At 36.8% G+C, this 72,089-nt stretch overlaps 5 protein-coding genes across 6 annotated transcripts; 4 read left to right on the forward strand and 1 right to left on the reverse strand.

Annotated features, from left to right (window-relative positions):
* The first annotated feature begins 4,825 nt into the window (after positions 1-4,825).
* On the forward strand, positions 4,826-15,003 carry LOC132641245 (uncharacterized). 2 transcript variants are annotated; one of them, XM_060358158.1, is made up of 7 exons: positions 4,829-5,773; positions 5,805-6,321; positions 6,413-6,521; positions 6,864-6,993; positions 7,162-7,944; positions 12,142-13,864; positions 14,212-15,003. In XM_060358158.1, exons 2-7 carry the CDS (start codon positions 6,126-6,128, stop codon positions 14,643-14,645), a joined length of 3,375 nt encoding a protein of 1,124 aa, XP_060214141.1. In that variant the 5' UTR covers positions 4,829-5,773; positions 5,805-6,125; the 3' UTR covers positions 14,646-15,003. The 2 variants fall into 2 exon arrangements, with proteins under 2 accessions (XP_060214142.1, XP_060214141.1); XM_060358159.1 differs by having other exon boundaries at positions 4,826-6,321; positions 14,215-15,003.
* Positions 15,004-16,141: 1,138 nt separating this feature from the next.
* Positions 16,142-17,384, forward strand: LOC132642652 (uncharacterized). The gene has a single exon (XM_060359734.1). The coding sequence runs from the start codon at positions 16,218-16,220 to the stop codon at positions 17,238-17,240; it is 1,023 nt and encodes a 340-aa protein (XP_060215717.1). The 5' UTR covers positions 16,142-16,217; the 3' UTR covers positions 17,241-17,384.
* A 1,462-nt stretch (positions 17,385-18,846) lies between these two features.
* Positions 18,847-30,963, forward strand: LOC132641246 (ATP-dependent DNA helicase Q-like 5). Its single transcript, XM_060358160.1, has 20 exons — positions 18,847-19,449; positions 19,558-20,300; positions 20,386-20,439; positions 20,930-21,039; positions 21,168-21,380; positions 21,468-21,546; positions 21,659-21,712; positions 21,829-21,903; positions 22,009-22,062; positions 22,801-22,845; positions 22,935-23,029; positions 23,149-23,278; positions 24,145-24,243; positions 24,506-24,561; positions 24,653-24,755; positions 25,857-25,985; positions 27,285-27,454; positions 29,188-29,212; positions 29,298-29,413; positions 30,180-30,963. The coding sequence occupies exons 1-20, from the start codon at positions 19,023-19,025 to the stop codon at positions 30,268-30,270; spliced, it is 2,868 nt and encodes a 955-aa protein (XP_060214143.1). The 5' UTR covers positions 18,847-19,022; the 3' UTR covers positions 30,271-30,963.
* A 316-nt stretch (positions 30,964-31,279) lies between these two features.
* On the reverse strand, positions 31,280-32,002 carry LOC132639673 (uncharacterized). The gene has a single exon (XM_060356112.1). It carries the CDS (start codon positions 32,000-32,002, stop codon positions 31,280-31,282), a length of 723 nt encoding a protein of 240 aa, XP_060212095.1.
* Positions 32,003-57,565: 25,563 nt separating this feature from the next.
* Positions 57,566-61,775, forward strand: LOC132642653 (uncharacterized). Its single transcript, XM_060359736.1, has 5 exons — positions 57,566-57,954; positions 58,767-58,923; positions 60,285-60,335; positions 60,528-60,620; positions 61,285-61,775. The coding sequence occupies exons 1-5, from the start codon at positions 57,779-57,781 to the stop codon at positions 61,360-61,362; spliced, it is 555 nt and encodes a 184-aa protein (XP_060215719.1). The 5' UTR covers positions 57,566-57,778; the 3' UTR covers positions 61,363-61,775.
* Positions 61,776-72,089: the final 10,314 nt, after the last annotated feature.

Genomic DNA, 72,089 nt, shown 5'->3' on the forward strand with positions numbered 1-72,089 from the left:
GTTGGTAAAATATATTTACCAATCATGTTTATCATGTGAAAGGATTATATTAAAGAGTAGTTACATTACTATTCATGTTAAATTTTCCTTTTTATTGAACTAAAGTTTGATCAATTGATGTTGTATTTTTTTAGAAAGGCCTTCTAGTAGCGTATTAATTTTATTATGAACTATGATTTACTCATTTGGTAAGATTGTATAAGAATTGGGAAAATTTTACTGGTTTTCACAACTTGTGCGGTTTTTATGTTTATAAAAAAAATTGTAACTTAAAAAATCTAAATTGCATATCCAAACATGATTTTATCTCATGAGATGAAATCATGTCCAAACGGCTCCTAAGTATTGTTGTACTTCTATGTGGGAGTGGTGGAGGCTAGTCTCTACTCTTATTCTCTTTACTTAGTAGTATTAGTTAATATGTGTGTCTTGTTCTTCATTTTTTACTATTATCTATTGCTTTTTTTGACTGCTCACCTTGCTGGTTGTTGTCGTTATGTCCTTTCAATTCTACTTTTTTTGAGTTAAGAGTTTGTCGGAAACAGTCTCTCTACCTCACAAAGGTAGGGATAAAGGCCTGCATACATTATACACTTCTCAGACCCATTTATGATATTACACTAAATATGTTCTTATTGTTGTGTTATTGCTAATTCTAAAAGAACTATGTAAATGACGGGATTATATTGTGATTCATCACTTATTCTCATTTAATTATTTCGATGCAAATACTATTGACATAAATATTACTTGAGTAAACCTATTTTAATTTGTTTGTTCTTTATTTCATTTGACACACTTACATTTTTCCCTATATGACTTTTACATTTTACATATTATTTATTTTATAAATTAAAATTACAACTTTTAATGATTACGCTGATAAAATTGATATTGTCTCAGCATTTGTTGTTAATAATAATTTCTTATATTTGAAATAAATTTGCTAATATTTAAAAGAAAATAGACTAAATATTCAAAAATAGATTTCACAAATTTTTTAGGTTTACCTGTAAATACGCAACATGTTTACTTAGTAGGAGTTTGGCCATCAATTTTCAAATCATGGTTTGAAACCAGCGTTTGGACATGCGTTTTCAGTCATGGTTTGAAACCATGGTTTCAAACCCCAAATCATCCAAAAAGCATGGTTTGGGGTTTGAAACTATGGTTTCAACTTTTTTAAATACAAAAATTTAACCCATAAGTTTATATTTTGTAAAAAAAATACCCATAAGTTAGTAAATATTTTTAACAATTACCCCCATCAATCATTTACCAATCTCATTAACTTCCACTAACCTTTATTTATGTCTACCAACCTTTAATTTATGTGGGAAGATTATATTAAAGAGTAGTTACATTACTATTCATATTAAATTTTTGTTTTTATTGAAGTAAAGTTTGATTAATTGATGTTGCATTTTTTAGAAAAGTCTTCTAATAGTGTACTAATTTTGTTATAAACTATGATTTGCTCATTTGGTAAGATTGTATAAGAATTGAGAATGTTTTGATAGTTTTCACAATTTGTGGGGTTTTTATGTCTATACGAGAAAATACAACTTAAAATATTCAAATTGTATGTCCAAACATGGTTTGAAATCATGTTTCAAACCATGGTTTCAAATCATGTCCAAACAAGGCCTTAAGTTCAAGATTTTATCAAAAGAGCTTAAGGAAATCATCCCCCAAATTTTTAGTGCGAAAGTTCAAACTGAACTTATTTTAAAAAATCACTATTGAGAAAACAACAAAATAAAGTAGCATCGCCAATTTAAAGCTTGTTAAAACCACTTGTGTGGTATTGTGAAAAGACACCCAACATGATCGGTGTGTTAGCCATGAACAAGAAGAAGACTTGTTTAGGCAAGAAAATATGATAAGTAAAATATATACTTATCATATTTCATATATTTTGTCATGTCATATTATACCCAAAATCACGTCAGTATTCACTATTTGGCTAACATGGACATTGGATGGAGAAAGATTACTAAACTTATTTATCCATTATCTATTATGATATGATGGACAAGCCTACCTCACCTACCAATTACAATGACAACAAATTTCAAAATGTTAAAGCAAATGATGATCTTATTGGTTATTACAATACCGTGATTTTTTTAAATAGTTGGCTTGCCTATCAGGGGCCATATTTTTTAGCTTTCCTACTGTGTATCTAAGACTAATAGCTACTTACCCAAAAAATAAATAGTGAAAGATTAGAACAAAACAACTCAGCGTTTCTTTCCATCAATTCTTCAGCTTATGATAATGTTACTCAATATGTACAAAAACGTGTAGTCATTATTTATTGAAGTAATGATGGAGAACTATTTTGATACGGAAGTTTATAATTGCTGATCTACTCCTTAAAGATGAATAGAATTTATTTCAAGTTAAATGAAAATAAAATCTACGAAGCATATGATATTATCCGATATTCCTTTACTGTTTATAAATGATCACATTAGTAGAGACATTTATATCAGACTTACATAATAGTAATACAGTAAAAAGTTGATTATTTTAACATATGTTAACATCGTGTTATCACGAAGTATGAAGAGATTAGCTTATTTTGGTAAGGCACACAAGAAATTGTCCTTTCTTGTCAAGTAGTATTTCTTTGATAGGTTAGTTATTCCATAATCAACGAGGTATTTTAACTCATTCTGGTTGCATGCGATATTATACTATTGGAATATTATTTTTTTTGAAATAAAATTTACTAAAAAGGCTCAAATATGCCATCAAACTATCGGAAATGACTCATTTATGCCACTCATCATTAGTTTGACTCATTTGTGCCATCGAACTATCGGAAATGACTCATTTATAGCACTCATCAATAGTTTGACTCATTTATGCCATCGCCGTTACCGAAATGACTCATCCATGCCATTTTCATTAACACCGGTTTTACAATACCAGATATGATACGTGACCTCCAACTAGATGGTTGTGGGTGGGTCGGGTGTATGGGTCCGATTTTTTATTAATTTGGGATTTAAAATTAGGTTGATTTAATTCTAGATGGTTGTGGGTGGGTCGGATTTTTTATTATTTTCGGATTTAAAATTGGGCTGATTTATATGGTATTATAAAACCGGCGTTAATGAAAATGACATGGATGAGTCATTTTGGTAACGGCGATGACATAAATGAGCCAAACTATTGATGAGTGACATAAATGAGCCATTTCCGATAATTCGATGACATTTTTGAGTCTTTTCTGTAAAATTTATTAGTCTATGTCTGAAGCCAAATAATACAGGAATTTTCCGAAATCATCTTATATATATGCATAATTTTTCAAATATTAGTATATGAATTTTGGCCAAAATCTATTCCATCCTTGAAAATTCATTTGATAAAAATCATATTTTTGATATCTCAGCAACTCTTCAAGGCAAAGAAAAAAAAATCAACTTTTTAATTCATACAAAAGAAATTAGATAGACAAACAATTACTAGAGTTGGAAGTAACTTACAATATTTTTTTTCCTTTAGGTTCCACATAAATTAATATATTTCCTTTCTTATCTGTTTCAATAAATTAGTAACGCAACTTTATAAGAACACATTTTACACAATTACTTTCTTTGTTCTTTCCTCACTCATAACTGAAAAATGACGACAATAACTCATAAAATGGAAAAATGACGACAATAGTTTCCGCATTTTGTGCAATATTCGTTTTTATTACAATAACTAAAATACCAACATGGATCACAATTACAAGTTTACATTATTTATTAGTTCAACCCAGTTAAAAGATATCAATTTAATTGTAAATACATTAGGAAACACGTATTCGATTGACATATACGATAAGTACTGATAGACGGATTATAATAGCTACCGATTTATGAAAAAGTATGAAAATCCAAGTTGGGAAGTAAAACATCACAGTCTAATGTAAAAGCTATCCCAAGGCCACTTTTTGAGTTTTATTAAATATCAATAGTCTTACTATATTATATCGATAAAACATTTTAAGCTCCAAGGTAAATAAGCTACAATTAGTGGAAGAATAAGAGTCTAGTCCAAAAGTAATAGTCTTTGTCTACTAAAAATGACTAGTATTATATTTATGGAGACAACCAATTTTCTTTCTGTAAATTATGAATTCTATTTTGTTTTTATATTTTAAATATATAAGATTTTGATTTGTTATACTCCCAAAGCTCCTTATGCCATAAAATTTATTTTTAAAAGAACAACTATTTGGTATATAATTCATTTAATTAATTAGATATATTCCGTCCGTCTCATTTTATATGAGGGTGTTTGCCTAGACACGTAGTTTAAGAAATAAATGAACACTTTTGAAACTTGTGGTCTAAAACAAACTATAGAAATTTGTGTGGTTAGAAATAATTTCATTAAGGAAAAAAAAAAGGTAAATTGAAAAGTTGAATTGTTATTTGAATTATTACTAAACAAAGAAAGTTATCATCGTTTTTTGAATTGACTAAAAAAGAAAGAGTGCTTTATGAATTGAGACGGATGGAGTAATAATTATTGTACTTTAAACTCAATGAGAAAATGCTTTATGAACATGAACATTTTGGTTTAGGAGGCACGAGATATGATAAAAAGTGAATGAAATGAGAAGAATTTGGTTTGGTTAAAATTCAAATTAGTAACAACTTAAGTTTACATAAAGTATTAAACTAAGACTTTTAATTCTCAATTTAAAGCATAGGTGTTACTAGGATGTTAGGAATAGTGATCCACAACCTAGGGAATTGTACTTGGTAGTAATAAAAACACATCCACAAACTCACGTGTGAATTGTGATGTGTTTGGCTTTTCTTACTTCTTTCTTTTTCATGAACATGAAACTGTGCCTGTAACTCCATAACCTCAAACTACATAAAACAAAAAACAAAACAAAAATCTGTTTAGCTGCTAATATCATTGAATTAGTATTGGAATGGAATATTATCTGACTGTAATTATATCCAAATTAAAGAAAAGAAAAAAAGAAAGGGAAGTATCAAGATAGCAGAAAGAGAGAGAGAGAAAAGGGAAAGTTTGCTGTTGCTGAGAAGGAAAGAAGCAAAACAGTAAATTTACTATTCAAACCCTAAAACCAAAAGGCTGTTTATTCCACTTCTCATTCATCATTATCACCATCAATTGCTTCTGTTTTTGCTGTTACTGCAAAAATTCAGTGTTGGTACTTGTGTGGGGTGTTTGTTTTTTATTGGGAAAATGGTTTCTTAGGGTTTACTTCTCTTTTGATCCACTACAACTCATTTGCATTCTTGGAAAAATGCTTTTTTGGGTTCACTTGTGTTTTGTTTCATAACCCATCTTTGCATTTTGCTGATCTGTACAAATTCTTGTAGATCCAGCTTTGGGTTTCTACTGTTTCTTGATCTTTTTCTTCTTTCAAGCTCAGATTTTTTCTTCAAGTTTCAAGCTTTTTGGTTTTAAGCTGAGCATTTGGAGTAGTGGGGTTTGAGTGCTTTTTTTTCTATTAATGCTAATTTCAGTTTTGATGAGGCTGTAAGCTCAAGGGGGACTGTTAATTGACTTGCTTTTATTTAATTTGTGATTGGGTTAGGGTTCTTGAGGTACTAGTTGTGGAATTGTGCATTTTTATTTATTCTTTTTTTGTGTGTGTGGAATTCCTGCTTGATTTTGTTGTATCTGAGCTTATAGTGATTGGGCATTTGGAGTTGAACTGTTGGTTTTGTTGCCAAGATTCTTGATAGAGTTGACTGAGTGGCTAAAAGTTCAGTTTTGGCCTTAGGTTTTGGAATTGAAATCAGTTTTGGCCTTAGGTTTTGGAATTGAAATCAGTTTTGGCCTTGGGCTCAGACAAAAAGGTGCAAGGTGGCAAGGACTATTGTTTTTGTCTTCATGTTCCAGGGATCAAGCAAGTGTCAATTGTATGTAATGGAGGTAGTTTGAAGTAATTTGAGTTCCTACTAAACTTTTGAGTCAGCTTTTCGATTCCCAAGTGACAGTTGAGAGGGTTTAGTTGAAGTGGTTGAAGTATTGCTCGTTTTTTGTTCATGGGGGACATACTATGCTATTTTAGTTTGGGATTCCTGGGGGAAGTTTGACTTATTAGTATTGAGTAAGCTGACGGGGACACTGTGATGCCTCCTTCACCGGCTATCAGATGTTCTCCTGGAAGGGAGCTCAAGACAGAAAATCACAACAGAGGGCGCAGTCTTGAAAGTGGGATTCATTTGAAGGAGAAGGATGATGATCTTGCTCTGTTTAATGAGGTGCAAACCAGTGAAAAAGATAATTTCTTGCTTCAACCAAATGATGACTTTGAAGACTTATTTTGTAAGATGTTGCATTATTTTCTGTTTTACATTTTAGAGCTTTGTTTTGTCCTTGGTTTAGTTTGCCTGATTATATTGCTCTTTGTTGGCAGCGACTAAATTGAGGTATTTTTCGGATTATAAGCTCGGAATATCAATTCCAGCTCGAGGAGAGAGTAGTGACCTGCTTAATGCGGAGGGCGATAAGAATGACTATGACTGGTTGGTTATGTTTATCCTTCAAGCATTTAATCTTTCTCCCCTATTTTGTCATTTTGTGCATAAATGTTGAAAATGAACTCAAATGCATAGTTTGCTCAATGGCTGCATGCTTGTCCAAACTTTATATCCACGTTTCTAATTTAGTTAAAAACTTCTCTCTGTTTACGATCCCAAAGCTTTGGAGCCAGAAAGAGTAGGCTCGTTCAATCTAAGTCTAAAGTGGACTTTTAGAAAGTTAAATGCATTCTTATTCTCTTCAGAGACATATCTATTTCTTTTTTAGCATGGTCGTTATTCTTCAATATACCCCTCATGCCTAATATGCTGAGTTATTGATGAAAGGTTATTGACCCCTCCGGAGACTCCTCTTTTTCCTTCATTGGATGACGAGAGGCATGAGACACGCCGGACTAATCATGAGCAGAGGGGCCGGCCTAGAAGCCAACCCATTTCAATCTCTAGATCATCAACGGTGAGCATTTATTCGTTCAACTGTTTTCCTTTCCCTTTTATGGGAACTATATTGATGATTATAGTCAAATAACGTACTAAATGCTACCTAACCATATCAAATGTATGAAGCTCCTGTTTTAATGCTAACACAATCAATTTAATAACTTTCATATGGATTGAATGACAGATGGACAAGAGTTACAGAAGTAGTAGAGGTAGCCCCAGTCCGAATCGCCTTAGCCCATCTCCTAGGTCTAGCTATACTGCTGATCAATCAAGAGGGAGACCATCTTCAGCACCTCATTCAAGTCCACCGCCTAATTTGAGGCATTCTACTCCGACAAGGAAACCGTCTCCCTCACCTCATTCAAGTCCACCGCCTAATTTGAGGCATTCTACTCCGACAAGGAAACTGTCTCCCTCACCTAATAAATACTCAACACCTCCTCCAAGATCCTCTACACCAACTCCTCGGAGGATGAGCACGGGCTCTAGTGGTACCGCAGCTCCATCGCGAGTGAGGGGCACCTCTCCTGTTAAGACAAGTAGAGGAAACTCTTCATCACCAAAGATTAGGGCGTGGCAGTCAAATATTCCAGGATTTTCCTTGGAGGCACCTCCCAATCTTCGTACTTCACTGGGTGATCGCCCTGCTTCTTATGTGAGAGGGTCTTCTCCTGCATCCAGAAGACAATCAATGTCCCCGACTGCTTCTCGAAGTGTCAGTTCATCGCATAGTCATGATCGTGACCATTTTAGCTCTCACAGTAGAGGTTCAGTTGCATCGTTTGGTGATGACGACATAGATTCTCTACAATCCATTCCTGTGAGCTGTCCAGATCGTTCAGGTCCAAGAAGTATCAGTGGGTTCCAAAATAAGAAAGCTCTTGGCCTTTCAAAGAAGCCAACAAGAGTAGTATCCTCAAGTTCTGCTCCAAAGAGATCCTTTGACATGGCAATCCGGCAAATGGTATATTACATATTCCTTTACTCTTGCCGTTCTTGGTAGTTACTAGAATTTGTGAAACACTAATATGAACCTGGCATTAATGGTCTATTATTTTTTTTAACATAAAGATGTCACTAGGATGGACTGTTGATTGGAAATGGGACCACTATGCTCAAGTTGTGTTAAAAATGGGTTGGGTGGTGGGGTGGGGTGGGTGGGGGTTGGGGGGAGGCAGTAGGCAGGTAAACTTTAGGTTGTATCTTCTTGATGCTTGGGACTAGCTGTGAAAAATGCAAGCAGAAAGTTTAAAGAGATATTGCTATTTCAGGGAGTATGCAATGGTGCTGGAAGTTACAAGTTTTGGTTTATTGATGCCTAATACTTCCTTGAACAAAAAAAAAAAAAAAAAAAAAAAAAAACGTCTTTCAACAACTTTAACATTTTTATTACACTTTTTTTTGAAACAGGTGACATACATTTTTATTACACTTGAAACATCGATAAGGATCTTTCTTGACATACCACATTTTACCAAGGAGCTACCTTGGAAATATTCTCAAATTTTCTAAATCTACTGAGGAGTAATTTACTGTATCAATGAAATACTGATAGCACAGTAGCACTGAGTCTGGGGCTATAATTTAACATCTAGGATCTTACAGAACTAACATCTTAGTCTTTTGTCTATTTGGATAGTTGGTTATTCTATGCGGGGTGTTCAGTTAAGTTAGCCTCATTGGCTACATTGCTATATTTCCACATTCATGATATAACAGTATTTTCAGACTTATGATTATTGAACTCCATGGTTTTCACAAGTCATGCATTCTTATCTTATATTCCACATCAGTTCATGCCCCATGTTGATTCAGCATGCCATGTGGTTCCCTCGGTCACATGCAGCAAGGCACCGAGTGCCGTGTCACGCCCAGACCATGGTCAGGGCGTGACAATTATCTTAGAGAAACCGCTATCCCCACTTTCGACGTTAATAACCGTAGAGGTTAATTAGTGTGGGATAACTTCTGTGCAGGTTTTATCTCTTTAACCTCTTTACCCTATCTCTCCTAATCAGGTCGGGTCAGCCCATATGAAACGACCCAAAAATCCAACAATAAGAATATTTTTTATACGGTTACTTTTTTGTTCTTTACACACTCATAACGTGAAAACTGACTGACAATAGTTTCCGTATTTTATGCAATATTCATATTTATTTTAATAACTAAAATTCCAATATGGATCATAATTATAAATTTATATATTTATTAGTTCAACCCAGTAAAAGATGTCTATTTTATTGTGATAAATATATTAGAAAACACGTATTAGATTTCAGTACACAATAAGTATCAATAGATGAATTATAATTGCCAACGATATATGTAAACGTATGAAAATTCAAGTTTGGGAGTGAAAAATCACACTCTAAAGTAAAGCTACCCAAAGTCAACTTTATAAGTTTTATAAAATATTACGCATGATAATCTTATATGCATTAAATCAACAAACATTTTAAGCTCCATTGTAAATATAGTTATAATTAGTAGAAGAATATTTGTCTACTAAAAATGACTATTATATTTATGGAGTGAAATAAGTTTTTTCTGTTGATTATGAATTTTAATTTATATTTTAATTGTATAAGACTTTGGATTGTTATGCTTCTGAAGCTACTCATAAATACGTAATGATTCTTGAAAAAGGAATAAATGTTATATAAATTCATATAGTAAATTAGATATAATAATTATTGTACTTTAATCTCAATGAGAAAATGCTTTATGAACATTTTGGTTTAGGAGCTAAGATATGATAAAAAGTGAATGAAATGAGAAGAATTTGATTAAATACAAATTAACAACTTAGTTTACATAAAGTATTAAATTAGGTCTTAATTCTCAATCAAAAGCATTAGGTATCACTAGGATGTTAGGATAGTGATCCACAACCTAGGGAATTGTACTTGGTAGTAGTAAAGACACATCCACAAACTCACGTGTGAATTGTGATGTGTTAGGCTTTTCATACTACTTTCTTTTTCATGAACACTAATATGAACCTGGCATTAATGTTCTATATTTTTTTAACATAAAGATGTCACTAGGACCGACTGTTGATTGGAAATGGGACCACTATTCTCAAGTTGTGTTAAAAATGAGGGTTGGGTGGTGGGGTGGGATGGGTGGGGGTGGGGGGGGGGAGGCAGCAGGTAGGTATACTTTAGGTTGTATCTTCTTGATGCTTGGGACTAGTTGTCAAAAATGCAAGCAGAAAGTTTAAAGAGATATTGCTATTTCAGGAAGTATGCAATGGTGCTGGAAGTTAGTTTTGGTTTATCGATGCCTAATACTTCCTTGAAAAAAAAAAAAAAAACCTTCTTTGAACAACTTTGACATTTTTATTACCCTTTTTTTTTTTTGAAACAGGTGACGTACATTTTTATTACACTTGAAACATCGATAAGGATCTTTCTTGGAAATATTCTAAAATTTTCTAAATCTACTGAGGAGTAATTTACTACATCAATGAAATACTGATAGCACAGTAGCACTGAGTCTGGGGCTACAATTTAACATCTAGGATCTTACAGAACTAACATCTTAGTCTTTTGTCTATTTGGATAGTTGGTTATTCTACCACGTAAGTTCGGAACGTCCTTTAAACCCCATAGCCTGAAATATTTTCTCTTTTTTTTTGTTTTTTGTTTTTGTTTTCTTAAATGTCTGCAAAGCCTAAAAAATTTGATGGCAACACACTGGCCTTTGGATGATAAGTAGGGCAAATTATTGTTTTTCCTTCCTTACTTTGATTACTAAGAATTTTTTGTAGACATGCAATTGCATTTTGCACGTGTCATTTGTTTACAATAAATGACTCTGTTTGAAGGGGAAAGGGAAAGGTATGTAAATTTGGTATTCTTCTTTTTAATACCAATAAGTTAATTCCCTTGAGAAGGAAGTTATCAAAAAACAAACTTATTTCTATTTTCTTATTATGTTGATAGGAAGTTCAGAAACAATTTATTCTTATCGTACTCGCATTTTATTCCCTTTTAGATTAAAATTCTGAAAACCTCATTGTTTAAAGTGAGTTTATAAAAAATGAACGAAATTCTCAACTTTTAACTCACTTTTTGAAACTTTTAACTCACTTTAGTTTCAAAAAGTGAGTTAAAAGTTGAGAATTTCGTTCACTTTTTATAAATTTCAGAACAGCTATATACTGAAAATAGACTTATTTTTTTATTAAATTCTCATTTATTTATTTGTTTAGCTTAATTTCTGTTTATATTTATTTATTTATTAGACAGATTTACTAGTCCGACTAGCAATAGTTTCTTAAAGTTATTTATCAACAAACTCTTTTCCCCTGAAAATACTCCAAAAGATGAAGAACTGGGTATGTTACATTTATTATTAGTATGTTTTCCCAATGGAACTAGTAGATCTAACCTTGATAAGAAAGACGATCTACATTATTTATTTTCTAGGTTCAACCTCAGGTCTGGAATCCTCAAGAGTGTTGGGTAATCATGCATAATCACATATAAAGGTTGTTGCTGTAATTTATTTGAAGGACCAGTTATATGTCATGGAATGGAAGAGCAACAGTTCAAAAGAACTGTAATCTTATTATCCAAAACCTTGTAGTTAAAGGCACATCTTTTTACACTGAGGTTTTAAGTAAGTCACCCCAAACTAAGATTGAGTTAGGCGATCTCTGCTATTGGAGTGTTACTCGACAAACAAAAGCCAGCACACCACTTAAGAAAGGGACCAAAATATTTGGCACCATCACTAACCTTTTGCTCCTGCTTGTTCTTTTTCTTGTCAATTTACCTTCTTATTTCCTTCATTAGCATTTCTGTTAGTCTTCTCGGGAAGTGACCAAGTGAGTGTAGCATTGCTAGCAAGTAAACATCTTCAAACTTGCAAAACTGAAGATGTTAACCCATTGTATCACCCCAGTGCAAGTAAAACTCCTCAGCAAACTAGTTAAAGATATTTGTACACTGGCACTGTTGCACTAACACCGAAAGCATTGAATTTGATAGAACAAATTATAGCTCTCGGCGCTTAATTTTACTGAGTAAGCAAATACAAGCACTCAGTTGCAGCTAAATAATCACTGCATGGAAGTATGTATATCTTTCTTCTTAAGTTTATTGAGAAAATATATTTTCTGAAGTCCACCCCTGCAACAATCGCATTGTAGGATCAGAGAAAAGCTCCCCAGAATATGTTCAGGCCTCTCTTATCAAGTGTGCCCAGTTCAACCTTCTACGCTGGAAAAGCCAGCACCCCACATCATTCTGTAATTTCCAGGAACTCCTCTATCACAACTAGCAGTAATGCTAGCTCTGATCAAGCTACAGTTGGACTACACGACAATGAAGGAAGTGAGCAAAACCAGGAGGATATAAGTAATGATCAAGTAAAGACGACATATGCTGATTTACAGGATGAAATTTTTGTCCTTGATAAGGCTGATGCTACAGATGAAGATCTTGGGAAACAAACCTATGATAGAGTCTCTTGCAGTCCACTTGGTGAACCTGATGGTCACCTGAGGGTTGATTCTCAAATTGATGCCTCTGAAATTTGCAGTCCACATGATGAAATGAAAGCAGGTTTGGAGGTCCTGAACTCTAATGCAAGTGTGACACATATAAATGCTCTAGAAGATGCTGTACTGTGTTCTAGATGTGGTCAGTGGTACTTTGACACTGAATCAATTGATGGAGACCTGAAGCTTTGTCCAGATTGTGGACATTCAGAAGTACAATTGCGTGCTACTCTCCCATTGAGTTCGATAGTTGGTGAGAATTCTCCTGAAACAATGGCAGAAATCCTAGAAAACAGACCAGCTGATGGTTCCGAGCCAGCTGGGAATTCATATGATTCCTCAGAAGCAACTGGCGGGAACAACTTAGGGGATTGTCATCATAGATTGAGTCCTGATGAGAGTGAGAAGGCTTATGTGAAGCCAAATGTAGATGAAGCAATGGCTCAATCACCCAATGCTGAGAAACCGGAAGGTGCAGGTATTTCAGTGCTGCTGAATAGATCAAGTAGTGGGAAGGGGAACATTGTTCGGAACCGGACACTTTCTGCCACTAATATAAATTATGATGATTTATCATATGTAAGAGATGCAGTGAACAGCTTGAGAAGCTCCACTGGGTATGGCAGTACATCGGCTTCATCATCTATTGACTTGGGCTCCACTGGTCATACAGAGACTCGCTTCCAGCGACAATTAAGTGGAAGGAAACTTGACTTGGAAAATTATCGGAATCAGACTGATAGAAAGCTCCAAAGCTCCACCTCATCACTATCTGGAACTTCAAGTCATGCAGTACAAACTTTAAGCATCGCTACAAGTTCCCTTGAAGAGTTCTCCGACACGTCTGGTTCTGCCCACTTGCAAAAGAATGTTGGGGTAGCATATGTTGATCGAGAAGAACAACTGCTACATGGGGCAAGTACAAAAGTGGACAACTTATGCACTCATGCTGAGAGTGATGATGTGGATCACACAGGATCTGTGCCATCAATTGCGAATTTTGAGGAGTCCAGTTCATATATTAATTGTGAAAACTTGGCAAACAACTCAGACAATTCTGTGAATGTGGAGCCTTGCGATTTGATTTCTGAAACTCATCCTATTGGGGAAGATGTGTCAAATTCTTCCGTTGATAAAGTGGAGACTCTGGCTTCTTCGAATCAGAGCTCACTAGATGCAATATCTGAGCTGGAAATTGAGAATGGTCATGTGGGTTCTCCTGATTCACAATCTGATGTTTGCTCCTTGCACTCGGAGAGCAGCATAGATGAATTGAATGAGCAGTCCTTGCATGCAGCGTCTGGTGATGGCGATGAAATAGTAACAACTGTTGAAAAAGCTGATTCCATGGATCATAAGGACGCCATTGTCGGTATGTATATTTCTTGCATTGTAAATATTCATTTCCTTGTTAAGGTTTTCCCTTCTCGGATGCGTATTAAATGTCGAACCAAATGACTTGGGCAATCAAGTTTTCCTTAGTGTGTTTGGTATGGAGGAAAACATTTTCTAGATTACATATAAGTGCTCCTGGGATAATATTTTTTTGCTTACTTATCAAACACTAGAAGTAAGAGACCCACTTATTTTCCAAACATTTTCTATAGCAAACATTTTCCTTCGTACTAAACACTCCCTTAATCCTGTTAAAAGTTTAAGGTGTGTACGTACATCCACTAGTTCGCTCTTTTGTATCTGAAGTTTTATCTCTCGTGACAGAAGAATCAACTGTTACAGTGGAGGGGCAAGGTGGAAACAAGGCAAGAAGTTTGACCCTAGAAGAAGCTACTGATACAATACTGTTCTGTAGCTCCATTGTACACGACCTTGCATATCGAGCTGCAAATATAGCTATTGAAAAAGAGAATTCAGTCCTGTTGGAAGATTCGCGGCCCACGGTGACTATAGTGGGCAAAGCGAATTCTGATAGAAGGGATCCGCGTGGTAGAATCTCAGGTAGACGTAATTCTAAGTCTTCTCAAAAGACTAGGCAGAAGATGGAGACGGACGCAAAACCTCCTCAAAATGACACCAACACCGAAAGTGATGAAAAAACAGACAAATCCACAACTCGCATTGTTGGAGCTCCTATTAAAAGTGATAGCTTGAATCCTCCAAAGCTTGAATCCAAGTGCAACTGCACCATAATGTGAGTACTCTTGACAGTTCATGAAGGGCTATTTGGTCATCAGCAATTCCTTTTTTTGTTTGGTTTTGAATTATTTGTAAGATGAAATATATTTCTAATAACATAATCATTGTAAAGCTTAATTGATTGTTAGGGAGATAATAGCAGAAGGCATTGGATGTTGATTCCAATGGCCATATTCTTGTTAGTCATTTGTATGTGATTGTAGTTTTTCCACTGGAGAGCAAGTGTGTATTCTTTTTCCTTTCTGGTGCTAGAGGAAATTCTAAATTCAGAACCCTTCCATTTGGGTTCATCATATTTTTGCTGCTGATAAAAAGTTTATTTAGCTACGGGGCTAGAAATCTTATTTTATTACTTAATTTTTTTGCTTACTATTATCCTTATTATATGTTATTGTAAGTTGGTTATTATTATGTTATTGTTTCTTTCATGAAGGAGGTGCATTTTTTATTTACTGCACGTGCATATGAATACTTTGTTACTCTTCAGCGCTTTTCTCGGCTTCTGGTTAGAGAAATATGTCAAAATAATTATACATTTATGCCCCCCGCATAGTAAAAATCATACAAATATTAACGGTCACCCACCCTTGTATTTAAAAGTCAAATATTTAAGCCCCTATGTAATAGAAATCTTGCAATTGACTGTTGGATTTGGAGTACATGAAACTTGTCCGTATCTGAGCAAATTGATATGAAACTATACACGTCCATATGTATTAAATATTATAGAATTTTAATTGTGACACAAATTCCGTGTACAAAATGCAAAAAATATTGTTTCTGATTACATCTTATTTTTAGTATCTTGTGCTCGATTCACGTTTAAACCCTCGTAAATAATGAAAATCCTAGTCTCGTAGGATTTCCAATATATAAGTGATTAATTTTAATTTTGTAAAAAAAGAATATTAACAACTGAAAATCATATCATAGGGGCGTTCAAAATAATTTTCTCAAGTTGCAAATAAAAGAGACGAAAAACAGTAGTGACATATTATATTATGAGTCTATGACAGGACCGCCTAAATTCGATTACGAGTTTTTATTTCGTTTTAACTCGTTTCCTTATATGACTGGGAGTTCTAGTTTGGGGTTAATTAGGAAGTAGATTTTATAAGTCTAGTTAACAAACAATTTTCTCAAGAACCATAAACATTTTGCAAATTCTTTTTTCATTGACACCAAGATTTTGTAAGTCCAATTCAGTTAGTCCCATACATTATAGCTTCCTCCATATTACTAGTAATTTCATGTCTTCAAAAATGAGAGATATGACACTTGAAGACGTTGAAGATATTGAAGTTGAACCCAATTGGTCTCCTATAGATATGTTGGCTGCTGTTTGTGTACGTGCTTCTGAAATTCACAAGAAAGAAGAAGAAATCATCAAGAAATTTCCAGTGCAACAAGTTCAAGAAAATCAAGAAAACGCAAAAACTGCTGCTAATAATTCACCTTCAAGAATGGTAGAATCTCCAAAAAGTACTACGACGAAAGAAGATACAAATTTGAAAGATACGTTCTTGATCAAAAACAATAATACCGCTATTGTTGTTGGTGAAAAAATAATTATGAAAAGTTCGGAGAGAACAAAGTTCAAGAAACGGATAATGAGTTTTGATATGACTGGTTATACTTCTTGGAAGAGCAATACTACTACTGATGTTGTCACTTGGTCCTGGAAAGATGAGTTAGACAAGAAACAGGATAGTGATCATCACGAAGAAGACGACGAGAATGTGTGTCATGAAGAGAGTTTGAGGAGAGAAAAGGATCTCAAGAGACCCATGGTTGATGTAGAAAGAAGAATAATTCGTGGAAGCTCTTCAGGTCTAAAACGAGAAAGATCCCTCAGTGATGATCAAGAAGATGAAGAAAAATTATGTGTTCCAAAGAAGAGGAATTTCATCAAGTTCAAGAGGACAAAATCTGAATCAGAGCAAATCCCACATGCTGAACTACCTGAAAATGTCAAGAATCGGATCAATCAGTTAGGCAAACGAGTAAAAGAGGTGAAATTGATAATCCAGAAAGAAATATACAAAACGGATGCTAGTGAAAGTCACAATCGCCTGTCGATACCAGCAGCACAAATTACGGATAAATTTCTGAGAGATAAAGAAGAAGAGCATCTCTGTATGCGCAATGGAAAGAAAGTGAATCCACTGGAAGTCCGAGTGATCGATCCATCCCTCAAGATTAGTGTACTGGAGTTGAGGAGATGGGAGATGAAGAAAGTGAGGAAGGAAGTGATGAAGAGTTTGAACTCTAAGCAGAAACAAAAGGAAGAATCTAAAACAAGCGTAAGTTATGTGTTGAATGGGAAATGGACGGAAATGCGTATCGCCAATGGTATCGAAGAGGGCCATAGAATTCAAATTTGGGCTGTTCGAATGGATGACGACGACGAGTTGATTATTGTTCTAGTAAAGCTTCCTGATGAAGTTACAACAGAAGAAGAAGATGTTCGGATTGAAGAGCAAGAAGCTGAAGATTGTGCTGATAGTAAATTTGATAAAACTAATGTTGCTTCTACAAGTAAGCAGTGTGGAGACTTAGTATTAGGAGTACGTACAGACAACAACATTCATTGAAGAACTTGACTTAGTATAATGTTTATGATTATGTTGTAATTTGTGCAAGCAAAAAGAAAAGTAAGAAGGAGTGAGTTTGATTTATAAGAGTATATATATGTTAAAGCATGTCCTGTAGTAATAACTTTGTGCAGAAAATTTTATTGTGAGATTTTTAATTTGAGCTGGTGTTGAAGGTTGTATTTCTGACTCTTGACTACCCCAATGAGTTAAGAAAATCACTTGAGTGATTTTTGGTTCTTATATGGTAAAGAATAAAAGTTACAACAGTTATTGGATTGTTTCCGTAATTCTTGTGCAGCAATAAAAATTGTCTTTTAACCATGGAATTAATCTATGCCTAATAGTAACCAAGAATATGTGGCAATTTTTTTCCAGAGTAACTAGATGGCAAGTATTGCGGTGGCTACAAGTATTGTATACGTTATTAGCCAGATCCTTTCTAATGAAATTACAAAATAAATATAGTCCTGGCCTATTCACCACATTCAAAGAAGGCAGGCAGGCATGCTCCCATAAAGCAAACTTTTCTCCTTGTATGTTAACAGATCAACTATTTTACATTTTATCTTATGAAGATTACTTTTTGCCGCAAAAATGAATTAGGACTCCATCATGTTTGGCCAATGCATCATCTACTGACTTCCCTTCTCTGTTCAACTTTTGTGCATATCGTGTTTACATTTATTTTTATTTTCTCTGACAAATTTACATGACATTATTCTGTCTTATAGTATTAAAAAAATATTTGACACTTTTCTGCTATAGCTTTTACAAATTTCAAAGATACAAAATCGTTTAGAAAGTAAGGTGTTCATATGTTTAAGGAGCTCACTCATTTCAAATTTGTAAGATAGCAACTCTTTAATTATCAAATTAAATTGATCTTAGGAAATAGTTTTAACTTGAATAGAAACATAATGATACTGCAAAGATATCTTATATTTTATTTTAAGATCTTTTGAGAGAATTGATATAAAAGTTGAAAAAAAACATATAATGAGCACAAAAACCAATTGACCCTTAACTCAACTTGCTCCATTCCAAAGTAAGTGTTGCTTTAGCAAAAAAAAAAAAAAAAAATATCTCAAAATAAATGTCGCTTTACTTATTCAAGACAATAAATAGTAATTGTTTTCAACTGTACCCCTATATTAAGGGGTTACTTCTACTTAATACTGTTAAGTTCTCAAGAAACATCTACTCCCTCCGCCCATTTTTACTTGTCCAGTATACTAAAAATAGATGTTCACTTTAACTTGTCCAGTTTGAAAAAAACTAAGAGATAATTTACAATTTGCATACCTAGTTTACTCTTATTATTAATTATTAGGTTAGAAACTTCAAAAAATTGTTAATGACTGCAATACTTTTAAAGTATGTTTGATTGATTTCAATTATTTACATAATTTATGGAGAATAAAATTGTCATTTTATTTATTGCTGCTCCTTAAGGGGCTTGTCAAGTCAAACATGAACAAGTAAAACTGGACAGAAGGAGTAAAACGACAATTATTTTGAGAGCGTGAGAGTATTTCTCAATTAAATAGTGTTATATGCATAAAAGAACATGACATCAAAATGATAGTAAGTTGACAATAGCTAGTTAGTTATCAAGGGAAGTCATGTCCTTGTTAGAATTTGGCAAGACTACAATGTGAGGGAATTCAAACAGCAATTCTTTAATGTTAAAGTGACAATATTAACCTTGGGAGAATATTGGCGGGAAACATGTGAAGAAATTTTGAGAAGTAAGAAAGAGAGACCCAATCTTCAACTCTAATGGATTCCAACTCCGATTCCGATGGCTCTCACATTTCATCAACACCGCCACGTCACCGCCACGCCGGAAAATCAAGAACTCAACCCAAGCACACTTCCTTAATTTCCTCAAAATCAACAACTCAACCCAAAAACAAAAACACTTCCTTAATTTCCACTAAATCTTCCCGCCCAATTCTTAGACCAAAAATCTCAACCAAAAAACACCCCACAAAAGTCCCACCAAAATCAACCATTCAAACCCAACCTAATATTCACCAAAACGACACCGTTTGCACTGAAACTCTTCCAAATTCATGGAAATTCGCTTCCTCTTCAAGAACACAGGAATCCCCAATTGAAAATTCACTTTCCCCACCTAAATTCTCTGATTTACCCTTCCAAATCCATCGAAACGACGCCGTTTTGTCCCATGACAACAGTTCAGGTGAAGTTCTTCTCATATATGTATAAAAAAGAACATATTTTTGATGCTTACTATAACTAGTTACTATTTCGGCTTCAACTATAACCTTAGCTCTATTTATTGGTGCAGGTGGCTTGTGCTTACAGAAATTTGCTTCTTTTTCGAAAACCCGTAAAACCATTCTCAATTTCGAGCCTGTTGAAGCTGATTTTATTGAACCCCATTTGGCCCAAAAGGATGAAAAGGAAGCAGTTGAAAAAGTTGTGAGGAAACATCCTAATTTAATAGGGAGCAATGCGTCGTCTTCGTTGCCAGTAAAGAAGGTTAAATGTACTAATGAGGGTAATTTTGTGAGGTTGAATATAAATGGTTATGGTAAAAAGAAGTATGCATCCAAATTCAAAAGAAAGAATTTTAACTCATCGAGTGGTAAAAAGTTTTATAGGAGATGGAAAAAGAAAGTTGAGGTTGCGGGTAAGGAGGGAGAGAATGGTTTGTGTGATGAAGAAGGTTTAGTTGTGGAAGCTAAGGGAAGAGGGGAAAGATTGGATTTTGATGCAGAGTTGATTGAAGAAGCCGTGACGAGAGTTAGAAATGAGGTGTCGGATGAGAATTTGTTGAAGTTGTTGAAACTGACTTATGGGTATGATTCATTCAGAGATGGGCAGTTGGAGACAATCAATATGGTGCTTTCAGGGAAATCTACAATGTTGGTTTTGCCAACGGGTGCTGGGAAGTCGCTGTGTTATCAGTTGCCGGCAATGGTTTTTCAGGGAGTTACAGTCGTTATTAGCCCTTTGGTTTCCTTGATGATTGATCAGTTAAAGCAGCTCCCTGCTGCAGTTGAGGGTGGTCTTTTGTGTAGCAGTCAGGTTACATATAAGTTTAGCAATTCTAGAGCTGTTAGTGTTTATGGCATTTCGAGCGATTCCTAACTTATTGTTTTCACTGTTGCAGACACATGAGGAGGTCTTGGAAACGTTTAGGTTACTAGAAGAAGGATCCATAAAGGTATGCTTTGTTTACTGCCTCCAAAGTTTCTTTAGTGTATGCCCAAATGTGTGACCTAGCAGCCAATGAAGTTAGAATGAAGACCATAGGTGACAGGGTTAAATACCCGCTGAGGAAAAAAAGTTGGGTGATTTCTTCTGATTTTGCCTAAACCTTATAGGCAGAGTTACCATGTACTTGTACTAGTAGGAAATACAACTGACCAGTGGAATAGTCAAGGTCTGGCAAAGGGCCCAAACACCACCGTTGTCAAAGTAACTTTAGTCCATTCCCTCACACATCTGCTGGTCAAGTTTAATTTTTATCTTGGATGATCATATGAAAATTTAATAGAATTTGAGTGTTAACATGCTACATGCCCATTTCCATTCTCTTTAGTTCTTGATTAACTGTTTTTCTATGTAATAATATAAACTAGATATGATAGCAGGTTTTTGGGGTCCTTTTTTGCGATGTCTCCTCCTAAAAAAAGCTGATTCTTATGTTTCAGGTCCTTTTTGTTTCACCAGAGAGGTTTCTCAATTCAGAATTTTTATCCTTTTTTTGTGACACTCAAATCTCACTTGTGGTTATTGATGAAGCCCATTGTGTTTCTGAATGGTGAGTCTGAGCTTTTCAAGGTTACATATTCTAGTCTAGCTTTGCGACTTTGTCATCTTTTTTCTTTTTCTTTTGCTTATTTCAATGTAACTTTTGTATGTTATCAACAATCATGAACATTTTGGTAGGTCACACAATTTTCGGCCTTCGTATATGCGGCTTAAAGCATCATTGTTGCGTGATAAACTGAAGGCTCAATGCATACTTGCAATGACAGCAACAGCAACTACTAAAGCATTGTATCATGTGATGCATGCATTGGATATCCCATCAACTAATCTTATCCAAGTAGTGAAACCAAGGGATAACTTGCAGTTATCAGTATCTTTGAGCCAAAACAGGTAAGTGTAGCATAATCGTTTCCCCTCCAAACTGAAGAATAAAAAAAAATAAAAAAATAGCTACAAAGTTTACTCAATTGATTTCAGGATGAAAGATCTGATGACCTTGCTGAAGTCTTCCCCCTTTTCAGAGGCTAAAAGCATCATCATTTACTGCAAATTTCAGGTGCTGCTTGCTATTTGTCTGTGATGCTCTCATTTGATGATTTATTTTCTGTAACTGTATCACATAAGCAACTTGACTTGTGCCTTTTTGTTCCCATCCTCAATGTACACAGTCCGAAACTGATTTCATTTGCAAATATCTATGCGACAGTAATATCTCGGCAAAGGTTTGTATCTGCCTTTTGGTTTATTCTTGTAAATAATTTGCACTCACCTGCACCCTCATGTAAATCATTTGATGCCTAATGGGCTAAGTGATTTATAATTTGAATTGTTTTTTCAGAGTTATCACAGTGGAATTTTTGCAAAAGATAGGAGCCGTACACAGGAACTATTTTGTGCAAACAAGATTAGAGTGGTGAGAGAAGCAATTCTTATTATTTTTTCATTTTAAATCATAGATTATAAATACTATTCTTTGATAAAGGAAGTTTCATTAACTCGCATCAATATTTTCTGGAAGGTTGTTGCAACTGTGGCATTCGGCATGGGACTCAATAAGAAGGATATCGAAGCTGTAAGATCTGATCTTGATTTTCCTATATGATATGTTTACCCTTTCATCTGCATCAACACCCAAATTAGGGATATATGATATGTTTACCCTTTCATCTGCATCAACACCAAAATTAGGGAGGTTTTGTAGCAGAAATAAAAAAGCACTATGTTCAGCATTTTGAGCCTGTTTGGATGGGCTTATGCCTATAAGCTGCAAACAGCTTGTAAGCTAAAAAAAATAAGTTGGAGTAGTCTAACTTATTTTTTTTGGCTTATAAGCTGTTTTCAGCTTATAAGCTGCTTTAGATAAGCTAAGTCAAATGGGCCCAATTATTTTTTTGAGCTTATTTTAAGCACAAAATGACTTTAAGCTGGCCAGCCAAACACTCAAAAAAGCTGAAAACAGCTTATAAGCAACTTATAAGCTAATCCAAACGGGCTCTTTGTCCCTAAATACTCATTCTGCTATGTGGTTGGTTTTCGGATCTCAGTTCAACTCAATATGGATTTATGAGCAGTGACTATTTTTTGCTTATAGTGTGAGATTACTAGTTGCCTGCACTTCCTTTTGATAGCTTTCACCATCTGTCATAATTTCTGGCTACAAGTGCACTTTAACGTAAAACAATCACTAAAAATGTTTATGTTGACTAAAAAGATTCCGAGTACTGCTGCTTTGGATTTTAGATGTGCAGCAATTGTGTCCGACGTCCTATGTGACATTCATATTAAGGCCTTCCAAGTGCTTCTGTTTCAGGTAATACATTACAGCTTACCAGAAAGCGTGGAAGAGTATGTCCAGGTCGATATTTATGCTTATAACGGTTGCAATTTCCGAGATACTGACTTCTGCAATTTTTTTTAACCAAAAGATTGATGCTACCTGTGCAGGAGATTGGTCGTGCTGGACGTGATGGTAGATTCGCTTATTGTCATCTCTTTTTTGATGATATTTCCTATTTTAAGATTCGCAGTCTTATGTACAGGTGACAAAGAAACCAAAAAATTCTTAATGTTCATAGAGTTTATCTGAATCTAAGGATAATGTTCATAGAGTTTATCTGAATCTAAGGATTCTAAAGCGTTGGACATTGTTTATTCTCAGTGATGGTGTCGATGAGTATGTGGTGAACAAATTGCTGTGTCAAATTTTCGGTGGCAGCACAAAAGCTGCTGGGAAAATATGTTCATTAGTTAAAGAGTCTGCTTCTCGTAAATTTGACATGAAAGAAGAGGTACTTTTTATCTCATTTAAATGGGCATGCTGAGCATCAGTTTTATAATTGCTTCTTATACTAGCTGATCACTAACTCTATATTTACCAGAAAACAATTTGATCTTTTTTGGGTTAAAAAGCACCTTTTCTTGACAATGTATTTGCAACCCAAAGGCTTGGAACTTTCTCATATATCCTTGATCACAGTTACAGACTGAATATTTAGCTGCATTTAAATTCAGTATTTGCAGTATATTGATGAGACTATTAATCATTGAAACAACTTTATGGATTACTGGACATAAAAATACTTGATCCTGAACGATAACACCTGTCTTTTTTTCTTATGGTACTGACCTGTACGTGCAGTTTTTGGCATTTTTAGTCATTGCTTCAACAGAGCTAGACCACGTCTTTTACAGTTGTTGGAACATTAATAATCTTCATTACCAATTAGAGATAGAAAATAAATTTTCACATGACATGATGTGTGCATGTCCTAGGTATTTGCCTTCTGATCTGTTGTTGAACCGTGTACCTTTAGGGGTCGTTTGGTAGGAGGGGTAAGTTATCCCATATAGATGGGATTGGGTGATAGGAGGGATAACTTATCCCACCCTCTATATGGGGTAACTTATCCCATCGTTAATCCCTTATAGATGGGATTGGGTGGGATACCCAAAGGAATTATCCCACCAACCAAATATGGGATAATTCCAATCCCATGGGACTAATAATCCCATCCCATCCTACCAAATGACCCCTTACTGTGAAAGTAGCTTCCCGTTTAGATACAAATGTGGGATAGTACAGATCAGAACTGAATCCTGTCTATTCTTTTACCTTAGTAAGATGCTGAAGAGCTGGTGTTTCTCATTCTCCCAGGTAATACTTACAATCTTAACACAATTGGAGCTAGGAGAGGTCCAATACTTGCATTTACTCCCACAGACGAGTGTAACATGCACTTTAAACTTCCACCAGGTTAGTTAAAGTTAATTTAGCATGATTAAGTGCAGTGGAGTTGGCAGATCTTTATAGTTTGGAGAGAAAGTTTACTTTCAATTGCTCCCACTTTTGGGTTTGATATTGAGCATTCTTTGGTGAGGATTAAACCTGCAAGACTAGAATTTTGCTAATATTAAGAACTAGAAAGACACATAAAGTGGTTAGCTGCCTCTTTTTGCTGTTTTTATTGTGGCTTCAAATTTTTACAATATGTCATGACCTTAACAACTGATTGCAGACTTCTCCCGCATTGCTAGCTATGAAAGATGCTGTGATTGCTACTATTCTGAAGAAGTGAGCAACTTATTTTTGTTTCCTATGAGAACAATCATATGCTCTCACAAATTTATATTGTATCTAATGCTATACACTTCATGAATATTAGCTCTGAGATCAAAGATGGGCAGTATATATTTGACATACCAAGTGTAGCAAACAGCACTGGACTGCAAGTTGTGGACTTGACAAACCATTTGCAAACTTTGAAGGTGAGTTCCATATTCAGCTATTATAAGGACAATGGTTCTTTTATGTGGTCTTTTGTGCATATTACTGAAAGACTATGCACGGATGTAAGTTATGTGTAAATTTCCTGACTTCCTTCTTCTATTCCAGATTGATATTGGTTGTTCTATGTCATGTTTTGATGGTTTTCTAAGGATTTAGAATTTAGAAACACAGATATATCATGAAATAATTCGTCAAGAACTTTGGTCCGGGTAAAATGAAAATGATGATGAAGATAGTGAGTATAACAGGAGTTGTTATGCAATTCTCTTCAGCCAGGGTGATTTTTTTTGTACAACATTGAATTACAATTTTACCTGAGCAAAATTCATCTCTAAGAAACTGACACGATAAATGAACAACATTATACTCTTCTGTCTTTGGATTCTGATAGTGGTAGTGTCATCTTCTGCATTTGTGGTGATCTTCTACCATGAATATGCTATGAAAGGAGTTCATGAAAGGTATTACATAATATTGCGATTTGAGGCCACAGCTGGCCATACAGATCTGAATTTCCCAAAATCATTTATGTTGTGAATTTGGTATTGATTTCTTTAATTGCTTTTGTGCTTTAGAAAAACCCAATCTTTCTTTTTCTAGAACTGTGACTAATATAAGTGTTGGGCCTATGCTTCTTATTTTTCTTTAATAAGAAAGAAATATTAGTAGTAATCAGCAGTACTGCTTTACTTGACTTGGAATAAATAATCATGCACCAGCCAAATTCCAGTTTATAGTTTTAGGTTAATTCCAGCCGTGATGTTGTACTTAAAAAAAAGTCACTTTTGTTCAGCCTATGATTCTTTTTTCTGGCACAGTACTTCTTAAGGGTTACCTTCTGAATACTTGGAAATATTAAAGGAACAACATAGATTTTATGAAATCTAGTATTTCTGTGTTTGTGCATGGTTGTTTATTAACCATTTGTATGTGCATTTCACGTATCTGCCATTTTTATTCGAACAGTGACATTAACATCAAAATTTTGATGCTCTTAAGTAATATTCAGTTTAAAATTCATTGTTCACGTTCTGCTTTCTTTATGAGACACAAACAAGTTTCTCTCTTTCCTATCTCAGTTTAAGGGGGAAGTCACGTATGAGCTGAAGGATCAAGCTTATTGTTATGTTATCATGGACGTCCCAAAGGATATCTGTTCTTTAGCAACATGGCTTACAAAATGGTTATCTGAAGTTGAGAGTTGCAAGGTGACTGTCTTCATTAATAACTGCAGTTTATTTTCCCTCATGTTCCTCCAAAGGTGCAATTATTTCTACTGTCTTTTTCTCCGCTTGTCCTGTTTTTCCCCCTATCCCTTTTATCCCAGAGCTGGGTTCAGGGTGAAAGGAGGAGGATCCTTGTTTAAATGTGATCAAGGATTTTCATCATAGAAACAGTTCCATTGAACTTGCACTGGCTCGTCAGAACAGTTTTAACTCAGTGCCACACCCATCTGTTTTAAAAACTTGAGTAGTCATCCTTTAATAAATTGTGATTCGATGTATCACGATGGTCCCAAACTTGACATTACTGTTGAGTAGAGCGTGACTTTCCACTAACCTCTAGCTCATTGTCCTTAGTCCTTACTTAGCCTTTTGTCTATTTTCCTCTATTCCTTTTTGTTATTCTCATTGGCAAGAGAAATCGTAGTTATTCTGCTTCCTGTTGAAGTATGATAACTTAATATCAAAATATATTCCTTCAAGCATAACATAAAGTACTTGTTGGCTTCTTGATATTGGAGCAAGATACAAATGAGAAATTTACTATCCTTAGATAAGAGTCTGAGCGTTGTTAGTTTCACTGTTTTGACTATACAACATGTGCTGTACTGACATCGACAGAGCTTTTGATTTATTCATGAAGCTGTCAACTGATTGGCCAACAATTATGTATGTTAACAGTTACCTAGTTCCATTGGTGGGTTATTGATCCCGTGAAACTTTAATATATTCATTTCAAGGAACATATCGACATTCTTGTCTATATATTTTTCTTTTTGGTGTTTGGAGGGGATGATGCGAGACATTACAGGGCAAGTTACACATTTGGCCAGTCGGCCATAAATAATTACATTCACTAGCCAAATATACAAAAAATAACTGTATATTTTATGTATATTTATGTAATATACAAAAAATATACATTATTTTGGTGGGCGGCTATTTATGTGAATTTCTCTTATTTTTTAAAGTTAAAAGTTAAAAACAACATATTCAATTTAAATGATAACACCTATGCCTCTATTTCCTTTAGCCAGTTATCTGTTACAGTAAATTACCGTGACTTTGCATTAGCGCTACCTAGACTGCGTGTGGGTGACCTCCAAGTGATCCCTATATGTCAGGCCAATCCTGAGCACCAGGGTATACTTGCCTACTCATTGAAAGGTTTTAATATAGCGTTCTGCTCTTAATGCAATATGCTAGGCATATAAGTTCTTATGACATATATAGTATTCTTGCCTTTATTGTCTCCCAGTCTTGTGATTTCACCTTTTGACATAGGTAAGGAAGATGGACACGATGTATGATGCTGCTGTATTTGCAGCAGAAGCATGTGATAAAGTGCATGGTTGCCATGGCCATCAACACACACCTTGCTTGCAAAGGAAGATTGAAGAGTATTTTATACGTGGTACCGAAGTTGACGTTCCAAAGAAGATTGGTGGAAGCAGGTGAGAAGCCTATTGCAGTTTCTAGACTTTAAACTTGGCCATGCATAGGAAGATGTAACTGCTACTTCTCATGTTGTTAGATGTCTTGGCTATTAGGGGTGGCAAAACTCAAAGGGTAATTCGCAGAATTGCCCTTCTTTTGGGGTGGTCTTTAAATTCTGCCCCTCATATTTGAAATCTTTAAATTTTGCCTTTCGGCTAAAACCCATGGGTTCCAGGTTCGAACCCTCACTCAGTCAAAAATTAAAAAAAAAATCGCAAGGCAGAGTTTAAATTTCGCTAAGCCCTCACCGGCATAAACTTGTGAAGGAATTACCAAAGTTATGCCGGACCCGGCATACTTATGCCTTATGGGCAGACTTCGCATAACTATGCCGGGTCCGGCATAACTTTGGTAATTCCTTCACAAGTTTATGCCGGGTCCGGCATACTTATGGGCAAACTTTTAGTTAAGCCTTAACTAAAAGTCTTTTCCTAGTTATGCTTTATGGGGCAGACTTTTAGTTAAGGCATAACTAAAAGTATGCCCCATAAGGCATAACTTTTCCTTAAGACAAAGACTTTGTCTTATAACGCAAATTTTTAGTTATGCCTTAAGGAAAAGTTCCGTCTTATGGGGTATACTTTTAGTTATGCCTTAAGGGGCATACTTTTAATTAGTTGTGCCTTAATTAAAAGTCTGCCCCATAAGACATAACTAGGAAAAGACTTTTAGTTAAGGCTTAACTAAAAGTTTGCCCATAAGTATGCCGGACCCGGCATAAACTTGTTAAGGATTTACCAAAGTTATGCTGGACCCGGTATACTTATGCCAAGTCTACCCATAAGGCATGAGTATGCCGGGTCCGGCATACACGCGACCCAAACCTTGCCTTGCAATTTTTTTTTTTTTTTAATTTATGCTTGAGCGAGGGTTCGAATCCAGAACTTCATGATTTCTGCGTGAACGCTCAGGGTTGCAACACGAAGGGCAAAAATTAAAGACCAGCAATATGAGGGGCATAATTTAAAGACCACAAATATGAGGGGCAAAATTTAAAGACCACCCCAAAAGAAGGGCAATCCGCGCAAAAAAATGAAACGCAAAATTAACCCATGAAGACATGACCTGCCCAACCCGTCCAAGTTGACCCGCCCATTTATTAGCTCAGCCCATTTAACCCAACCCAATTTAGCTCATTTAAAAATTGGGCTGTTATGTAGCCCAAATTGACCAATGAGAAACCTTGTCAAATATTTTCAAAAGACATTTTTTCCTTTAATAAGTTATATATAGCCATAATAAATAAAAAAATAGTTTAATTAGGCACTTAAAAAATTATAAAAGAACAAAGAAAGAAATTAAAACTTAGTAAGAATTGGGCGGGTTGGATTATGACCTGCTTTTTAGCTCATTTTAGCCCAACCCATTTCAGTTCGAGTAACTTTTGACCAGCCCATTTATTAACTCAGCCCATTTTGACGCGCCCAAATTTATGCCAACACACCCATTTGACAACCCCTACTGGCTACCATGATTCCAGGCTTCCAGTATGGTGTCTTATTTTGGATCATCTTTTATAACCTTGAATTTTGGGGGATCAGACTAATTTTTTCTATTACAGACTTCAACTCATTCTATTCATTTACTCATTTCTACGCTTCCTTTAGTTTGTGTTCTTCATATACGGCATCATTTCTTCTCCCAAAGATGTCAATCTGTAGTGCTAATGCAATCATTTTCTTAATTGCAGCCCATTTTTGACAGCTGATATAAAGGTAAATAAATTTCTCAATTAGTTCTTCCCAAGGGAAAAGACAATGCAGTCTTAATGTTTTCATCACTTGTTTCATGGAACATCAGGTATTTCTGCAGTGCAACTCACATGCCAAATTTACTCCCAGAGCCATTGCAAGGATATTGCATGGCATCGCAAGCCCAGCATTCCCGTCTGCTGTTTGGTCGAGAACTCACTTCTGGTATATCCTCCCTAGAGCTGTATCTATTGATGAAATTATGCTCAGATCCTTTTGGTCCTAAGATGATCATTTATCATTTACAACACCAATACATGCTCAGAGTGTTTCCTTCTATAGTTGTGGAAAGAAACATGGCTAGATTGCAGACTAGCAAGGGTACTGTCGGAATGATTATTTTTGTCTACCAAGTACAGTTTGAAAGTTATATGATATGGAATCAGGGCCTTTATGAGTTTCACAGGAGACCGCCCAACTGGAAAAAAAAAAAGACTGAAAATAGTATAGCCATTTTCATTTTGAACAGTTCCTATAAAATTAACCTCCTAGTGTTCATATTCAAAATTTTCAACAACAACAAAACAAACCATGTGTAATCCCACAAATGGGTTTGGAGAGGGTAAGATGTACGCAGCCTTAACCTACCCTTTATGGGGTAGAGAGGCTCTTTCCGATTGACCCTGGTAACCCTCCTCCTTTATCAGGGCTTGGGAACAGCAATGTGAACGAGCTCACACAGGCGGAGTTTTATATTCAAAATCTTCATCCTCGGATATTAAATAAGTCATGTCGTGCTTACTGGTTTCTCACTAGAATGTTACTAATGTGATCAATCTCCTCTATGTCTTAGAAAATTTAATCTTTTTGGTGGTTTTCTCACTTTTGACTAAGAGTTTACTAAAAATAAACCTCTTGAACCTCTCACATTTTATATTCAAAACCTTTAACCAAGTATATTGAATAAGCTCACTGTGCTGGCTGGTTTCAGGGGAAGGTATATGCAAACAGACTTCAAAGCAATAACGGAAGCAGCAAAGGCAGAGCTCATGAAACTTGTAGGGAAAGATTCGATGTTGTGACTGGGATTTAACTTAAAAAGCTACAAAATGGTGAAGATACCATCAACTATCTAAGATATGCTGCTATAGTTCCCTCTTGTTTCCTTGGGATGGAGCATGAAAGCTACATCCTATTTCTTTCTTTTTTCTTCCCGTGCTTGCATGAGCAAGAATACATACAGGTAACGTCTTGCTGCTAGCACTTTTTAGGTGATTCACAACATTTAGAACTTCTGATCCTATCTTTCCAAAGGCAACTACTTGAAGAATACAAAAGCTTCCCATCAAGAGTATCCTGCAATTGATGCAATTTCCATTTCACAATTGAGGACTACTGTGAAAGAGCTAAGGAATAAGGTCTCCACTAGAACAAATCCATTGTTGGTTATCTAACCTTATCTCTTTCATAAGGAAAAGATATGCGGATTACTTTCCTGTGTTCAAGGATGAAGGCTGTACATATCAATGGCTAGAGGGGGATCCAAGAATTGCACTTGATGGATTCAACCTTCTTAGCACTGAACTCATTGTACGTCTGAAATTATGGGTCCAAAGTCTAATATTTGTTGAAATTTTGGTGTTTCACATATATACACACTAGTAGTATTGCAGAATTCCTTAGAACTCTCATTCTAAGCTCGGGAATTCACTTTGTAAATCTGAAAATGATATTAGGCAGACTCTTTTTTCAATGTCATATTGAAAATTTCAGCTGGTCCTCCTGTTTACAGAACAACAAATTAAAGGTGCCCATTCTTGACGGGTCTTCTTTTTGCCAAGAGACATCCTTTCTTGAAAAGGAGCAACATTTCAAATAATTAACACCATATGACATGATAACATAACCATTTGACAATGGAAGGGGCTACAGTCAAATGTAAAACTTTAACAAACCACGACCAAAATTATTAACTGCAACATAACAATCCAAGCGTCAGAGAGCATAAGAATCTCATTAATAATCACGCAAAAATCTGGGTAATACAATGCACATTTTATACAACAAAATACAGTTTGAAATTCAAATTTTCTAGTCCCACGGAACTTTCAAGGAAGCAAAACTTTCCGTGAACAAGATGGATACATCAGTAGTTGGCGGAATTTGATTCAGGGTAAACTCAGTTACTTCTTCATTCTGCACATTGTACTCCAGAAAACCACCATCCGTTTTCCTCCACAAGATATTCCCATTTTCCTTCAAACATATAATATCATCCAAGTAGCAATTGTGATTTCCAATTCCAATGAGTGAGCCTAATGTAAGAATTTTCATGACATTAGTCCACGTCCACCATTCTCCATCTTTCTCCAGGGAACACACCAAAAAAGCCATCTCAACAAGCACCGAAAGATAGAGACGTTTAGCAAAATTAGACAATTTCATATGATCCCCACAGTATTGCAACGGGACGGGCGTTACAACAAATTTCTCATTAGACACCAACAAAGAAATGATGGCAAACTTATCAAATGCACTACCATCATTTCTAGTTGCCATCATGTTAATAGTACCATCTAATGAGACTGGATTTTGGTCGAACAAGCGATAGCCAGCAGGAATAGTGTGAATCTTTTTCCAAGACTCATTATTCACCGAGTACATTCCAACCATGTAACGGCTATTCTTTGCGTTAATCACAAATGTAGCAGCTATCTTATAATCATCACTAACAGAATCATACGCAAAACCATATAGCGCTGATTCGTAACAATTAACACGTTCCAACACGTAATGATCAGGCTTGTCAACCATTTTATATTTCCCGATTACGGGATTCCATAAAAATATTCTGAAGCTATACACCATACATAACAAGCCGTTACAAGAACTCGCCGATGGATAAGAAACATCTTGGGACATGAAAAAGCTTGGTGGTTGGAGAGAAACAACTTGAGAATTAACGTCGCTAAGCGATGATGCATATGTTGAACCCATGTTAAACACTAACATGTTATATTCCAAACAAGGGGATGGTCCTATTTTCGATGAAATCAAGAGCATCTTTTGATGATTAATATTGGATGATGATTCGTCGATTTGCGACTTGATGAAATTGGGGTCGTTTATGGTTGAACACCATGGTTTGCATACAAATTTAAAACGTTGAAGAGATTCAGCGGGGAGTTTTGAGAGGATGCAATTGATCACATCATCAGCCAAACTGGGGAAGGAGTCGGAGTTTTTTCTTGAGTGGGAACTCATTGAACTTGTGTTTACTTTGGGTTTTAGGATTCTTTCTCTTCCATATTACTAGATATATGCTACCTCGTGAAGGCTCCAACTTGCTTATGTGTCTCAAACTTTTGACCAGTAAGATTTTTATAATCTGGTTTGATTTGATTGAATTATATATTATATTGTTTCTCAAAATTTAAGTAATTACTATTTTTTTTTATAATCTGTCTCAAACTTTTGGCTGTTAAGATTTTGATAATCTGGTTTTTGATTGAATTGTATATTACTATATTGTTTTTCAAAATTTATGTAATTAAGTTTTGTTTAGTTTGACTATTAAGATTTTGATAATCTGGTTTGGTTTGACCGAATGATATATTATACTTTGTTTTTCGAAATTATGTAATTAAGTTTTGTTTATAAATAATAAAATAATATCCCGAATATGTTGGGCCCAGTTGAACCCATAGCATAAAAGTTGCATCAGCCACTATTGACAGGGGCGTATGTAGGCTTACAGGTGGGGTTCAATTGAACACCTGACTCTCGACTCGGAGCATAAATTTATGACCCATAACTTTTAAAGTACAATGGGTTCAACTAAGAATCGTAAAAGATTGAACCCCTAAAGTTTAAATCCTGGATCCACCACTTACTATTGATGGTTGCAAATTAATTTTATGAAGTCCTGTAGAACTAGTGCTTAAAGGGGTGGGTAAATGGTGTATAAAAGTGTACAAACTTCTGTTGTATTTTGTATACATAGAAAGAGCAGTTCTGGTAAAATCGCATGCCTTGGCTGCACTATTCATCCCTCACAATGGAATCTCTCAAGATGAGCTGTTTCTTTGCAATTTCCTATCTGATTTGGCTATATGTAATTCCCATATGTGGATGCCATTGCTTAATGTAATATTATATGTGGATGCCATTGCTTAATGTAATATTTCTACTTTTTGTGCAACAGATTGGTTGTTATTGAGAAACAAGAGCCTTTTGTTGCATGCACTGAGCAAATATGCATTATCCTCAAATCCATGTGATGCATTCTATTAATTAAGTTAATGATTGGTATAATATCTGGAATAATTACATCCTTTGGTTAGTGCTATTTTCCCAGCACAAATGGTTCATGCTCCTGAACAAATTTGATGTGAATGTGAAACGATAATTTCATTTTCTTTTCGGAAAAGGACCAAATGTACCCCTGTTCTATTGAAAAAGGGCTAAATATATTCCTCGTTATACTTTGGAGCCAAATATACCCCTGCTGTTATACTCTGCGGCCAAATATATCCCTCATCCATTAAAGTTGTCCAAGGTGGACATTCGATCCTACGTGGTTGCCACACATTCAATGAGGTGGGTGCCACATGACATGCCACCTTAACACCCCTAACACATTTTACCATTTCCCTCTATTTGTTCTTCCACTACTAAAATTTCCTTCCCCTCCACCACCATTGCCACCATTACCGCCACCATGACTGCCTATTCAAATTCCAAGCAGCATGACTAAGCAGATTTCAGCAATGTTTATGAACGAGTTTGATATTTCTATTTAATATTTTTGTAACAAAAAAATAAAAAGATTAAGAACATTGCAATGTAAAACAGAGTAAACCCTTTGTCCTTTGAATAGTAAAAACTTTTTCTTATAATCAATAACCCCAGAAACAATTGCTAATCCAAGTACAACTGAACAGAAATTAAGATATGCTGAAATCTGCTCGGTGATGCTGCTTGGAATTTCAATACGCTGTCATGGCGGCGGTAATGGTGGTAATGGAGGTGGAGGGTATGGAAATTTTAGTGGTGGAAGAACAAATAAAAGGGAGGGGTAAAATGAGTTAAGGGTGTTGAGGTGACATGCCATGTGGCGCCCACCTCATCGAATGTGTGGCAGCCACGGAAGATCAAATGTCTACCATGGATAACTTTAACGGATGAGGGGTATATTTGGCCCCAAAGTATAACGGTAGGGGTATATTTGGCCCCAAAATATAATGAGGGGTATATTTGGCCCTTTCACCAAAAGGTATAAATAATCTCCATGCAGAAACTTTGATATTCTTCTTTTTTTTGCCTAAATAAGATCCTTTCTAGTCTTTCTCCCATCACAAAGAAAAGCATTAGATGTCTCAATTGGTTGAGCATGGGGCGTCCATAATGGAGGTCTCAAGTTTGAAACCCTTTGCCTACGACAACAGGGAATTTGCCTTCTGGGTCGAGCCTGTCAGACGGAGCTTGCCTAGTATGGGTTATATCTCTTGTGTGGTTTGTGAGCTATTGCACAAGAGTTTGTTATGTCTCTTGTGTGGTTTGCGGACTATTTCACATGAGCGGGATTTACCTTGTGCACACCCAAGGTATAGCGGCTGCGGGTTCTCTTGTCATAATATATATATATATATATATATATATATATATATATTTACTACGTAGAAAATAAGGAAAATATCAGCATGTTTTGACTCTCATCCAACTTTCGATCAAATCCTCCCTTTTAATATTGACAAGCTCTGAAGTATTAATTTTAATATGGATAATAATTTATGATTTTTTTCAAAGAAGTTAATGTCACGCCTCTAATCATGGCCTTGGCGTAATACGACACTCAGTGCCTTGCTGCATGTGACCGAGCGAACCGCATGGCTTGCTGAATCAACATTGGGCATGTACTGATGCAAAATGTAATATCAACATGCGTGGTGATAGTAAAACATGAGATCCAATAATCATAAGTCTGAAAAATATATAATAAATGCTGATCCAATACTGGTTATACGACTTTGAACATCTGACATGACATACTAAACTAGTCTAGTCTATGAAACCTCTAGCATGAGTCTGACTACTAAACGGTTTACTGAGACAAGACCCCTGGCATACCTTAACTGCATAACTGACATGAAATAAATAAAGATAAAACCCCGAATGAGATGGGGCTCACCAATAGCTGATACGTGCAAAGTCCTAACGGGCTGATCCGTCGTCCTGTAAATCTGCATTGTGAAATGCAGGTCCCCAGTCAAATAAAAGGGTTTGTACCGATATGTAAAGCAACTGAATGAAATAATCATGACACATGAAATAACATAACTGAAACTGAAACTGTATCTGCAAGCTGAACATGAACATGAATATCATCTGACATGAACAAAATATTTTAGGTCTGTAAAGATATCTGTGCGAGAGCATTAGTATAACCGACATGTAACTACCACGTAAGCACGTGACGTCTGATCTCTGCCCGATTAGCTAGCATCCTGTACCTTGCCGGGGTACAAGACATGAACATGACATGAATTGATCCAATAACCCGCAATGGGTAAACATGAAGGACTTGTCCTAACTAGGCGGAGCGATCCTTATCCTACGCTGGCATACGTAGTATCAGGATGTCTAAGCCTTTTTTCGGTAATTTGTGCAACACCCAAAACATGAACATGGATATAAGTGGCTTAGTAGCCCATGAATTATATAAACATGATTGTAAACATGATTCGTGATTGTCACGACCCAACCCCGTAGGCCACGACTAGTGTCCGTGCTGGACACCCGGACGTACCCCTTAACCCAAACCGGCATATAAGCAGAGTATATAAATATAAAAGTCAAATGGCGTCACTAACTATCACAGATGAACAAATATAACACGTAGAAGCCGATAAGGCTATCACAGATCATATCAACCCAAAACATATACAGAACCCACATGTACGTCTACAGACCTCTACAGATCACAACAGAATCATAAGACGGGACAGGGCCCCGTCATACCCCTGAATAGCATACATATGTACAATGGCATAAGACTGTACCAAAACGTAGGCTCCGGACAAAAGAGCACTCCAAGACAGTAGAGTAGGATCCTAAACGGGCGGATCAACAAATCGGTCGTCAGTACCTGCGCGGCATGAAAACGCAGCCCCCGACGAAAGGGGGTCAGTACGAAATATGTACTGAATATGTAAAGCCTGAAGCACAGAAACAAAATCATAACCGGAACAAAACGTACAGAAAATGAGTGTAATATCCAGATTATCAAATGCATATTTCCAAAACGTAAAGAACGTATACCGAAACATATGCCATATCAAATCCGGCCCCCGTCAAGGGACTCGGTGAACAGAACGTGGTCGCCACCCCGACACTGGCGCCACAACACATCATGCTCCAGATTAGGGAATAACCCCGTAACATAACATATCATATCAGGTGGCCATATCAAATCATATCATGTCATATCAGAATGTGTGTACATGGCACAACATACTCCACAACCCATGTACCAGTGAACCTGCCCCCTCACATCGAGGCACGGCGAACAATGCAGTGGAATACGCTTGACAACATATCCTGGCCCGGGCTCAGTGGGGGAAACATTGAGGCATCCACGAATGGAGTAGTGAGAAACTAAATGCAATATAAAATACCATATATTTCCAGAGACTCAATAAGACATATCGAATGACAAATCGAAATAATGAAATCGGACAGAATCATAGTAAGTGTATTTCGGATGTCATAATAAGTCACGGAGAAATAATCTTTCTGAGGTCGCTTCCACATTCCAAAATAGTTTACAAGACTCAAGGGAACTATTAAAACAATTGTCCTTTAGTAGCTAGAAGGATAGTTAAAACGGTTCATTTTACATGGCTTGAAAATAAGACATTAGTACAATAAGAGACAAGTCGGGAATAGTGGGCCCACCTCGGGTCAACTGAAGCGATGGGCGCAAATTACGTATATTAAGTCTATAGAGTCACCCATGGAGGTCCTAGGGAAATTCCCTAACTTTTTAAGCAATTTATGAAAACTTGCACAATTCTTTCAACAAAACATGCATATATGATTCAATTCTATTGAATGAAAAAGGGACAAATTTAAGCGCGGATTTCTAAGAGTAGAGTCGTCCCCGAGGCTCGTATTCAAACCTATCACACCTAAGACATGCCAAGAGAAAGAAAGGTAAAGCTTTACATACCTTACGTCGTTCAATAACTCGGTCCAACCACGAACTTCCACAATTAATATGCCAAACCTAAATCCTTACTTATACTACCTTCACACATGGCTCTAGAGCTACTGAAAATTTTAGCTCGCGTTACCATCTACAAGTCTCCATTTCAACCTCTGTTCACACTTTACATAAGAAGAGATTGCACCAACGTTGCTGGACACATTTTTGGCCAGGAAAATCAGCAAAGCAAACATTTATTGATTTAAGAAAACACCACTGAATGAAACTTTCTCCATGCCTATCACTTTAGCTAATATTTCTTTTTCTTTAAGGTAGACCATGAAACCTTTATTTGATGTCTTGCTCCTTATGGTCCTTACTAGCGAGAAATAAGAAAAAAATAGCTACAATTGAGTTGTTTTCCACAAGGCGAATCAAACTTCTCAAACATATCAAGGAATTTGAAGTAAAATTAGCTATTAAAGAGACGTATAATCACTGGATGAAGAATAAGAGTAGTAGTAATTTAAATGGTGTGGTGAAGATGGAGATGAAGGAATGGTTTGGAACGAACAGTTTAGGGAAAATGTTATTTGGAAAAGGATTTAAGGGTAATGCTCAATATAATGATAAAATATATCATGTGATGTACTTAAATCATTTTACAAAGCACAAGTGTTTTTTTTCCCCTTGTTTACACGTAGCAGTAACATTAGTACAACAAATACATATAATAGCATTTGAAGGTATCTTAAAATGATAGCTAATAAACACCTTTTTATACCCCTCTCAAACATTAATTATTAACCTTGTGTCCATCATCCCATGCACTGATCTTTTCACGTGATATGCCCCCCTTTTTGTCACTTTTAATGAAAAAGTTTTTTTTTTCCTTATCATATTGGACGATGGGTCCCACTCCTAATAATGCCACCTAGCTAGCTTAATCACTTAGTCATTCTAGTTGCTGCCACATGGGGATGACATGCACGTTTATTATTTATCCAAAATCCCATAATTAGTTTATTAATCTCCCACTAAAATTTAGTATTTATCCAATTATCCATGTTGACACCCAATTTTGTCCCGCCTCTTTGCCAAAATACCTATTTTTAAGCTTCTAATATTTTTGAAAAAAATAAAAATATATATATATATTATGTTTACTATAATTATTAGCCTCTTATCAATACCGCCATTGTATCATCCTATCAATTATTATTATTTACCGTATTTTATTATTATTATTATTATTCACAATTTTTTATCATTTCAGTATTTTTACCAGCTTACGCACACACATCGCATTTATCTTTGCATAATTAAATAATAGTATTTTTCTTACCGGGGATTTTCGGAATATTATTGCACGGCTATTACAACGCCATTTTTTATCTGAGCATTAAAGTCTGCATATTTCGTGTCGATCAATATTTTAACACAAGTTACTTAAATAGGTCTCTTATTCAAATTTAGAAGCCAAACTATTTCTTGCACTCGGTCCGTATTTTGACTTACCGATCCCCAAATCAAAGTCCGATTAACTCCTAATATTTTTTGGACCAGACCATATTTTTTATCTCAATTTTCAGACCAGTCCATGTTTTATTTCACTAGTCCATTTTTTAATACCCGGTCTAAAAATTGACCCGGTCCATAAATGAACCGGGTTTGACCCATTTCAGTGAAAATAAGGGGAACCCTTTTAGGGTTTCCCCTCATTTTCGTTCCCACCTCATCACCGCCGCTTCTCCCTTCCCCCATTTCCTCTCCTTCTCCGTCTTCTCCACCTCCTCCTTCCTCCACCGCCGCATCTCTTTCTCCCTTCCCCCCTTTTTCTCCACCTCCCCATCGCCGCCTCACCTGACGCCCCACGTTTCCTCTGCCAACTCCACCACATCCGGTTCCCCACGCTCACGTTACCCCCCCACTTCACTTCCTCACCTCCCCCCCACGTTCTCGCTGTTCCTCACTCCCACTGTCACTCCCACCATACCTTGTCTCCACCCACGCCCACTGTCACTCCCACCATACCTTGTCTCCACCCACGCTCGCTGTCACCCCCACTCAACCTTGTCTCCCCGCTCCTCTAAATAAAAAATTAGTTCGCCCCATAAGGAGGGGCTGGACAAGCGAAACCCCCCAAGAATTGAAACTATAAAATCAAGAAAATTCCTTGAAGAGAAGGGGAGGGAAAATAAAAAGAAAGGTTTTTTTAATCGGCGAAAACCCTCCCCTGAACCTGGAGGATTGTTTTGGATTCGTGAAATCCCCAAGAACAAGTTGTATTAATGGCAGAAATTCCCCCCATAGACAAGATTAGTTCTTGAGTATTATCGTTTTGATATCGAGCCAAAATCCACACTATTTTTGTTCTATTTTTTCCCTTGTCATCTGTTTGGATTCGAGGATATATAAATTCGGGATTCGCGGCATTTCGAAGTAGATTTGTGGTGTTCGAGTGGATATCGAAAACCCTCGCCTCACTTCGCTGCGTCCGAAGAAGGTAAACCTCCACTCTTTTAAGCATAACACTTTTAATTCGGTATCTATGTACGTAAGTCTGTATATGGGATGGTAGCTGTTAAATTAGTCTACAATTAGTCTTAACGCGTCTGTTTTAGGTTATTGTTTGTTGACGATTGTGTGGATTAACTGGTTTATTCGACATTAATGTTCGGTCCATATGAATGTGCCTGATTAGTTCATTGGCAAATATATAAAATTGGGATCTCTGGAAAATTGCTAAACGCTAACAGTGTCTGTTCAATCAAGACTAGTTTTGGTTATTCGACATCTGTTCAAAGTAGTTAGCTAATCTGTTGTTTTTTTCTTCATGAAATCAGTCAATTAATCGTTAGTGTGCTTGCGGATTTGTTTAGTTTGGGTGTCGTTCAATTATGTGTTTATAGATGTGGTTCAGATGTGTGCAGTTCGATCTTTGCTTAACTGTTGTCTTTATCGTACTACATGTGTAGTAAAAAATGATTATATGATCCATCATTCGTTAATCCACCAGTATGACTAGTCTGTCCATGATTCAAGCACTAGTTAGAAATTATTAGGCTTGTGGAACTAAAAAAATGAAAGGAACTCTTTGTGTGATAGATAATATTCTATCTTGAAACTTCTTCATTTTCTGCTTGTCAATAATCTCCCTCCCCTGTGCTAGCAGTTCGAATAGGATACTCTTACTTTGTGTCAATGATTGGTTGCAGCTTAGTTGCTTCAAAACTGTAGCAAGTTAGGATTATTATTTGGCCAGAATATTTCTCATCTGAAATGTCCATCTTCTAATGGTTATATCCAAAAGTAGAGTCCCTTTTCTCTCTCAAATACAAGCTTATATGACTATGGAGTATCTCTCTTCCCTTCTTTGACAAGCTGGTTGATAAGTTCCTTTGCGTTTAGAATAGTGGTTTCTTCTAAGGACAGCGAATTAGGCAATCAGGTAAACCAAAAAAGTTGAGTTCTCTTCCAAAGTATGGTCTTAGTATTTGTAAAATACAACCAGTTGATTTTTTTTGCCTTACTTAGATGAAATGCTGTCCCTGATAATATGGCAAAGTGGTTGTTCCTTTTCATCCTTTTAAAGAAAATTTGTTTAACTTTCTCGAGGATTCACTTCTCCATTTTGATAGTCAGCATGCTTTTAAGGTTTTCCAGAGAATTATGGATCGACTAACTTCGGGAAAGTTGGTTTCTTCTTCATAATGTGATTTGGAGTGTGTTAGGCTTAAACTAGAATCTGTTCCTTTCCCTTAATTTGTATAAGAAAATTGTATGAATGTTATGGTGATTCTGTGACTATTCAATCCCCTATAAAGGTCTTTCCATGTCATTTGATTATCACATTTCGCCTGGCTTGTTAGATGAGTTTCACTTCTGTTTCTTTTGTTTGATACCACGATCATGGTATCTGTGTTCTCTGTTTTGAACTTCATACACGTTTAAGCATAATGAATATCATGGTGTCTGATTCTGGCTATGTCGAGTGCCGCCCGTTCGTATGTCATAAACGCGTGTTGGCTGAATTGCGTATATATGCTGAACATATACACAGTGTATGTATTTAACCTACTGGTCTGCTTTGAGTCTGCGTCTTATATGTTTTAGCCACATTTATCAATTAGATACTAATCCTTTTTGTTTATTTTGTTTGCATGACCATCACGTATGAGTTCGAGAGACTCATCTCCCGCATTCGGTGTTGGGCCAAGGCCCAACGAAATACGATTTCCCCCTCTGTCCAGCTCTGTCCGCAGCCAAAGAAACAAAAGTGGAATTCCGGGTCAAAGCCCAAATAGAATAGCAGCAGCAGTCTCGAATGGGCTGGCCCATTTAATATTGTTGGCCTCTTCTTTTTATTTTTTTATTTTTTTCTTGTGCATTTAACTTGTATCTATGCAACTAACCCTTTATCCTATTTTATTCTCTTAACTTAGATAGGCTTTAGTGTATTAACGGGCTCAGTTTAGTAAGGGGTAATTTAGTTTAAGAAAGACTAACAAAATCATTCCATTAGTTTATTTCCCTTCTTTTTCATATTAAATGTCTAATATTTTTCATTTTTTGGAATGATTAATTTGCAAAATAGTATGACTATATATTCTAAGTAAAAGGAAATCGTGTTATCATAAATGTTTCAAAATGCTACTAATACGCAAATATAAACTCAAGTATATTTTATAAACAATTCTTCAAATTTGGAATCAATCATGCATACTTTTAACTAGGCATAATTAATAAGAAAACTCACTTCCTTTTGAATCCTATTATAAGCTTAGATTTTTACATTGCCACATTCACGTTATATTTTCTACAAGTCTTATTTTAAATAGCATTTACTATATTTCCTATAAAATCTTAGCAACATTTGGAGCTCCATTTAAATAGCACCTAAAATCTTCATTATGCAAAATATCTTTTACAAGTTTTCTTTCTAAATAGCATCTTATTTAAAGCTTTAGCAATATTTATAAGTCTTCTTTAAATGTCATTTTTATTTTAATAATGCTTGTAAGTTTTATTTCATGCAAATGATCACATTTCCTATAAATCTTATTAAATACTATCTTTCATTTAAGGCTTCATCAATATTTTCAAGTCTCACCTATTAAACAACGCTATTATACTTTCGTCTAAAACCTTAACAACATTCATAAGTCCTATTTAAAAAAAATGGCATTTAAAGTCTCTTTTATACAAATTATTATATTTTCTGTAAATCTTATTTTTAACTAACATTTTTTTTAAAACTTTAACAATATCTTAAAAACATTTTCTAAGTTTTAAGCATTATATTTACTCTCAATTAATTAACCTAAGTTTGGTCGGATAACCGTAAGTTAACGGATTCTAAAGGATGCCTAACCCCTTCCCTTTAGGATAATATAGAGCCCTTACCTAGAATCACACTGGTTAAGCAGATTATTAATTGAGGTTTAGTTTTAACTTTCCCTTAGTTAACATCTACGTGTCCTAATTCACCGTTAAATAATTAGGTGGCGACTCCTTAAAACAGAATAAACAGGAATCACCAATACGTCATACTCCTTAAATCGAACCCGGTTAAAATGGGGTGTGACAGCTTGGCGACTCCGCTGGGGAACTTTAGGCTTTTAACCATAACAACTTAGGTTATTAAATAATTTGTTGGATGCTTTGTTTGTTCTGCTTTATCTTGCCTATATTGTTGCTTTCTATGCTTTTAAGTTTTTTTTTATTGTTCCATTCCTTATGTGCATTTTCTATGTAATATGTATATTACTGCTTTCCTTAAATTGGCATTCCGCTCATATTTCTTCCACTCCTGGAAAACTCACACATATTCACACACTTAAAACGGCTTCGCAGTTTGCGCCCGTGCACTACTAAATTTCCCTTTAGTTGGATTAGTCTTGTGGATTTAGTCGATCGGCGGTGCAGTCGACGGCCACGGACTTTCCACTCCCAAGTTGTCCGTTTGGGAGAGCCTTGTGTCATAGGAAAACCACTCCTAGTCTACCTAGGGTAGAGCGAAACCAAAACCTTGTAAGGACATGCATCATTTTAAACCCAGGAAGCTTAATACCCTTGGTGTATTAAGTTCATTAGTCAGCCTTACCAAATGTCCAAATGAGTCTATGACTCTAAGTGACACTACTCACTATCTATGTGCATTATTTGAAGGACAAATATGTGGAATATGTGGACCTAATACTCTATAGATAAATATTTCAAGGAAACTGACATTTTGTTGCAGGTTGCCGTGGAGCATTAATTAATGCCGGAGGTTGAAGACAACCAAAGGAAATTAGTGAAGTTGAAGTATTAGATATCTTAGGTTGATTTTGAGATGTATTATTGGCATGTAATAATTTTTATTCTTGCAAATTACTTTTAGGAGGAGTTGTGGAATGATACATAAAAGACATGTTTGTCCTTCAAATATTCGTTAGGCCTACCTCTGGCATAAAGAGGTCCCTTGCATTATAAAAACGCGATGTATTATGCGCAATAATGTGTTTATATGCAATAATATGTCCTTACCGTATACTGACTCATTTTCTTTTTTTCTTTTTCTTGTTTTATCTTTTTTCTTTTTAAAATTTATTTTCAAAATAAAAGGTTGACTTGTGCTAAAAGGGAACTGGCGGAGCATCCATATTTCACACGGTCTAAAGCCAAGAAATCAGATTCTGACTCATCACTAATCACCTGGTTAACTAAAAGGACTCGTTCTAAAATGGAGCAAAGTTTGATCAATGCAACCACTTCATCTGAGCCATCTCTTAGTTTACCAATCACGAGTGATCCCACATCCTCTAATGAACCAGAAACACATTTGGAGACCATTGCTCGTCTGGAGCGACGAGTTGCCGAACTAAGTCATATGGTACTTCATAACCGGTCATTTTCTCAAACACCGCCACATATGACTCCGTCCCAGGGAGTTCGTCAAACTTTGCCTGTGCCACATCCATTCCCAAATTTGGACGAATTTAACCAAGCAAATTATTTCACCACTTCTCAGCCAGTTCGTTCCGAACACCTCACTCAAAATGCTCCCTTTTTATTTACAACCACCTCTTCAAAAGCTCAATTCATACCGCCAGCACATGACACACATCAAGTTCCGCCGGTGTATACTTATACCACAGCTCCACCCATGACACAGATTCAAGGACAATGTCGCACAGATGTTGATCATTATGTCGAAGTTGAAAATGAGGCACGGTCAATTAATGATGAAATGATAAATAGAAAGCTCAAAAGTTTGGAGGATGCCATGAGAAGTTTGCGTGGACTTGGTAGTAACCAAAGCGTGAGATATGAAGAATTATGTGCATTTCCTGAGGTAGAATTGCCACCAGGTTACAAGATTCCAAAATTTGAGAAGTTTGATGGGTCGGGGAACCCTTTCTTCCATTTGAAGGTCTATTGTGAAAAGTTGATTGGTGTGGGGAAGAATGAAGGGATAAGAGTCAAACTATTCAATCAGAGTTTGAGTGGAAAAGCCTTGGAGTGGTATTCTAAGCAAGATACAACCAAATGGCGTACTTGGGATGATTTGGCAAATGCTTTTGTGGATCACTACAAGTTTCATGTTGAGATCGCTCCTGACAGAATCTCAATTACAAAGTTGAAGAAGAAGTTCACCGAATCATTTCGAGAATATGCTATACGGTGGAGGGAAGAAGCATCTAGAGTACACCCACCCATGGAGGAGACAGAAATGGTTACTTTCTTCATTCAAGCACTAGAACCGGAATACTATGAACGTTTGGTGACAATGAGTGGAAAAACTTTTGCAGAAGTGATCAAAGCTGGGGACATGATCGAAGATGGCATTAAGACAGGGAGAATAACGAGTCTTGCGGCTTTGCAGTCTACTAGTAGGGCTATACAAACAGGTACTCTCGGAAACGGAAAGAAAAAAGAAAAGGAAGCAGCCTCGGTAATGGCTTTGGGAAACACCTCGTACCGCCATCAACAACCACCACGATACCAGCCTAACGCTCCTCACTCACAGTATTTCCAATATTCTCCATATCCATACGACCAAACTTTGTCATCTTACCAACCTCAATCACCACAAATATCTTACCCCGTTTACAACACACAACCAGCATATCGAGCTCCACGACCACCAACATATCCAGCTCCACCATCACAAACTCATCATCCAAACAATGCATCTGCACCTCGCCCAAATAAACCGTTTCGCAATTTCACACCATTAGGAGAGCCACTGAGCGTTGTTTTTGAAAGGCTGCAAGCTTCAGGCCTAGTATATCCTGTGGAAGGTAGACTTCCAGATCCATTACCCAGAAGCTTTGATCCCACTAAAACATGTGCATATCATTCGGGGGTAAAAGGCCATTCCACTGATCGTTGTTACGCATTGAAGCATAAGGTTGAGGATCTTATTGAAGCAAAACAGATCACGGTCAAACCACCAACACCAAATGTGGTTAACAATCCACTCCCAACCCATGATGGGGCCACGATAAATATGATTGGAACAGATGAAAATGTTGATGACCCAGTCGAATTTATAATGCCTGTGGATCGTGTGGAAGATCATGATCTTGTAGCCGTTGCTTCTCCGGCTGTAGTGATAAGGGGTTGTGTGCCTGTCGAGATATTAGGAGCTTCATCAATACCTGTGGAAGTAGTTCGAGCACCAAATCAGTTGCCAGTGCTCGATACAAAAGCCGTACCATGGAATTATCAACAAACTGTGATGGAGTGTCGAGGAAAGGACACGATCACTGACAAGGTTAAGACGTCAGGAATGACAAGGTCTGGGAGGTGCTATTCTCCAGAAGAACTAGTTAGATTGGGGCAACTTAAGGAAACCAACGTACCTCCCAAAAGGGTCGCGACTGAATTCGAAGCAGAAGAATTTCTGAGGAAAATTAAAGCTAGTGAGTACTTAGTTGTGGATCAGTTGAAAAAGACCAATGCTCAAATTCCTATTCTCTCTTTGCTTTTGAGTTCAGATATGCACAGAAATGCACTGTTGAGGATTTTGAATGAAGCATATGTTCCAAGCGAAACAACTAGTGAGGCGTTAGCTGGGATGATTGAGCGCGTGCTTGACAGTCATCGAATCAGCTTCGATAATGAAGAATTGCCGCCGGAAGGATGCATGCATAACAAAGCACTCCATATAACTGTCAAGTGTCGTAACATGTTTGTGGCTAAGGTATTAGTTGATGGGGGGTTCTGGACTCAACATCTGTCCATTAACAAGTCTGAAGAAGATCGGATATAATGTTAGCGAGCTCAAGACCAGTGATATGAATATTCGAGCATTTGATGGGGCTCCAAGGCGTCCTATTGGGGAAATAGAGTTGAAAGTGTTGATTGGCCCTGTTGAATTCATTATGGACTTTCAAGTACTTGATATTTCCACGTCATACAATATGCTGTTAGGTAGGCCGTGGATTCATCTGGCTGGGGCTGTACCATCTACTTTGCACCAAACTGTCAAATTCGAGTGGGATCAACAACAAATATGTATACATGGAGAAGGAGACACGTCTTTCTATATAGAGCAATCCACTCCATTCATCGAGGCAGAAGGAGGTTTCGACGGAGCAGCTTACCACGCTTGGGAGGTTGTGAATGTCACTAAGGAGAGTGAAGTATGTCAAACTCAAGAGTTCAAAAGATCATGCGCCGCAATTATGGTTGCAAAAGAAATGGTGAGAAATGGGTACCAACCTGGATTTGGGCTAGGGAAAACACTAAATGGGCGGGTTGAGCCAGTCGTTCTCCCTACGCAACAGTTTACATTCGGTTTGGGATATGAGCCAACTGAGGAAGAAGTGAAGAAAGCACGAAAAAATAAAATGAAGGAGATTGCATTGCCAAAACCTATTCCTACCATTGATCAAACTTTCTCAAAACTTTCAGGTCTGATTGTTGAAGTTGCCTATGATGATATCGTGGAAGGAGTCAAAAACCTGTTTGTGGAAGATGAAGATGATCATGCTATGATAATCAAAGACTTTGCTGAAATATTGACTTTATAGGCTGCTGAGCCAGGACCTGAGTTGCAAAATTGAACTTCTATCTTAGCCCCGGTTCGCCGGGAGTTTCAGTATTTTAAGTTTAAATTTCCTTTTGTAGTAGGCCGGAGGCATCAACTAGAACATTTAGTTCCTTTTGTCATGTTGCCTCTATGTTTTGTTACGGCCTTTTTAAATTAAGATTCTGTCATTTTGTTTGTAACGAACTACGTTTGGCCTGACTTCCTGTTGGATACGTAGGCAGCCCACATCGGGTTCGGCCACTTTTTCAAAATATTTCAGTGTTTTGTTGTATGTAACGAACTACGTTTGGCCTGACTTCCTGTTGGATACGTAGGCAGCCCACATCGGGTTCGGCCACTTTTTCAAAATATTTCAGTGTTTTGTTGTATGTAACGAACTACGTTTGGCCTGACTTCCTGTTGGATACGTAGGCAGCCCACATCGGGTTCGGCCACTTTTTCAAAATATTTCAGTGTTTTGTTGTATGAACGAACTACGTTTGGCCTGACTTCCTGTTGGATACGTAGGCAGCCCACATCGGGTTCGGCCACTTTTTCAAAATATTTCAGTGTTTTGTTGTATGAGTGGAACTACGTATGGCCTGATTTCCTTTTGGATACGTAGGCAACCCACATAGGGTTCGGCCCCTTTATTAAAAAACAAAACAAACTCAAAAATCTTTATGTTCATCACGAACTACGTCTGGCCTGATTCCTTTGGGATACGTAGGCAACCCGAGGCGGGTTCGGCCCTTCTATCTTAAAATTTTTATCTTCAGTTTGTTCAAACATTTTGGTTCCTATAAAATACATAAGGATTTTTATACAAGACTTGGTCTTCCCACCGTTTAAATTCATGTGTTTTAGTATCTTGAAACTGGGACAAATTTTTGGAATCGGTCAAATCGCTTTCAAAATTTTTTCATTACAACTTTCTCACTTTTCGATCGTTTAGAACCAAGCGTTTCCAAGACTTGAAACTGGGACAAATTTCGAAGTCGGTCAAATCACTTTCGAAAAACTTTCATTATAAGTTCTTATTTTTCAATTGTCCAGAATCAAGCATCTCTAAGACTGAAACTGGGACAAATTTTTAGAAGTAGCATAAAAGTGGTTTTAAACAAAAGTCCATCCATATTTCTAAAATGTGAGTAAATTCAAAAATCGAGTCTTCTTAATCATGTTACATATTAGAGCCACTAAGTATTTCCTTTCAAAGTCATCCAAATCTCATTACTTTTATTTTCAAAATACATTTTTTTATAACTGAAACTCCCCGGCAAAGCAAGATATGTGGTGAGACATCGAAGAACGTGGACGCGACCGAGACAAAAGTCAATTCAAGGGCCAAGTTCCCCGATATGCACAAGTCAACCAATTTTCTTTTAAACTCACAATTTTTCTTTGTTGAGACAGGTCCAATTAACATGAACATGGTGCATATGTTAAATTATGGGCGTAATCAAAAGTTAACTTTCTTCAAAATGCAAATATTCTTCAACGTGGATGCAAAGGTAGCTTATGCCGAACGGCGGACATCGTTCCACTCATCACGAAATTTCGATTGCAACAGTGGACACAAGTTCATCTTTTCATCCAAGGGTTGTAAGTATAATTCTTTCAGACCCAACTATTTATTCTTATCACTAACAATTGTTTTAGCTCGTGACATTCATCGATGGATCGAATACATATAATCATGGACACTGACCTTGATCACCTGTTATTGGTTAGAATTCCTCAATTTCGTCATCACTTCATACATGTTCAAATCATTATCAAATTCTTTTAGAATGAAGTATGTTAATAAGATAACAAGATCGAAATATTGCATCGTATATCAAATTGTGGGGTTAATTATAGATTTAACCCCCGTCACAATGGGACATCGAGTAAGATGTGGATATCTTTTTACAATATTATCTCTAAAGTGGACGTGGATTTACATTTATATTGTGGATACGAGTATGGGAGTGGGAGTAGAATTATATTACAAAAATATACATATAATTGTAGAAAGTGGATACAGATTTATGTTTCGAAAGTAAAAGTGAATTTATTTTTGCGCCGTATAATGCAGACGTGAAAGTAGATGTAAATTTACTGTTGTACCGTATAATACGGACGTCAAAGTCGACGTGGATTTATATTTTGTACCGTGAAATGCGGACGTAGATTTATATTTTGAACTGTGAAAGTGGACTTGGATTTATTTTTCTGCACCCTGAAAGTGGATGTGGATTTACATTTTTGCACCATGGGAAGTGGACATGATATAGGCACCCACCTTAAAATGCGGGTATTTCCAAATTCAAATTAGGCACCCACCTTAGAATGCGGGTATGTCAATTTTCAATTTTAGGCACCCACCTTAAAATGCGGGTATTTCCAAATTCAAATTAGGCACCCACCTTAGAATGCGGGTATGTCAATTTTCAATTTTAGGCACCCACCTTAGAATGCGGGTATTTCAAAATTCAAATTAGGCACCCACCTTAGAATGCGGGTATGTCAATTTTCAATTTAGGCACCCACCTTAGAATGCGGGTATTTCAAAATTTAATTTGGGCACCCACCTTAGAATGCGGGTATGTCAATTTCAATCGAGGCACCCACCTTAGAATGCGGGTATTCCAATGTTCAATTCAGGCACCCACCTTAGAATGCGGGTATTTCAATGTTCAAATTAGGCACCCACCTTAGAATGCGGGTATTTCAATGTTCAATTCAGGCACCCACCTTAGAATGCGGGTATTTCAATGTTCAAATTAGGCACCCACCTTAGAATGCGGGTATGTCAATTTTCAATTTAGGCGCCCACCTTAGAATGCGGGTATTTCAATGTTCAGTTCAGGCACCCACCTCCGAATGCGGGTATCTTATATTTCAGTTCAGGCACCCACCTTCGAATGCGGGTATCTTATATTTCAGTTCAGGCACCCACCTTCGAATGCGGGTATCTTATATTTCAAGTTCAGGCACCCACCTCCGAATGCGGGTATCTTATATTTCAGTTCAGGCGCCCACCTCCGAATGCGGGTATCTTATATTTCAAGTTCAGGCACCCACCTCCGAATTCGGGTATCTTATATTTCAGTTCAGGCGCCCACCTCCGAATGCGGGTATCTTATATTTCAGTTCAGGCGCCCACCTCCGAATGCGGGTATCTTATATTTCAAGTTCAGGCACCCACCTCCGAATTCGGGTATCTTATATTTCAGTTCAGGCGCCCACCTCCGAATGCGGGTATCTTATATTTCAATTCAGGCGCCACCTCCGAATGCGGTACAGGCACCCACCTCCGAATGCGGGTATCTTATATTTCAGTTCGTGCATCACCTCCGAATGTGGCTTCAACTTTCGAAGCAGGGGTTGCAAGTGTAACTTATCCAACCCTGCCTTATTTACATATATTTCTTTATTGCTAACATTTGTTTTTAGCTGATGGCTTTTGACAATATCAAAGTTGGCATCACACATCAAATCGTGGAACTGTTTCTTCGGCAGCGAACTGGGGCAATTTGTCGGGAAGGATAATCAGCCTTCCCGACACGGGTCAAAGATCTACCTCGAACACTCGTCTCTAATTACAAGTATTCTCTTGCGTTCCAGCAATTCAATTTTCAGAATTCTCAAGTTTCTATCACAATACCCAGTGTTATCATAATTCAGCACTGAGACAATATTTTGCAAGTTTCGCGCCAATTGGGGTTCAAGTGTCGTAGTTGTCCCAGAACTACACTCGACCTGATTCTCGTATAGCCCTAGATATGTAGGCAACTCAGAGACCGGAGTTCGGTCATGACCCTCTCAAATTTCCTTTAGCCGGGACAAAATAGGCTACCGAGTCAACGTCTTTGCCCGACAACTCTTTTCATCGTTACCGGGCAAAGAGGGACAAGTTGTTGACACCCAATTTTGTCCCGCCTCTTTGCCAAAATACCTATTTTTAAGCTTCTAATATTTTTGAAAAAAATAAAAATATATATATATATTATGTTTACTATAATTATTAGCCTCTTATCAATACCGCCATTGTATCATCCTATCAATTATTATTATTTACCGTATTTTATTATTATTATTATTATTCACAATTTTTTATCATTTCAGTATTTTTACCAGCTTACGCACACACATCGCATTTATCTTTGCATAATTAAATAATAGTATTTTTCTTACCGGGGATTTTCGGAATATTATTGCACGGCTATTACAACGCCATTTTTTATCTGAGCATTAATGTCTGCATATTTCGTGTCGATCAATATTTTAACACAAGTTACTTAAATAGGTCTCTTATTCAAATTTAGAAGCCAAACTATTTCTTGCACTCGGTCCGTATTTTGACTTACCGATCCCCAAATCAAAGTCCGATTAACTCCTAATATTTTTTGGACCAGACCATATTTTTTATCTCAATTTTCAGACCAGTCCATGTTTTATTTCACTAGTCCATTTTTTAATACCCGGTCTAAAAATTGACCCGGTCCATAAATGAACCGGGTTTGACCCATTTCAGTGAAAATAAGGGGAACCCTTTTAGGGTTTCCCCTCATTTTCGTTCCCACCTCATCACCGCCGCTTCTCCCTTCCCCCATTTCCTCTCCTTCTCCGTCTTCTCCACCTCCTCCTTCCTCCACCGCCGCATCTCTTTCTCCCTTCCCCCCTTTTTCTCCACCTCCCCATCGCCGCCTCACCTGACGCCCCACGTTTCCTCTGCCAACTCCACCACATCCGGTTCCCCACGCTCACGTTACCCCCCCACTTCACTTCCTCACCTCCCCCCCACGTTCTCGCTGTTCCTCACTCCCACTGTCACTCCCACCATACCTTGTCTCCACCCACGCCCACTGTCACTCCCACCATACCTTGTCTCCACCCACGCTCGCTGTCACCCCCACTCAACCTTGTCTCCCCGCTCCTCTAAATAAAAAATTAGTTCGCCCCATAAGGAGGGGCTGGACAAGCGAAACCCCCCAAGAATTGAAACTATAAAATCAAGAAAATTCCTTGAAGAGAAGGGGAGGGAAAATAAAAAGAAAGGTTTTTTTAATCGGCGAAAACCCTCCCCTGAACCTGGAGGATTGTTTTGGATTCGTGAAATCCCCAAGAACAAGTTGTATTAATGGCAGAAATTCCCCCCATAGACAAGATTAGTTCTTGAGTATTATCGTTTTGATATCGAGCCAAAATCCACACTATTTTTGTTCTATTTTTTCCCTTGTCATCTGTTTGGATTCGAGGATATATAAATTCGGGATTCGCGGCATTTCGAAGTAGATTTGTGGTGTTCGAGTGGATATCGAAAACCCTCGCCTCACTTCGCTGCGTCCGAAGAAGGTAAACCTCCACTCTTTTAAGCATAACACTTTTAATTCGGTATCTATGTACGTAAGTCTGTATATGGGATGGTAGCTGTTAAATTAGTCTACAATTAGTCTTAACGCGTCTGTTTTAGGTTATTGTTTGTTGACGATTGTGTGGATTAACTGGTTTATTCGACATTAATGTTCGGTCCATATGAATGTGCCTGATTAGTTCATTGGCAAATATATAAAATTGGGATCTCTGGAAAATTGCTAAACGCTAACAGTGTCTGTTCAATCAAGACTAGTTTTGGTTATTCGACATCTGTTCAAAGTAGTTAGCTAATCTGTTGTTTTTTTCTTCATGAAATCAGTCAATTAATCGTTAGTGTGCTTGCGGATTTGTTTAGTTTGGGTGTCGTTCAATTATGTGTTTATAGATGTGGTTCAGATGTGTGCAGTTCGATCTTTGCTTAACTGTTGTCTTTATCGTACTACATGTGTAGTAAAAAATGATTATATGATCCATCATTCGTTAATCCACCAGTATGACTAGTCTGTCCATGATTCAAGCACTAGTTAGAAATTATTAGGCTTGTGGAACTAAAAAAATGAAAGGAACTCTTTGTGTGATAGATAATATTCTATCTTGAAACTTCTTCATTTTCTGCTTGTCAATAATCTCCCTCCCCTGTGCTAGCAGTTCGAATAGGATACTCTTACTTTGTGTCAATGATTGGTTGCAGCTTAGTTGCTTCAAAACTGTAGCAAGTTAGGATTATTATTTGGCCAGAATATTTCTCATCTGAAATGTCCATCTTCTAATGGTTATATCCAAAAGTAGAGTCCCTTTTCTCTCTCAAATACAAGCTTATATGACTATGGAGTATCTCTCTTCCCTTCTTTGACAAGCTGGTTGATAAGTTCCTTTGCGTTTAGAATAGTGGTTTCTTCTAAGGACAGCGAATTAGGCAATCAGGTAAACCAAAAAAGTTGAGTTCTCTTCCAAAGTATGGTCTTAGTATTTGTAAAATACAACCAGTTGATTTTTTTTGCCTTACTTAGATGAAATGCTGTCCCTGATAATATGGCAAAGTGGTTGTTCCTTTTCATCCTTTTAAAGAAAATTTGTTTAACTTTCTCGAGGATTCACTTCTCCATTTTGATAGTCAGCATGCTTTTAAGGTTTTCCAGAGAATTATGGATCGACTAACTTCGGGAAAGTTGGTTTCTTCTTCATAATGTGATTTGGAGTGTGTTAGGCTTAAACTAGAATCTGTTCCTTTCCCTTAATTTGTATAAGAAAATTGTATGAATGTTATGGTGATTCTGTGACTATTCAATCCCCTATAAAGGTCTTTCCATGTCATTTGATTATCACATTTCGCCTGGCTTGTTAGATGAGTTTCACTTCTGTTTCTTTTGTTTGATACCACGATCATGGTATCTGTGTTCTCTGTTTTGAACTTCATACACGTTTAAGCATAATGAATATCATGGTGTCTGATTCTGGCTATGTCGAGTGCCGCCCGTTCGTATGTCATAAACGCGTGTTGGCTGAATTGCGTATATATGCTGAACATATACACAGTGTATGTATTTAACCTACTGGTCTGCTTTGAGTCTGCGTCTTATATGTTTTAGCCACATTTATCAATTAGATACTAATCCTTTTTGTTTATTTTGTTTGCATGACCATCACGTATGAGTTCGAGAGACTCATCTCCCGCATTCGGTGTTGGGCCAAGGCCCAACGAAATACGATTTCCCCCTCTGTCCAGCTCTGTCCGCAGCCAAAGAAACAAAAGTGGAATTCCGGGTCAAAGCCCAAATAGAATAGCAGCAGCAGTCTCGAATGGGCTGGCCCATTTAATATTGTTGGCCTCTTCTTTTTATTTTTTTATTTTTTTCTTGTGCATTTAACTTGTATCTATGCAACTAACCCTTTATCCTATTTTATTCTCTTAACTTAGATAGGCTTTAGTGTATTAACGGGCTCAGTTTAGTAAGGGGTAATTTAGTTTAAGAAAGACTAACAAAATCATTCCATTAGTTTATTTCCCTTCTTTTTCATATTAAATGTCTAATATTTTTCATTTTTTGGAATGATTAATTTGCAAAATAGTATGACTATATATTCTAAGTAAAAGGAAATCGTGTTATCATAAATGTTTCAAAATGCTACTAATACGCAAATATAAACTCAAGTATATTTTATAAACAATTCTTCAAATTTGGAATCAATCATGCATACTTTTAACTAGGCATAATTAATAAGAAAACTCACTTCCTTTTGAATCCTATTATAAGCTTAGATTTTTACATTGCCACATTCACGTTATATTTTCTACAAGTCTTATTTTAAATAGCATTTACTATATTTCCTATAAAATCTTAGCAACATTTGGAGCTCCATTTAAATAGCACCTAAAATCTTCATTATGCAAAATATCTTTTACAAGTTTTCTTTCTAAATAGCATCTTATTTAAAGCTTTAGCAATATTTATAAGTCTTCTTTAAATGTCATTTTTATTTTAATAATGCTTGTAAGTTTTATTTCATGCAAATTATCACATTTCCTATAAATCTTATTAAATACTATCTTTCATTTAAGGCTTCATCAATATTTTCAAGTCTCACCTATTAAACAACGCTATTATACTTTCGTCTAAAACCTTAACAACATTCATAAGTCCTATTTAAAAAAAATGGCATTTAAAGTCTCTTTTATACAAATTATTATATTTTCTGTAAATCTTATTTTTAACTAACATTTTTTTTAAAACTTTAACAATATCTTAAAAACATTTTCTAAGTTTTAAGCATTATATTTACTCTCAATTAATTAACCTAAGTTTGGTCGGATAACCGTAAGTTAACGGATTCTAAAGGATGCCTAACCCCTTCCCTTTAGGATAATATAGAGCCCTTACCTAGAATCACACTGGTTAAGCAGATTATTAATTGAGGTTTAGTTTTAACTTTCCCTTAGTTAACATCTACGTGTCCTAATTCACCGTTAAATAATTAGGTGGCGACTCCTTAAAACAGAATAAACAGGAATCACCAATACGTCATACTCCTTAAATCGAACCCGGTTAAAATGGGGTGTGACAATCCACACAATTAATTCTTGCTCTCAATTCACTTAAACATGAACCACTTTGAACACATTTCATATACTCATTATCATAATCGAGTGGTAAAATTCTAGTCCATAGCCTCTTTATACCTATACAAATATTATTTTCAATCATCGTCGTCACTTTTTTTTTTTTTTTTGTCTTAAATCATTTCGAAATTTTATTCCTTGTATCCGTACTTTCAGCAAACCAAGCGTCCTTCTTTAGTAACACAAATCTCAACCTTAAGTGTAGTATCTACTTAAATGAGTGAGCATAATCCATTTATGGCCGTGGAACCCATAACTTTTTTGGCTTTACTTATATAAAGAGTTTTGGTCCTGAAAGTAAACCAAATGGATACACACATTACATTAGTCACCTTATGCATTTTGCTCATGCATCCACGTGCAAGTAGTTGTCCCCTTTTAACACTTATCCATTCATCAACAACTAATTCACTAATCTTCTACTAATTCAACAATTAACGGAATTTCCTAGATAATTAATAATTTCTCCACTACCCTCCATGTATGATTAATTGCACACATAATTAATTCCTAATCTTCACTAACATCTCCACACTAATAATAATTAACTAGCATCCCGTGCAATTTTTAAAGTTGGGGTTAAAAATTTCTTGTCTCATGTCTCAAAAATAATCTTGTCCTTGAACTTATGTCGATTAGCTTACGAATAACCCAATGTACAAAAGTACGGGATATAACAGTGATTGTATTATAACATGATGATAGATATATAATATAACTTGTTTGAAACCATGGAAGCATGTAGAAGTTCATGAAAATAAACATAAAAGTTCATAACTTAGATTTAAGAACCTATGGAATGCAAAGTATGGGTTTCTATGGATTACAGACAGATTCTCAATAACCAAATTGGATTATTAAGAACACAATAATTGAAGCAATAGTACTAACATAGTATATCATGGTACATGTATTTAGGGTTATCATGAACATGTCTAGAACATTAGTTTTGGTGAACTTTCGTATAATCATGGAAAAACATGGCGTGGGAAAGAACAATGATGTTCCCACACATAGATAGAAATCCTACATACCTGTTAATGCTCCAAAACTTGTAATTAATGGTCTTAACTTGAGAAGAATCCCAAAAGCCTTAATCTTGAATCCTTGAGGTGGGTTTTCTTGAAAATGAATTCCTATTTAATACTCAAGAATATATGTTGGAATTCACTTGGGATGCTTAGAAAAGACTTACTTTGATGTATTCTAATGGCGGGAGGAGAAGAACTTCGTGCTAGGGCTTGGGAATATGAAAAGTTGGATTAAAACTGAACCTACGTATTTATACTTTTACTGAGTCGGTCAAATGTACGGGCACATTGTACGGCCCATACAATTGACGTAGAAATCAAATTTACATATCTGAGGCAAAATTTCCAATCCCAACACTTCCCGTCTTGGTTTCTCAGCTCCTAAATCATGAACGTACCTTAGTTTAAAGGTACGAGGTCTTACAGTTAATATATTTAATATTTAGAATTTGCATAAAACTTTTAGTACTATAACTTTAAGCTTTTTATAATTAAAATAGAATCTTATTTTGATTTTGCATGAGGAGAACAAGTGGTACGTTCACTTGAGCTCCATTACTGCAACCTCGGATGACCATTCGTTAATGTCCCAATTCTGGACTCACTTCTCCATTGTTTCATTCCTCAAATAAGCAAAAAAGAACATAACCCAAAAAGCTAACAGACTTGAGGGGATCAATCATCGTTGATTTTTTCTTTTCTTTCTCTCTTTTCCTCCAAATTTTCCCAAAAAGGAACAATCTTTTATCTTTGCAAATGTGCAAATATTGAATCTTGGGAACACCCGTATCATAATTTGAACACAAAGGGTTACATATATAATATTTGGAGTTGGAGAGGGAAAGAAATGGGTGAGATGACGGATTCAACATTGACATTGATCCAAAACTCGGTCCCAATGAACATAACTACTACGACAACAATTGTATCTTATGGATCTTCTTCCATTTTTACAAATTTTCCCCTAGTTTCTGCTCTCATTGCTTTTGCTCTTGCACAATCCATCAAGTTCTTCACTACTTGGTACCCCACTTGCACAACCTTTTTTCTTCCCTTTTGAATTGACCCGACGAGGTAACGGGTTCGAGCCGTGGAAACAACCTCTTGCAAAAATGCAGGGTAAGGCTGTATACAATACGCCCTTGTGGTTCGGACCTTCCCCGGACGCCGCGCATAGCTGGTCTTTTCAATTGATCCCGTGTGTAATCTGTAATTGAGCTGAAAGGATATTGAAAATTCATATAACCAGCCCCAACTAATAAGGGATTGAGACATATTGTTGTTGTTTCTTTTGTTAATCAAATATGTAATCCCTTCTGTATCAGCCTGCTAAGTATATTTGTTTTGTTTTTATTCAAGAAACCTTGTTTCCTTAAAAAGGTATTGGAATGGGATGAAAATGGATTAAGATTGAGGCGTACTAGTTCTTTATTCAAGAAAGCTTGTCATTAGGATTAAAAGGTATACTCTGGATTTTAAATTGTTTGTCATTGTTTGTGATAGCATTTGTTGCTTTAGACTTGAGCATTGTTAATTGTGGTTCGAAATAATAAGCTTTACGATTGACATGCTTTAGGACATTGTGTGACTATGCTCTAAGATAGTTATTATTAAGATTGGCAAGTGTTAGGACCTCATGAGATGGTGCTTTTTGTTAAATCTAGTTTGTATTTGATCAATCTAATTCCTTCTTGCTCAAAGCATGTGGCATGGTGTTGGTGTTTCATTATGTATGATGTTTTCATCTTTTTGTTTTCTGTACATATTGACAATGAATTACATATATCGACGTTCTGGAAATAGGATTACATCTTTTAATCCCAAGTATCTTATAGGTACAAGGAAGACCATTGGGATCTAAAGCAACTTGTTGGATCTGGTGGGATGCCGTCATCTCATTCATCAACTGTGACTGCTTTAGCAACGGCTGTTGGTTTGCAAGAAGGCTTTGGAGGATCGCTCTTTGCTACAGCATTAGTTTTAGCATGTGTGGTATCATCTCTCTGTGAATTCTCTCCATCTTCACTATGAAGTCATATTTAAATGTTTAACATTTCTATGCATTTTAGTAATCCATATACTCGTCATATAAAATAGGGTATTGTAGGATCGGATTGGCTTGTTCAGTTCAACTTATGGTCAACATGTATTTTTCCAACCTCATGGCACTGTAAAGTCTAGGATGAACTATTCTATCTTTACTCAATTATATGCAAAAAGACAAAGTTGAAACATTGTCTCTTATTTTTTTGTAACTAAAAGTTCACTAGTTTATGTGTAAGTTCCAACTTCTCTTCTTTCTTTGTAAAAGGAAACATTATCAGTCAAGAGTAGCATTCAGTTCGAGGAACATACAGCGAATGGAGCCAGGTTACAGAAAATACATAATTTATTTCACTCGAGAAAGAAAGTGATGCTTTTTTGGGGAAAAATAGACCCTAATGTATATTATTCTGAAGTTAAATGGATGCTATTCTCTCTGCATTGCAGCCTGTGCTAGGGTAGTTATAGCCCAATAATAAATAGGAAAGTTTGGGGTGAAAAATGTCAAAATCTACTTCTACTGCTCAGTCTAATAAATATCTAACATTTTTTCTGACTGCATGCCTTTGGGGGGGGGGGGGGGGGTGGGGAGTTACTGAAAGTATAACAGAATGGAAAAGGCAGGAGAAACATTATTAGACGTAGAATTGAGAATTGATCGATACTTTGGTGGAACATCTCTAGTTTTTCAACTCAATATATGGTCTAATATCTCGGCTGCCTATTGGCGATTTATTATATCCAGAAAAGTTGGAGAAATCTTGATCCAGTTTTATAATCCTAATTTCAGAAAGAATTGGTATACTGTTTCTTAGATCAAGATATCCTTAATCCAGCCTTTTGTGATATTCTAATAACCCGGAGAAGGTTTATTTACATTCAACTCAAATTGGTTCCTGAAAGCAAGAATTTAGTTAAAAAGAAACTAACTCTTGTTTTTTTTTTTTTGTTTTTTTGTTGTCTAAACCGGGAATGTAATATTGGTTGTGAAGGCCTTCTCCCCTTCAAATTTTCACCTTCTGTTGGGATTCCTTTTTTTAATGCATGATCACATTTATGGATCTGGCATGGCTCTACAAAAAGTACTTCTTCTGATCTATTTCCATGACATCATTAACCTAAACCATTTGGTCCTTGTTCCCCTCTAGCCTCTTGTTCTGATAAATAGAAATATTCCTCTTTGCTAATACATTGGTTTGATACATCACAAATTCACAACAATCAGAAAATTGGGGCTTTCTTCTTATTTGGTTTTATGTTGCTTTCCGTGTTATGCAAAAGATCTCTCAGGTGGTAAATTTTTATGGCAGGTGATGTATGATGCCACAGGTGTAAGATTGCAGGCTGGACGTCACGCAGAGGTCTGAATCTTCTGTTGCTTTAGCTATGTATATATCTACATTGATATGCGAGCAGTTGTTCCAGTGAATCTACATGTGCTTTTGTTCTTCTAAAGATATTCTTACATGTTTTTAGAGTAGCATAATCGTAGTTCACATATTGCAGAAACATATTCTGAAATTCATCTGAAATACTTGGCCGTTCTTTTTCAGGTTCTGAATCAAATTGTATGTGAACTTCCTGCTGAACATCCTCTTGCAGACAGCATACCGCTGCGCGAACTCCTTGGTCACACACCCCCTCAGGTTTCTCTTTAACTTTAATCGTCGCTCCCTGTCAAGCTTAAACCTAATTTCCCCCCGATCTGACTATGTTAAAAAGCTCTCTATTTTAGTCATTTCCTTTCCTCGTTTCTTCTCTTCCTTTTACCTCTTTTGGTTAGATATTCCAAATATTGCCTTATAATGAATTTATTAACTGACAAATTGAATGTCATTCTTTTACCACCTTCTGCTATCTGAATGGTTAATACTTGACCTTTTTATTTTGTTAGAGATGGAGGCGCCAGGTGAGCAGATAATTATTAGCGATACATAATGGTCCATTCTGCTTTCTCTATCATTGATAGATCTTCTGAGCTAGCATTTTCTCATCAAAATTGGATCAGTATTTATATAAGTACTTGTGAGGGTGTTCTATTTTTCCGTGTCTTCCTCACAGTAGACAATCTTGTCTTTGACCTTTTCTTGAAACACATAATTATCAACATGTTGTATCAGAAATTGATATTGATTTAACAATCCAATCTGCATGAACTAAATCTTAAAAAAATTCTGAAGAGTGATATTCTACCCAATTTTATATCAGAATACTCCTATGTTTTTAGTTCCCTTGAATGATATGGCAAAACTGTTTTAGAAGCTCAAAATATGAAACTTTACATAAAGCTATGTTGCACCTGAAATGCAGGTTGTTGCCGGTGGATTCTTGGGATTGGTCACAGCAACAATTGTTTGGTTGATCACGGGCTCTGGATATCGAGCATGAAATTAAAGAAGTTGTTGCGACCATTGAAATAGAAGGTAGTTATGCTACCAAATCTTGCGGATAGTTTTGTTTCACCTCTGGATTGCCCTACATGATGTTTTTTGTAGTCAACTGAATTTTCAGATACCTCCTCTTCGCCCTTGAAATGTATAGATTAGAGGTGCAAATATCTATTGTAGGGGTTCACACACACATTGTAAATATTGATTTTTGGGAATTTCGGCTACAAGAAACAACAATATGTTACTTTAACTCTGGTAAAAAGTAAAATGCAAGCCCCTTGGTTGTGGATTGTACTTTACCCTCTGGACCGTTTAAATGCTAACAACCTCCCTATACTTCGAAAAGCTTGCAAACTGTGAGGAGGAAGAGAGAGAGTGCTTTATTATTCCCCTCAAACCATTGAGGTTTAAATAGATAAATTTTGATATTCTAAGAAAGAAAAGAGAATCAAAATATATCAAGATGTATTATATTTACAAGATCCTAGAATATTTTGAATCTCCTCCTCAAGCTGGTGCATATAAATCATTTGTAACAAGCTTGTTACAAATATAGCCGATACAAGAATTAATGAGGGACTTGATAAAAAAATATTAAAAGATGATTATTTGACTTCATGAATTTTGTAACAATGTCTCTGTGGTGGAAATTTAAAACAGTGATGATTTCTCTTCTTCATGAGATGAATGGTAATGCACCATGACTAATACCTCACAAACTACTATATGTACACTTTCTAGTTTTCACTCGTGAAAACCTCATTTAAACGTATTTTATTTATGTTACCAGATTATCATGATTTTTAGTTTTCACTTATGATATTCATATAAATTTATTCCATTTGCTCAATCGAATTGTCATGATTTTTAATGCATGATACCTTAGGTAAACTTATTCCATTTTATCTACCGAGGTAAACTTATTCCATTTTATCTACCGAATTGTCATGAAATTCCATTTACTCTACCGTATTGTTTTGACTTTTAATTTTCACTCATGATACCTCATATAAATTTATTTCATTTACTCTACTAGATTGTTATGATTTTTTATTGGGGAAATAACCCATATATACTGCAAACACATCTAATTTGCAGCCAATCTAACCCACTATATCATTCTAGCCCACTAATGTATCATCAGTATATAGATAATGTATATGTTCTGTATATTATACGACCCAAGCATCTAGTTTGCCGCCGATATAGCCCATTATATCATCGGTGTATAGATAATGTATCTGTTATGTGTAGTTATATATTAACATTCATATACTCTGTATACGTAATGTATATGCTTTGTATAATCATGTATAAACACATGAAACCAACTCAAATTCCAGTGTATAGATAATGTATCTCTTCTGTATAGCTATATATAAGTTGCCCAACTTCTTTTGTAACTTTTGATGCTTTTTCATTCCGGATTTTGAGAATTTTTCAGAAGCACAAATAGGGTAGAAATAGAGACAACACCAGGCACGGATATAGGAGAAAACACCCAGCACTGAATAAGTATAAACGTGGACAACATAAAAGTTAACCTCTTCTTCTTCAGGAGAACTTATTCCGCTGAACAAACAGTGAAGCGGCACAAACCGGCATAATCTCATTAGGCCGCTGTTAAAAATAACAAACGGAATAAAAGACACGATCGACAAGTGCTCGGAAATGTGAAAATGAATTTATGAAAGAAAATAGTACAATGGGTATAGATAAAATTTATTTAGGATACAGTAAAAGCTTAATTTGAATAGTGCAAAGTTCTTAGCCACGGATTAAAGGGGTCACGTTTTATGGGATCATTCCGATTGCTGCCATTAGATCACCGGAGAGCCACCATCACCACCACCGTCCCTTCTTTCCCTCCAACTAGATAACCTCACGATCTACACATATTAGAACACAGTTGACCGATAGTCAAGCTTCAGAGGCCTCAACAATGGCTTCCAGATTTTCCCTCCTCTTTCACCCCAAAATAGAGACGACCACCATAAAACAGAGCTAATAACCGAAGTGGAAAAGCTATTAAGAGATTTGAAGATGGAGTCCGCGACTTAAGTAGTACAAAAAAAAAAAAAGTTGAACCAAACTAGTACAAAAAAAAAAAGAGACAGAAGTAGTTTTCACGCACGAAATTCGTGCGTGAAAGGACCAAACTGCAAAATTGCAGCTTCTGCCTTTCACGCACGAAATTCGTGCGTTAAATGACCTTTCTTTTTTTCCTTGTTTTTTCCAGTGTTACCTTTCAAATCACATTTTTTTCCATACTTTGGGCAAAGATTAGTCATGTTTCAAAACCCCAAAATATCAATATTTTATATAAAACTTAATATCTTTTTTTTGCGTACAATAATGTCGGCTCATTACATCAAGTCCACCTAAACGTTTGGATCGTCGTTTTAGGGGTTCTAAAGTGTCCCGAAGTAAGTTTTGAAACTTGTTATATTTATAGGGTTTTGATTTAAGTGTTTTATTATATTTGATAATTCATCCAATACGAGAGGTTTACACTAATTAAAACGTAATTCATTCCATTTAATTACAATACTAATTCAAAGCAATACAATAATAATACAATCTTCAAGTTCTAGAGGCTCTATTACTTCGAGACGTGCTTGTACTACCACGGCCTTGTTGCCCACACGAACGCTTGTCATGGCCATATTGCTTACATGTAGAGCACTTGCGAGAATAATTTTTTTCACTAACATCCATTTGATTGGGTCTACGACTCCGTGAGTTAATGCCCAATTTCCTAATGTAATCCTTGTTAGCAACCATCGAAAACGGCTCGTTTGGCCAATAAGCTTCATTACCAAGTAGGTGGAATTGGACGGAATATGCTCTAAGGTAACTGTGGACCTTGTATTTTCCCGCCACATAACTTGTTACCATTTTTCTCATTCTCTCGAAGCACTTGACAGCATGAGAACACGACATGTGGTACGTTTGCCACTTACCGCAAGTGCATGTTCTTGTTGCCTCATAAATGGTATGCACGTTTCCACCCTTACCGTTGTGATAACCCGTCCTAACTTCATACACATGTTGAATTGGGTCATACTCGGTCATTTGGTGATGCTCACATTTTTTTCTATAATCCTCCATCTTTTTGAAGGGCTTTGGCATCTATGTCCCGCTGTCGGCTAATATCGCTCTAGCCTGCCTTGTCCTAACAACAAATCGCTCCACAACCTGCTTGAAAGTCATTCTCACCATTGCGGTGACAGGTAGTCCTCGAGCAGATTTCAGCAAGCCTGTCACGACCCGTCTAGTGGGCCATGACGGGTACCCGGAGCTGACTACCGAGCACCTTGCATCGTACTACTATCGTCTTAACCTGTACGTATATGAACTCCGTAAAACATGTACACACATATATACACATAAGCCCTCGCGGCGACAAAAGAATAATATGCAAAATGTACAATGAGGGTACAAAACATCCACTACCCACACATGAGTATCTACGAGCCTCTGACTAAGACACTGAGGTCATGAGGACGGGACAGGACCCCGCCATATCCAAATATGTACACAAAAGAATATATTAGAACTGCACCTCCGGAGTATGGAAGTGCTCCTATGCAAGCTGGTGTGGCTCCTAGGAAGCTGGGTCGTCTCCCTGTCTACCTGTGGGCATGAACACAGCGTCCAAGAAGAAAAAGGACGTCAGTACGAGTAATGTACTGAGTATGTAAGACATGCATCATACAATAACAAAGGAACAGAAAGATAAGATAAAGGTAAGAAATAACCGGTGACTGCTTGCCTCTTAAGGCGAAGTCATGCATGCATGCTCGTAAAAATATCATCATATCATATATTGCTGCGGAACGTGCAGCCCAATCCATATATCATCATATATCAATATATTGCCGCGGAACGTACGACCCGATCCATTACCCATATATCTCGCGTCCGGGCATCCTGCGTCCGGGATGATATTAACCGATGTGGGATTCGCCTAAACCAATGTGGTATTCGCCTAAGGCAAGCCTTACACTCACCTCCCTTTAGGACTCAGCGTTCTTGCTGAGGTTTGCCCCACCACTGGCTTTGATACCAACTGATCAGGTGGCTATGCGTCTATAGCGCCTCACCTTTCCCCATATCCTCTATATACATATACATATACATATACATATACATATCATATACATATATAATATACGTAGCATGCATGAGAGCCCAAACAAAAGTGCACCTCATCGGAGTGACGTAAGGTCGTGAACCTCCGATTACATTATGGCATCATCCTCATCGCTACGTCTCACCTTGAAGGAACTAATATTATGAGGCGAGACAAAAATGAAGAATGGTATCAATAAAATCATAAGCATAAAAATATCTGCATCATGAAGCCATCATTGTCAACCTTATCGTTATGGAGCGTATCTTGTAAGAAGTTCTTGAAGTTCTTCCACTTTCATCTTTAGGGAGGTAAGAAGGTCATGGAAGTATAGGGAAGAAATAACGAAACAAGAGTCATGCCTTTGAAGGAAAGGGGGTAGCCTTACATACCTTTGTATCTCCTTAACGATGTCGACTAAAAGCTCTCCTTCCGGCTTACAATTCTACATACAAAGGGGTTCGTACGAAGGTTAGATTGTCGAAGGTATACCTAAGCCTGAAATAAAACGAATAAGGCTAACGAAAATTGGGCAGCATTTCGTTTGTTCCTACTACTCTGCCCACATTCTATATCAACTCCCAAACGCTCACAACAACATTCACAATATAATTGGCAACGTTCATCATCTCCGCATTTCGCAATTTCCTCGTCTTTCTCCATATTCATGATCATAGTTCATTATCGCATTTTTCTCACATATAATACTTATTCTACTTCTAATGTCATTTATAATCTGCTTACAATCACAACATATCTACATTCATGATTCATTCCAAACAATTACTCAACAATGGTACTATTCCCACATTTATGACCCGATTTCTATACCTTTCTACAATTCAAGTGTTATCAACTTTCAACATTTTAAACACCCAAGAATAATCATAAAACTCACCTTAGATGGCGGATGAACAAGCCTTGAATGAAAGTACTCTCCTAGCACCAAAACCTTATTTCACTTCTCTAGAGTTTTCTTGGTGTGGATGAACTTTGGCTAGGTTTCACACACTTGTTTTCATAGATTTGAAGTAGTTGATCATGGATTTCCCTTGATTTTCTTGTGGATGAAGAGTGGAGAGGATTATAGAGGTTTATATGTTCACAAAATGGTAAAATAATGAATTGGGTCGAAATTGGGTCTATTTATAATGGTCCAGAAAATTCTGGACTGACACAACATGCGGCACACTTTGCTAGACGCAAAGCGCGCTTTGCTAAACGCATGTTGTGTCGCAAACCATGCAGAACCTCAAAATTTCACTGGCACACTTTGCTGCGCAACTGCGTGGCCGCATGTCGTGTTTGCTGGTCGCAGGTTGCGCCGCAAAGTGCGCCGGAATGCGATATTTTTGCCAAACTCTCTCCGAAACTTAACTCCGACGATCCGACGAGTCTTAAACCTTCCCGAAGCTTACTAAACATGGTTTTTCTCCATTATACACCCAAGATGGACATATCTATTCCCATGACCTCGAAAAATTTATCCTACTTCCCAAGGCCAGGACAATTAGCGTTCGGCGAAACTCAACGTATAAAAATGAGAGGTGTAATATTCTCCCCCCCTTAAGAACATTCGTCCCCGAATGTTAAATTCTCGGGAATTCTACCGAAATTTTGCCAGAGTTTCCCCTGTAATTTGGCACTACCATCCTGTCACAGCAACTCAAAATAATATCGCCACACAGGGCTACAACATCAACAATAAGAATTATGGCCACACACGACCCAAAAGTAATAAGGTAAAACATTTCATACCTGGGAGCACTGATGTTTCATCTTGAGTCTCCTCTGGGGGTGGAAATAGATGTGGATATTTAAACTTCATAGGCTCCTCTGCTTCCCAAGTCATCTCCTCCTTGTTATTATTCCTCCATAGAACTTTAACTGAGGCTACCTCTTTGTTTCTAAGCTTCCGCACTTGTCTATCTAGTATGGCAACCGGTACTTCTTCATAAGCTAATTTTTCAGTGACTTGAATGTCGCTCGCGGGTACTATTTTTGTCGGATCTCCAACACATTTGCGGAGCATCGAAACATGAAAGACTGGATGGACTGAGTTCAGCTCTATGGGTAAGTCCGACTCATAAGCTACTTGGCCCACTCTGCGTACGATCTTGTTGGGCCCGATGTATCGAGGACTGAGCTTACCTTTCTTACCAAATCTCATTATCCCCTTCATTGACGATACTTTCAGAAATACCCAGTCATTGACCTGAAATTCCAAATTTCTACGGCGATTGTCCGCATAGGACTTCTGGCGGCTTTGAGCTGTCACCAACCGATCTCGGATGAGCTTAATCTTATCAACCGCCTGTTGGATCAATTCTGGACATATTAATTGTGTTTCTCCTACTTCAAACTACCCGATAGGCGACCTACACTTCCTCCCGTATAAGGCTTCATAAAGGGCCATCTGGATACTGGCATGATAACTATTGTTATATGCAAATTCAATAAGTGGCAAATGATCCTCCCAATTACCACCGAAGTCCAATGCACAAGCCCGCAACATGTCTTCTAAGGTTTGAATAGTGCGTTCAGCTTGTCCATCAGTCTGTGGGTGGAATGCAGTGCTAAATTTCACTTGAGTGCCCAATCCTTCCTGAAAGGATTTCCAGAATTTAGCTATAAATTGTGCTCCTCTGTTAGTAATAATAGATATAGGAATACCATGAAGCCGCACTATCTCTTTGAGATACAATCTGGCATAGTCCTCTGCTGAGTATGTAGATCTGACCGGTAGAAAATGTGCTGATTTCGTGAGCCTGTCAATGATCACCCAGATGGAGTCGTATTTATGCCGGGAACGAGGCGCCTCCCATTTCCAGATTGGAATTTCCATTTCTTGCAAAAGCCCTGCTGGTTTCTGGTGCTCAATTTTTACCTGTTGACAGTTTGGACATTGAGTCACAAACTCAGCTATATCTTTCTTCATTCCTTCCCACCAATACATTAGTTTTAGATCATGGTACATCTTTGTTGCTCCTGGATGAATGGAATAACGGGTGCAATGAGCTTCTTCCAGAATCTGACGACGCAGTCCCGCAATATCCGGAACACATAACCTGTTTCGGTACCTGAGAATCCCATCTGCAGAGAGCTCAAATGGTGACTTCTCTTTTTGATAACGTGCATCTCTATAATATCTCAATTTGGGATCCTCGTATTGACGTCTTTTCACTTCTGTGTCTAGGGACGAGGTAGCTGGGTTAAGCACACTAACTCCTGTGCTGCCCGAATCCATTAAGCGAACCCATAGACTAGCTAGTTGGTAGAGTTCACGAGCTAATTCCTTCCTTTTTGATGGAACGTTACCTCGACTACTCATGGACTTACGGCTGAGGGCATCAGCCACCACATTCGCTTTACCAGGGTGATATAGAATATTTACGTCATAGTCCTTCAATAAATCTAACCATCGCCTCTGACACAGATTCAATTCCTTTTGCTTGAAAATATATTAAAGACTTTTATTATCCGTGTAGATGTCCACACGGACACCGTACAAATAGTGCCTCCATATCTTTAGAGCGTGAATGACCGCCACTAATTCAAGGCCGTGAGTCGGATAATTCTTCTCATGTTTCCGCAGTTGCCTAGAAGCATAGGCAATGACCTTGCTGTGCTGCATCAATACACAGCCTAACCAGACACCAGAGGCATCACAATACACCACATAACCTTCTGATCATTCTGGAAGCGTCAGAACTGGGGCTGAAGTCAATCTGTCTTTCAGCTCCTGAAAGCTCCGCTCACAAGCATCTGTCCACTGAAATTTAGTAGCTTTCTGTGTTAGCTTCATCAACGGTGCTGAAATAGAAGAAAACCCTTCCACAAATCTCCTGTAATACCCTGCCAATCCTAGAAAGCTACGGACTTCTGTAGGCGTTGTAGGCCTTGTCCAAGTTTTCATAGCCTCGATCTTTTGGGTGTCTACCCGAATACCATCAGCTGAGATGATGTGGCCTAGAAAAGTTACAAAGTTCAGCCAGAATTCACATTTTGAAAATTTAGCATATAACTTGCGAGCTCGAAGAATTCCAAGAACAGTACGCAAATGTTCCACATGCTCTTCCTCTGATTTAGAGTATACCAGGATATCATCGATGAATACAATTATAAATAAACCCAGAAATGGCCTGAACACATCATTCATCAGGTTCATGAACACTGCTGGAGCATTGGTCAATCCAAACGACATCACCCGAAATTCATAATGACCATATGTGGTTCTAAAAGCCGTCTTCGGAATATATTCCTCTTTGACTCTCACTTGATGGTATCCTGACCTCAGATCTATCTTGGAAAACCACTTGGCTCCTTGCAATTGATCGAATAAATCGCCGATCCTCGGAAGTGGATATTTATTCTTTATTGTCACTCTATTCAGCTGCCTATAATCGATGCACATTCGCAGAGATCCATCCTTCTTCCTTACGAATAAGATAGGTGCTCCCATGGCGATGAACTGGGCCTAATAAATCCCTTCTCGAGTAAATCTTGCAGCTGTGCTTTTAATTCTTTCAATTCTGCAGGAGCCATTCTGTAGGGAGGAATAGATACTGGCTCAGTATCCGGCAATAGATCAATAGTGAATTCAATCTCCCGTTCTGGTGGAAGACCTGGAAGATCGTCCGGAAATACATCTGGAAACTCGTTTACTACCGGAACAGATTGAAGAGTCAACGGTTTTGTTTTTGTGTCATGAACTCGAACTAAATGATAAATATAGACCTTGGCAATCATCTTCCTTGCCTTGAGGTAGGAAATAAACCTGCCTCTTGGAGATGCAGTGTTACCCTTCCACTCTAAAACTAGTTCTCCCGGAAATTGGAACCGGACCACCTTGGCCCTGCAATCTACATTTGCATAACAGGAAGCTAACTAGTCCATGACCATAATGACATCGAAATCCAGTATTTACAATTCAATCAAGTCAGCTACAGTGTGCCAACCACACACTACAATTACGCAGTCTCTATACACTTGTCTGGCTAATACTGGGTCACTAACTGGAGTGGACACTTCAAAAGGTTTGATTAGCTCGGGTTTTATCCCGATACGACCAGCGACGTAAGGAGTAATATATGACAAGGTAGAGCCCAGATCAATTAATACATAAACATCATGTCACGCCCCGAACCATGGCCTGGGGGTAACACGGCACTCGGGCCTTGCTTGCATGTGTCCGAGCGAACCTCATGGATTGCTTGTCAACATGGGCATCAAAACAATATAATCTATATGATGCAATTTAAATAAATCATGAAAATGTAATTTGCGGAATAAAGTCTTGAAATTTATCTTATAGCATGAAATATCATGGAAACACAATAGTTTGCAAACATAAAAGCATAACTGACTCGGTGAACTAACATATGTCTATGAAACCTCTAAAACATGTCTGAATACTAACTACCAGGACATGGCCTTGGACTACCATAAACTGAATACTAATGCAGACTCCATGTTGAACCCCGAGAGAAGTGGGGCTCACCAATAAGCTGATATCTGAAGTGATCCTACTGCGCAGATGTATGCTCCTGAAAACTGCTATCTGCACCGTGAAGTGCAGGCTCCGGGCAAAAGGGACGTTAGTACATGGTGAATAGTACTAGTATGTAAAACCTGCTGAAATGAAGAACATGCCCCAACATAGATATAAGATATGAACTGAAACTGAATGTAACTTGAACATGAACATGAAACGTGAGTGAAGTCTTAAAACAGTAATCAATAGAAATACTTGTAACGTGGGGAATGCTATAGTATAACCGACAACATGGTCTGGTACTTGCGTCCTACCAGCAGAACACTCACAACCTTGCCAGGGATATGAGATTTAAGTAATAATAAGCATGTAAGTATCTAAACTGCATAATGAAGGTGTTGCCTCCTTGCTAACAACCCTTATCCTACGGTGGCTACGTAGTTTCAGGCTATCTGAGCCTTCTCGGTTAACTAAGCAATTCCCAAAACATGAACATAATATAGTTGGCTAAGGAGCCCATGATTTTCGTGAAATAACTTGTAATCATGATTTCACGAAATAACTTGTAAACATGGTTTAATGAAATATCTTGTAATATGGTTTCATGAGATAACTTGTCATAGTCTTGCAAACATGTTCTTGAGTCATGAGTAATAACAATAGTTCATAATTATAATTATATATATATATATATATATATATATATAATTGACTTGAAAACATGCTTGTAACTTGCAACATAAAATCATAAAGTTTCATATAAACATAATGAGAATACATGAGGAAGAATTCATGATTCATGGATTAAGCTAGGGTTCCTAATAACCGTAATGGAAGATTAGGAATACAATAACGAATATAGATACAAAATTTATGTACATAAATACGGGCTACCAATATGTTGGGTTTAATGCCCTAGGGTTTGAACTTCATGGATATCAAGAAACGGAGCATGGGGAAGAACGTAGAGATTCCCACATGTGGATGGAAGTTCTACATACCTTAATTGCTCCAAAAATTGAATTAAAGACTTGAGCTTTGAAGAAGATTTCCAAAATCTTGAATTCTTGAACCTTGAGATGGGTTTTCTTGAAAA

This window comes from Lycium barbarum, chromosome 5 (genome assembly GCF_019175385.1).
Source record: "Lycium barbarum isolate Lr01 chromosome 5, ASM1917538v2, whole genome shotgun sequence".
NCBI classification, from domain to species: Eukaryota; Viridiplantae; Streptophyta; class Magnoliopsida; order Solanales; family Solanaceae; genus Lycium; species Lycium barbarum.

What these genes read in the sequence shown, in the direction of transcription:
- LOC132641246 (XM_060358160.1), top strand. Translation starts at nt 19,023, where the DNA reads ATGGATTCCAACTCCGATTCCGATGGCTCTCACATTTCATCAACACCG. An exon ending in GTCCCATGACAACAGTTCAG is followed by an intron (nt 19,450 to 19,557) that starts GTGAAGTTCTTC and finishes TTATTGGTGCAG; the next exon opens with GTGGCTTGTGCTTACAGAAA. An exon ending in GCCCATTGTGTTTCTGAATG is followed by an intron (nt 21,040 to 21,167) that starts GTGAGTCTGAGC and finishes ACATTTTGGTAG; the next exon opens with GTCACACAATTTTCGGCCTT.
- LOC132642653 (XM_060359736.1), top strand. Translation starts at nt 57,779, where the DNA reads ATGGGTGAGATGACGGATTCAACATTGACATTGATCCAAAACTCGGTC. An exon ending in AGGCTGGACGTCACGCAGAG is followed by an intron (nt 60,336 to 60,527) that starts GTCTGAATCTTC and finishes GTTCTTTTTCAG; the next exon opens with GTTCTGAATCAAATTGTATG. An exon ending in TTGGTCACACACCCCCTCAG is followed by an intron (nt 60,621 to 61,284) that starts GTTTCTCTTTAA and finishes CCTGAAATGCAG; the next exon opens with GTTGTTGCCGGTGGATTCTT.
- LOC132639673 (XM_060356112.1), bottom strand. Translation starts at nt 32,002, where the DNA reads ATGGTTGACAAGCCTGATCATTACGTGTTGGAACGTGTTAATTGTTAC.
- LOC132642652 (XM_060359734.1), top strand. Translation starts at nt 16,218, where the DNA reads ATGAAAAGTTCGGAGAGAACAAAGTTCAAGAAACGGATAATGAGTTTT.
- LOC132641245 (XM_060358158.1), top strand. Translation starts at nt 6,126, where the DNA reads ATGCCTCCTTCACCGGCTATCAGATGTTCTCCTGGAAGGGAGCTCAAG. An exon ending in CAATCTCTAGATCATCAACG is followed by an intron (nt 6,994 to 7,161) that starts GTGAGCATTTAT and finishes ATTGAATGACAG; the next exon opens with ATGGACAAGAGTTACAGAAG. An exon ending in ACATGGCAATCCGGCAAATG is followed by an intron (nt 7,945 to 12,141) that starts GTATATTACATA and finishes ATCGCATTGTAG; the next exon opens with GATCAGAGAAAAGCTCCCCA.